General features: G+C 44.5%; 1 protein-coding gene and 1 pseudogene across 1 annotated transcript; both read left to right on the plus strand.

Annotated features, from left to right (window-relative positions):
- Positions 1–12,771: 12,771 nt before the first annotated feature.
- Positions 12,772–26,072, plus strand: LOC125367035 (annotated as a pseudogene).
- Positions 26,073–33,861: 7,789 nt separating this feature from the next.
- On the plus strand, positions 33,862–39,678 carry LOC125367036 (germinal-center associated nuclear protein-like). Its single transcript, XM_048367674.1, is given in 2 exon segments — positions 33,862–35,086; positions 35,089–39,678. Coding segments are annotated over 2 exon segments (5,715 nt in total). The 3' UTR covers positions 39,579–39,678.
- Positions 39,679–51,313: the final 11,635 nt, after the last annotated feature.

A 51,313-nucleotide genomic window follows, 5' to 3' on the forward strand; every position in this document is an offset into this window, starting at 1 on the left:
TTAGCTTCTCTATCTTCTTTGCTTAAGGCATATGTTGTAGTGAGCACCTAATTTGAGAACATTAGGCCTCAGTTTTCTAAGTAAAATCAACATTTGGGGCCACTGTTTTTTTCTGTGATTGAATGAGAAATGTAAATAAAATGAGGAATTTTTAATACAACAGGACTCAACCAGGACTCAACAGGAAAGAAAAATTGCTAAGTAATTCTCAGATTTACTAGGAAAAAAAAAACACTTAGAGTGTAGGACAAACAGCTGTCCCAAAGTCATGAATTCATGTGAAAAATTATAATAATGGAATCCTGCCTTTATTCACCCCAGAATTTGAAAGTTAGTGATTAGTGAAGAATTAAGGTAGATTTGGTTGGTTTTGGATACGGTGAAAACATAAGATGTGATTACTACCAAGAATATAGTTAAAGTAGATGTGCTTTGGGATGAAAATCTAGCCAGTGCTATTAGAAAAGGGTAGGAAGAATGTGAAAAGTGAGTTTAGAAAGTCCAAGACCCTTAAAAGGCTGATGAACAAACCAACTTATAAAGATCCATCACATTGTAAAGCTGGATGACATCATTAATGGAGGGATTATGTTGTGGCATTGAGAGGGGATAATGAATACACCTTTAAAGAGGTGGATGGGTAAACATGGGTCTGTTTCACGTTGATGTTCTGCAGAGAATTGTCTGTTAGTCTGGGCCTTGGGAAACCAGGCTGGAAAGCTGCAGCCTCTGGTCCACCTTTCTTCTGCATGGACGTCTTGCTTCCAGTGTTTCCCAGGTTCCGCCTCTGAGAAAGAACGGACCAACTATTTGATTCAGAGAGACCACAGTGAAAGAACACACATGCTCTGGCCCTCACTGGTTAGAAATGCATTTTAGGAGGAAAATGGCTATATTCAGTTCAGCAGTCTCTATAATATTGATATTTCTTTCTAAGTTCTTTTCTTATTAGTCTATTTCAAGATTATTTTTCTTGATTGCTTAAAAATTGATTATTGCAAAATTACCATGTATCTTGATATTTATAAGACAGTTTTGCTACTTTGGTTCTCAGAGTCCAGTATCACAAATAAACAGCAATTTATATAGTAAAATTACATACATTTGTATCTGCCATTTCTGTGGGTACTGAAACAAAGTGTCACAAGTTTTGTATTATTTCACATTCAGGTGATGTCTGAAATCACTTTCAATGAGCTAATAAATGATTGGCAAATCTCTATTGTAAAGAGAGGAGAATCCATTTCTTTTTTCTTTTAGATTCTTGTGGATAAGTCACTCCCACCTTCTGAGCATGTAAAATCTTTCTCAACCTCCATATGACAGAAACGTATGTTATTGCATTTAGTGCTTGCTTATATAATCTAGGACAATTTACCTTCCTCTAGATCTTTTCCTTAAACATATTTTAAACATTCCTCAAGGTAAAGCTGGCACGTTCCAGGGACTCTGGATTATTATATTTTAAATTGGAAGTTTTCAGTCTATCACGGTGTACACCAAGGCTATTTCTTTTAGGTCAAAGAGGTTATACTCTGTTCCATGAATCCAATGTTCTCTCATTTCTCCTTCCCCAAACTCCCCTTCTCCAGCTTTTGTAAATTGTTATTCTTAGGATTCAAGTCCAACTGGTTCACCATGTACGGTAGGTCTGTTAACCTCTGCTCAGCTTTCCTGCGATTTTCTCATCCATGGTATGAGGTGGTGCAAAGAATGACATTAAAGTTACTCTGGCTCCTAGAGCACTCTGAATAGGATGTTGGTGGAGATTTCTACCATGTCTCTTGACTGTCTCCCTTCACTGGACTTCTTGGGCTATAATAGAGGATCCTGGCTCCACCAAGTGTTCCCTAGCATTCTCCCTCTCTATGATACTTCATGTTAACATTGTATGTGCATCAACTTTGCTTTGAGCAGATTTGTCTCTATTTACTGATAAAATGCTGCACTTGGTTGGTTACAGAGTACCTTTTTCTCACCTCTTTTTCTTTGTGAATATAGAAATCGAGTTCTACAGCAACTGTTTCCCCTTCAAGCTCTTCACACATTATTTAAATTTATTTAGCATTTGTCTTGAACTTCCAGATCCACTGAGGTATATTTTTCCCATCAGCCTTTATTTTTCCATATCCAGCCTTTTGAATTCTTCCCCACATAAATAATGTAAGGGTTGTTGAAAGGAAACCTCTACCTAGTTCAGGCAGAAGAGAGTTTAGTACAAGCTCCAAACCTCCAGCCTGCACCACATGTAGATGTGCAGACAGAGAACTTATGGTGGAGAGAAATTGCATAGTGGAGGGCAAGGAGGAGTTGTGGCTGCAGTAAAGGTGGAAATGATCTCAGAGCCTGGGGGACCTCTCATTTCCTGCAAGAGGCATGATCTGGGTGGATGAGGAATTGGCCTCCGAGCATAAAGTGAACTCAGAGCCTGGGTCCTTTTTTTCACTCACAGTCAGGTGAGTGACAGTCAGGCGATTGACAGTTACAGTTGATTACTAGTTCCGGGCAAGTGATCTCCGGTAATGCTACAGGTGCTGTCCTTCATGAAGGGAGCTGTTCTCCCAGGCGGACCTAACAAGAAGTACTTGTTATTAATGAATGCATTGGGATCTACCAGCCAGACGGTTTAAGTTTCCTCCTTACAATGAGCAATTTCCTCAAATTTGGCCTTCATTGTATCCTGTGAATTAAGTTATATAAGCAATAACATAAAGATACAGAGTTGAGGGAAAATGGGTCTGGGTCTCATGAAAATGTAAAGCTATGATTTATCTGTAAGGTTTGGCTAAAAGAGAATGCCATGTGGTTCAGGCAGAAAAGAGTTTATGGGGGGAGAGGGGGCTGGAGAACAAACTGCCAACCTAAGATGGAGATATGGGGAGAGAGAAGGAAAGAAAAAGGGAGAGGGATTTGTGTTGAGTGGGATCATTTTGGAAATGTGGGGGGTGGGACCACAGCCAATGTGGAAGTGCTCTCAGAGGCATGACTGGGGCAGTTCAGAAAGTGACCTCAGCAGATAAGAAAGTGACCTCTGAGCCTGGGGTGGGGTCCTTGGCTGACTCACAGTCAGGTGATTGGCAGTCGTGATTACTGCTTTCAGGCAGGTGATCTCCAGTAAGGCTACTTGCTGTCCTTCATGAAGAGGAAAGGGGGAAAGGCTGTTCTCCTGGGCAGACCTAACAGTATTTTCTCACTTCTGCTATAGTGACCTAAGAAACTAGTCTCACAAACCTCATGTAATGGTATTATCCTAATAACATACTCTTATGCAAAAGGAGTCATTCTTAGATAGCAGTAGTTTTGAACACTTGTTTCAGAGTTTGCATGTTAGAAGCATCAAAACAAAATTGTTTGAGCTGAGTGAGTGGCTCATATGTCAGAGGACTTGTCTAGCAAGCCCCAGATCCACAGTTCAAGCCCTACTACCACATATAAACCAAAAGAATAACTTAGGTTTCTCTCAGCCTCAGAGAAACTATGAATGAATGAGTGAATCTGAGTTTCCTGGCTCTGAATACAGATTCAGAGTACATGTGTGAAGACTCCCTTTCCCCTTTCTGAGCTGAAATGCCAGGGCTCTGCCTGCCTGACTCATGCCTCCACCCTTTTTGCCTTGGCTATCTTCCTGGTTGCTCTGCCCTAATCTTTACCAGAAGTTACTCCCCAAGCTCCTTCGCTTCATGCTGTGTTCTCGCTTCTGGAGGGCAAGGAGCAGGTATCTGTGTTCACCCCTTTATCCTCGGACCTAGTTCAGTGTCTCACAGATTGTGAAAATGTGCAGTAAAATCTCTCAAGTTGATGAATTATTTAATTCTGCACTATGTACACAAATGGCACAGAGCTGACTAGCCAAGGCAAATTCTGTTGAAAGTGGCCCACTTGGTAATTGTTTCCTTATATAGGCGGTCTTGTGCATTTCCCAGGCTGTTCAGAGAAGAGGAAATAAATGAGCAACCATCATGATAAATTAAGAGTTGTGTTAGGTAGTTGTGGATGATATCTGTCCTGGCTCAAAAGGATATAACTTGCCTGGGGAACTCCATAACTAGATTTTCATTTTCAACAAGGACTTTGCTTTGCCTCTGCACATTTTTCTTTATATCGGATGGGTGGTTGAGATAAATAATTAAGGCCAAAGTCTGCATTGCATTATGGTTTGGAGGCAGCTATTGCCTTATAGTTGTTTAAAAGCCTTTCATTTACACTTCCCTGGCTTCTCCTTAAAATTTTGAGAGCCTTCTTTTCAAAATCAAGATAGCTTTGTTAAACTTCTCCTTTCCCTCCTTCCTTGTTTCAATGAATAGGAAGTCCCCTTGAAAACTCACTAGGCAAACCAGAAGAGAAAGAACTAATGAAACAAGAGTTAGTGTTATTCTCTCTGATGCTACAGGGAAAAAAAGACAGAAAATATTTCCTGCTTTGGTGGAGTTTACATTTTATTGTTTGCTCAACTCATAATAGATTTTTAAAGTTAGTTCCATTCCTCTTTCATTTATCTATTTTTTATTATCTATTGTAAGCTGATGAACAGGGAGGTTACAGTTACATAAGTAAGGTAATGAGTACATTTCTGTAATGGTTTGTGAAAAAAAATCTATGAATTACTACCTCAACAGATGTAGTATTCTTTGTAAATCATCATTCATAGTAGTTCATACCATTTTTGTTCTCATTTTGAAAAAGACTCTCCTGATTTGTATCTTCTAATGGTTATCTTCTGGCTCAGAGCAAAGATGGTCTACATTCAGCCTCTGGGAGTGAATCAGAATTCCACGATCCTAGTCCTGCTGATCTTATCATCGTGGTAAGTGATTGCTTTAAGAATGGATATGTTGCACAGTCTTGGCCAATGATATAACAAGAAATTAAAAATTGAGTTGGGGTCTGGGAAGGTTTGTCTTATTCATTTGATTTACAGAGTGGTTATACTTACCTTAGTCAGATAAAGAGTATGTTTCCTTTTGGACATACATTCTGCCATATTTGTTTAAGTATATGGATTTTAGGTTTTGTTGTTTAGGAAATCCACCTCTTCCTTTAGTATATGACAACAAAGAGGAAAGAGTCACGTTTCTCTTCTCTTACATACCACTATAATCAGCACAAGAAAATGTTGAATGACCTAATGTGTGTGTTTCTGGGATCCTTTATAATATATTTTTTATCTATTAAAGAATTAAAAGAAAGGAAATTGTATAAGGGAGACAGGACAAGTATACTTGAAAACTTAAGGAAGACTGTGCAATTGATTCTTTCTAGAGAGAAACTCCAGAAGTGGGAGGCCCAGTTAACATTATTTCTATAAGGGTAAAGCGACCCTTATCTCATATATATCACGGTAGATTCATTAATAGGAACTTCGCTTCCCAAAATATCCTTTGTTTAATTCACTGACAGCAGAAATAATGCAGTCTCTCTCCTACAGCCTGTGTTAGAGATTACTCAAAATCTCTACCATCTGCTACCCAGGCAAGTGCAACAATGGCATTATCTGTACCAGAGCCTCAGTGTGGTTACAGTATATATGGTTATTCACACATTATCAACTTATTGCCTGAATGTCATAAACTCTTGGGAGATAGGAATGCTTTACTAATTAACATACCACTCAGAGTATCTTGAAGCTACCAATCAGTAAGTACCTTCTGAAGTGGTTTCTTAACCCAATTGCCCATGGCTCAAATTATACTGAATTAATATAAACATAGACTTTGACTGAACACTAGGTTCAAACCAAACTTCTACTTCGGGACGTTGTTCATTTGTAGGCACCTCCTCCTGTCGCTTGCTTGTGGAAATTCACTCAGGGAGAGACAGGATCTCAGAAAGTCTAAATCCTATGGATTATGGAGATTGAGCTGTATCTACACATTAGTCTTCCCCTTCCCCAAAGCATTGTGTTTTTTCGAAAGAATATTCACATTCATTACCAAGTAAATTTCCCAACAACTGGATTTCAGGAAAGGGCAGACCTCAAAGCCTTTATCTCATGGCCTTCTCTTTATTGTTTTCTTTATACTGGGTTGTTCATACCTCACTAAGGCCAGCCATTTACCCTGGTCTCATTGGAGCTGTGGCTACAGTCTTCAAATAATGGCTGGCAAGAGTAAGCATCCATTTTTCCTTCAAAATAAAATCCTACAAATTATTGCTAAAATAAAAAGTGTACCTGCCAAAGAAAAGAACTCACGGAAAATTTCAGTATAGCAAAGGGTGGTCAATACCTTCTAAGAACTAATTCTTGGGTTGTACAAGTTTCTAATATTAGTTACTTATGAGTTCTGTGCACTGAGCTTGAGAACTTTGGGGTATCCTATTTACACTTAGATAATGAAAGCAAATTTTAAAAATACACAGATATGTATCCTCATCTATAAATGTGGTAATGTTTCAGCCTCTATGAAGTTGTCCATGAATTTCATATACATCTCATATCCAATACCTTCATCATGATCTGAGCTGTCCTTCATCTGGTCAGAAACGAATCCTTGTCCCTTAGCTTCCATTTGAATTCTTAGTTAAGGTTTGCTGTTTTCCTCTGAAGTTATCACTCCCTAGCTTCAATGTGATTAATTTGTAATTAATGTTATTAACACATTCTAGTATCTTTCACCTTCAAATGCAAAGTACTCCCTAAACTTTTTTTGTTTTGCCTTTTATAAATTTTTCCAATGCTGCCCCATTCCTCTGCTTTGTTTGCTAGCAAAGGTCTTCAACAAATTTATTTGCTTAATTCATTTTCTCATTTGCCAGCCTCTCTTTTTTCCCTCACTCCTACTGTTGTTGAAGCCGATCTTTAAAGGTCGCTAACAATCTCCATCATGCCAGTTTCAAAGGTCAAGTCACCAGCTCTCTTTGGAATTACAATGTCAGCAGCTTTTCAGTATTATACACTTGCAATGCTTTTTAAAAATTTTCCTCACTTGGCATCAAGGTCGCCTGCCATCTCCTTTCCTCCATCATCTCTGTCATCTCGGCAGGTTCCTTTTTCTTCTTTTCTTTCTTGTTTCTCCTTGAAAGATTTTGCAGAGTTGTGGCCATCCCCTCTTTCTATCTAGAGTTTGTTCTTGGAGTCTGTATCCAAGTCCAGAGCCTCGCAGACATAGTTTGTAAGTGACTTACAGCAACATGAATGCTGACATTTTCTGTTGATTTCTAAGTTAATATCTCCCATTGACATCTAATAATCATATCACACTTACCATGTCTAAAACGAAAATTCAAAACCATTGTGTTTCAAAATTCTTCTCCTCCTCCTCCTCATGTCAATAAATTGTGACACCAGGCACTCAACTATTCTTCTATTTTCCTTGTGTTGCACTGACAATCTATGAGTATGTTTTATCAATTAAACCTTCACAATTCAGGACCAATATGACCACTTTTAACCGCCTTTCTATTTGCTCCTACCTCATTCAAGATCTTAAGAACACTTACATTGTTAAAATAACCTTCTGACCAGTGCCTCTTACACATAAATATTCTCTCTACAGTAGCTCGTACAACTGTTGTAGGTTGAATTCTGTCCCTGCAACACATATTACAAGGATAACCTCCTACTATTTCTGAATGTAGCTGTATTCAGAGATAAAGTGATCATCGAAGTAATAAAATTGAGTTCTCCAGTGTGCTCCTTAAAAGAAATAGTGCCTGTACAGAAAGTATGTGTAGACTCAAAGGCGCACAAAAGGAAGGCCATGTAAAGACTTAGGGAGAAGAGAGCCACCTACTGCTGAGGCAGAAGTCCCTAGCAGCATAAAGTCAGATCTGCTTCCAGAACTGTGCAAACATTTCCATCCCTGAAGATCCTGGTTGGTGGCACTTCAACACTACTTCCTCACCCTACAAATGCAATAATCTGTCAGCAGCGTAAATCATACCATTTCACTCCATGGTACAAACTTCTAAAAGTTCTTAGTATTGTCACAAATTATACTAACTCTTTCATCCATTTCAACCATTCCTTAGCCTATCTTGTTTGATGGTATTATTTTTCTTCAAATAATTCCTCATTCATCTTCAGTTATATTGTCCCTTTATTACTTCTAGAACATTTCAGCCTCAAGAGCTTTGTTTTTATTTTTTCTCTCCTTCCTTCCTTCCTTCCTTCCTTCCTTCCTTCCTTCCTTCCTTCCTTCCTTCCTTCCTTCCTTCCTTCCTCTCTCTCTCTCTCTCTCTCTCTTTCTTTCTTTTTTTCTTGTTCTGTGAAACCTCAAGATACTGGCTTCTATGGAGCTCTCACTTTGCATAATTTTGGACTCTCATATCTTCAGAGACCTACTTTGTCAATCATTTCTAAAACAAATTTCCCCAACATGATCTCCTTATCATTTTATTCTGATGTTTTTGTCTTCATATATCTCATTTCTATCTGAAATACTCTGTTTCTTTTGTCTATCCATTTTAGTAGAAAGTATAATCTGTAATGTTGCTTTTCTTGACTTACTTATTCTTTCTAAAAATATATGACCTTACAAAACTGTGTGTGAAATTATTTTGCCATTATCTTGAACTGGGCACTTAATAAGAGGTAGTTGAACTAGTGAACTTCTTTGCATTTAGGTCTTGTTCTTGTGCATTGTTTCTGAGCTTTTTAAGCTGTCAAATGTCACATGACAGCAATAGTTCACCTTTGCTACATGCTGACCAATGCTGATCATTGAGCTAAGGACTTAAACAGGTGTTATTCAATAGGATAGTTAGATTGTGTTACTCCTTGAAGAGATTCTCACAGACCTGATTAAAAGAATGAGGTGACATCTTACTATCTCTACTTGTTATAGTTTCTGAGAATGGCCAGATTAAGAAAGGGTGACTGCCATTGGCCCCTTTGTGAACCTTGGGGCCAGCTTTGCATAAGAAACTCAGTGTAATGCAAGGATTGGATAACTGATACACTTGCTTTCTGACATTTGGCCATTGCTTCTCTGGCCTACTTTACCTGAGCCAGGTGCTCAGCTGAAAGTGACAGGAATGGTGGATAGATCGCTGACTGTTTTGATGAAGTTTCTCCTGTTTTCACTGAGAATTACTTGATGAGTCACAGTGAAATCATTTATGGAGACCAGATTCTGACTAAACCTACCTTCTGGTTCAACAAGACATTCAGATGGTCACTGAAAATTGTAGCTATCATCCACTTCACCCCAGTGTTTGAATTCTTATCTCTAGATGCAGGGACATAAGACAAGAAAAATAGGAATGAGATAATATGAAACAGTAAATAATGCAACAAATAAAAACCCTAGTATTCTATCTCCTTTACAAGACAGTTTGTAGAGCCAATCCCATTTAATATTAATAGATATTAAAAGATAGAATGTCTCAATCACATTATTATTCCAGAAAGAAGAAACCTGAGATTAGCCTATTTCATTACCAATATAGGTCATGCCCTGTCCAAGAATCCTATCTCTGTTCACAATCAGCCCATAAGATTTCTACAATAGAAAGGTTTGGAGAAAACCTTAATGAGTAATGAAAATATCACACACTTTATAGCAGCCATCTGGAGAGGTCGACATTACTTATTTGAGATCGTTAAAATGTGGAATTTAAGTAAATCCCCAACCCAAGGGATAAGCCACACTTCAATGTAGGCCCAGCTGCCTGTCCTCCTATTGTTCCCTGTCCCAAGATTCATCTCCTCCGGGGTCTGGATCAGTACCTCTCCTCTAAATACCCCCACCATCCCATTCACTGCAAAACTAACAATAGCCTTCATCACTCCTCCATAACTGTTGAGAACCATTCTCTTTGCAGGGCCCTGTTCTAGTGACAAGGAAGCCACCTCTCAGATTGCATGAATACTGGCCGACACATTTCCAGTTCTTGCAGAAATGACTAAACCAGAGGTTCATTGGAAGTGAGCCATAGTCGTTGGGTATGTTCTCAGAGCCTGTGCCAAAGACTCAGTTTCTCCAGTAAAAAGTTTTCCATTCCTATAGACATGTAGTGAGATGTGGGCCATACTGACAGAGTCTGGAGAACTATGGTGTTTCCTCACAATGAGCAATGGAAATGCACAACTCAGGATTGCACAGTTCTTGGTTACAAACCAAAGACACTGTGTCACACCCACTACAGTGCATCCTGATAATAGAACTCCAAGGTGGTTAATACACTACAGTCTCACACCTAACAAGCAACATTCTTGTTTTTGTAAATCCAAAGCCTCTGCCTTGTCCATGCTCAGAGTACATCCACCGGAGCTGATGGGGAAGTGGAAGCCACATATAAAAGAGTGCATGCTGTTCCACTTGTTACTTACTCCTTGCATCCACTGAAACACTTCAGTCTTCTTACACCATGGGAAGCCCTGTTTGGGGGGGGGAGGTGTAGAGGCTGGGGAGGTGGGTAATTTGTGCTGCTATTGTTTTTCCACGAAACATTAGGTTATTTGTGGATATTATTCCCCATAGTGTGAACAATATGAGCTATTTTTCCACAACTGGCCTGGTTGACCCTGCGGCCAGCAATTTTCTGACTCTCAAACCCAGTGGGCCCAGGCCATTCAGGCAAATTCCAGGTGGCCCTGGAATAGGAGGCCTGATGGCTTCTAACTAGGACTCATACCCTTCCAAGCAGGAATCGTGAAAGAGTGTGTGCCAAGAATCAAGGAAGAGGAGGACAAAGTCTTTCTTCCTGCTCAGTGTTTTCTACAAGGTGACAGTCATTCAGAGACTGCAAATTGGTCGTGATAGCACCTCCACAAAGAGCCTCCAGGGAGAGATAGCTTGTGGTGAGGTGGGGTGGGGGACACAAAGTTTTGGACAGAGGATCTGTACCTGCCTTGTCACAAGTAGTGATGGGCTGTGTTACACAAAGCACATTGGGCCAAGTCTCAAAGAAACACAAAGCTGAGTGTGTCTGCCTTGGTTATGAATATTTTCTGTGAAATTTCAGAGATCAAATGAGAAAAAGATACGGAGATATGATATTAAATTGGACAATGGAAACAAATATACCAAGCTTTCAGCTCATCAGAATAATTACACAGAAAAAAATTATCCTTATTTCCTTTTTTTTTTTTTTTTTTTTTGGCCAGTCCTGGGCCTTGGACTCAGGGCCTGAGCACTGTCTCTGGCTTCTTCCCGCTCAAGGCCACTCTGCCACTTGAGCCACAGCGCCGCTTCTGGCCGTTTTCTGTATATGTGGTGCTGGGGAATCGAACGTAGGGCCTCGTGTATCCGAGGCAGGCACTCTTGCCACTAGGCTATATCCCCAGCCCTATCCTTATTTCCTTTCGCCAGTGAGTAAACACAAAACTCAGAACACATCAAGAAGGCACGAAAAGAGAAGCAATTGAAAATGATGTTTCATTTGGCAGTGTACAGAAAGGTCCTTCTTCCTATGGGGAGACAGAGGTGAGAGTTGGGATGCACAACAACTAAAAATAAATTAAAGGAAACCTTCAGGGACATGATGGAGCTCGACGAAGAAGAGATAAACTCAGATGACTCTACTTTTGGAAATTATGTTAAGTGAACTTTTACAACAGGTGTGGCTAAGAAAGTATTGAGTTTTGTTCAGCACTGACACAGGTCCTAGAACTCTCACGTGCAGGAATCTAAAGGTGTGAGTCACAGATTCTTCATGCAAATCACTTAAAATGCTTATGACAAACATCCTTGAATCCTCTTCCTATGGTACTGACTCACAATCTCTTGGAATGAAACCAAGAGTCTGCATAATAACAAATTTCCTGGGTGGTACTAACTTAGAGTATAGTTAGAGAATTACTCTTTTGATCACTACTTTCACATGCGGTGTTACCTTAGATATCTGGAGCATACTCATTCGTCTGTCCTACTCTTGAAGAAAATGATTTATCATTAAATCACTGAGGTTGGGTGATGATATTTGCAAAGGCTTCACAGGACATTCCTAAACTCTAACAAGTTTAGACCCACTTATTTAGGTCTCCCTTTTATGTGTGACAGCTAGGACTCTATCCAGGTAGAATGGCCAGATAAAACACAAGTCAATCAATTAAATGTGAATTTCAGAAAAATAACGAATCTACCTTTATCGATGTGCACATTGCAATTATTACATGGAATAGCTGGTGGTAAAAAAACAAATCTAACTATTTTGTGCATCTAGCAAACTTAAGTGCAGATATCACAAACTCCAAAGCTCCTCCCCTTTTAATTAGTCCATAGTTGTCTTTGTGTCCCATTTAAAGGATAGTTGAAATTTGTATAGGATACACTTATTTCTAAAAAGATCACACAGACATCTCCTAATAAACATCAATTAATAGAACTGTACAAGCGCTGCTGAAAACATAATATGAGGTGAAAATATGTTGATATGAGGATCGTTGTGTTTTGTTTTGGATGGTACAAAAAATCACCACAAATGTGGTAGATTAAAGTAATACAATACTTAGTATGTTTGAATTATGTTTCAAACACTCTCCAGAGACTCAGTGAACTGAAACCATGGCATCTCTGCAGGCTCTGGAGAAATTATTGTTTCCTTGCCTCTTAGTCATCTAGAGACTAGCCACATCCCTGGTTTCAGGGTCACCTTTCTCCACCTTCAAAGCAAGTGGGGCTACAACTCTTTGACTATCCCAGTAGAGTCTCCTTCTGAAAACATCTGGGAAAATTGGTCCCCTTGGATATTTGGCCCACCTGCACAATTCAGGACTATCTCCTCACCTCAAGGTCTGACTTTCTTCACATGTTCAGAGTCAGCCACAGATTCATGTTGGAACTATACAGATTTCTGGAACTAGAGTGTCATTCTCTCTCTGCTTGCGGGATGGAGGACATTCTTCTAGTGATTGCATCCCTTAAGTTATTTGGAAGTAAGATGTAATGAAATTGTCTGAAAGTAAAGCAAGTTATGTAGCAGGATTTTAAGTATCATTATAAAAGTACTGCGCTTCTCTCAACATTGATTGCTAAATTTTAAAAATTTTAGCAGAATCAGTGGGAAACTGGAATGAGGAGAATGATAAGAGATCGAAAGAGTGAATGAATAACCATTTACTTATATGTAGCTTATTCCATTTCAGGCATTAGTCTACGCATTTCAGATCATCACCCCCGTCATTCACACGTGGCAGTGTAGTATACCCAGTGGTTATTATGCTCTTTTTAAAGATGGGAAATGAGGCCTGGACACACCTATAGCTTACTCATATCTCGCAGTTTATTCTCTTCCACACACGCATTCACAAGATTCCAAGTAATGAAGGAACAACACTTAAAATTCTGTGCAATACTTAGTGAGAGGAAAACATGAACATGCGGAAGCTGTTACCAATCACTCTATTTTTCACGTTACTGTGATTTTTATTTTTCAGTAAAGGTTCAGGGAAGAAAAAAAAGTTCCCAAGTGTTGATGACATGTATCCTTAGCTGTTGATTTCAAAAGATGTCCTTATAAATGACCACTTAAATCTTGATCTCTTTGTTTAAACGGTTATTGCCCCTGTGAAGTTTTTTAATTAGCATCTAATAATTGTAGGTCAATAGAAATTCTTCAAAGCCATTTAGTAAAGGAAATGTAATGTGGGGGAAAATATTGGTTTAGTATGTCCCTTTAAGTTGATGTAGGATGTAGTTTAAGGTATCATACTACTATCTCGTGGGATCAGAAACATCTATGTTAAAACTCAATTAGGGTTGTGTGAGGTGCAGTTACCACCCACAATCAAAGCCACAGACTGCCTGAGACCCGGGTTTCAGATGGCTGTGACTACACTGCAAACAGAGACTGGGACTTTCTGCCTTTTGGTGGCTGATACTGTCTGGAGAGATGGAAAAGCTAAGGCCCAATGTTAGCCCAGATTTTGACCTAGCGATGTTCAACCCAGGAGAACTCAGTGAAGACATGACCCTCTCCAGCCTTCTCTTCAAGAGCAGTACCCATCTCCAATGCCAATTCATGTCTTTAGCTGTTCCATGTCATGCACATAGATAAGCCACTGAGAATACCTTTCAGAACACATGTTGCTGATGAAAGACACACTCTGTACTGACACAGTCATTGGCTAGAAACTGATGAGAATAATTAAAGACAGAATACTCTATCCCACCTCAAGGTCTGTTCCCTCAGGTTCTCTTCATTATGAGAGAATTATTTACAATTCATTCAGATGAAGAAAATGCAAAGTTGCTTCCCATTCTGCTTTACTGATTACTTTGTGAGTATCCTGTGCATTCCGTATGCCTTCTGGATTTGTGGTCCATCATGTTTGCTCTAATAGCCGTCCTGCCAGATTGTTTCTTGTGAATCATGACCAATGGACACTCACTGGTTTTCAGCTGGGTTTGTCTAATGGAATGCACCAGCAGGAAAGCTGATATATGCACAATGTAATTCTATGACTCTATCAGAATGAATGGCATTGCTCCATTGGTAAGGAAATGGAAAGACTTGGAAAAATCCATACTAAGTGAAATCAGCCAAACTCAAGTGAGTGCTAAGGTATGGAATGCTGTACCTACTTTGCATTTGCATGTATTTGTGACATTTGAGGAAAGATGGTGTACTGGTGGAAAGCAGCCATAAAAACAGGGGAATGACAACCATCCTGGAAGAGGGAGCAGAATAAGTAAAATGCCCCCCAAACAGCATTACCCCTGTGTCCACAGAACCGTAAACAGCCAGGAAAGGAAGGGAAAGGATGGTGGAGGTCCGAGAAGTTAGGAGGCCAGTTCCATTCGTGGAAGTAGATACAGGACAGTCTAGGGGGCTTGATTGTTATCTTGCATAAACTATGAATTTGTCATGCTATAGAATAAATTGACCTGATTTATCTGTTTTGGGAATCACTCTTCTTCCCAAAAGATATTCCCGGTTCTTCTGTGAAATCAAGTGATTCCCCTTTATTGAGTCATCCAATTATTTGACTAGAGAACACACAGTATCTTGAGTCACAGAGTGGAACTGGTGAGGAATGGTCTGATTCTGGACACATGAAGAAAGGAACCAACAAGATTTTTTAGTAGATTGCATGGTTTGAGTTGGCAGAAATGGGGTGTGTGTGGGGAGCCAGTTTTCGAAGTGTCTCTTCAGCCTCCAAGTGGAGATGTCAAATAGCAGTTGGACCTTCAAGTCAGCGTCCAAGGGAGAGTCTGGGTAGAGATGAGCAACTGAGACTTGTGAGCAGAAGGACTGTACATGACACCATGTATTTGGGATATTATGCCTGGAAAACAAGTCTATGTGAAGGAAATTCAAGACATTTTAGTGGTCTTAAGGATGAGGAAGAATAAAGAAACAATTGCACAAATCTTACTGGGAAAGAAACCAGGAGGGATGCATGGTCCAGGAAGCCAAATAAGGAAGCGATTTCCAGAAAGAGGGAGAGATTTGGTGTCAAGATCAGGTGGATAAAGCACAGATAGATGGAAGAATTATGTTATACGTGAAGTAGAACACGGAAGTCTTGAGTGACTGAATCAAGGAGAAAATTGAGAAGGGGTTTTGGGAGAATGAATGGAGTTCATTCTTTGAAGAATGTAACTGCAATCGAGGACAAAAATTGCAGGGGGGCTGGGAATATGACCTAGTGGCAAGAGTGCTTGCCTCATATACATGAGGCCCTGGGTTCGATTTCCAAGCACAACATATATAGAAAATGGCCAGAAGTGGTGCTGTGGCTCAAGTGGCTGAGTGCTAGCCTTGAGCGGGAAGAAGCCAGGGATGGTGCTCAGGCCCTGAGTCCAAGGCCCAGGACTGGCAAAAAAAAAAAAATTCCAGTGATCACTGGAGGTTAAGATGAAGAATCAAGAAAGGTTTTTTTTTCCAATGGAAAAATACTTCATGTGCAATTTCAATCTGATCCATAATGGAAGGGGAAATTAATGGTGGAGGAAAGAAATGGTCAAATGCTGGTTGTGTTCTTGAATAGACAAGATGAGACATTAAGATGGGAGGACAGAGCACTTGGCTCATTGAACTTGATCCCAGGAAAATTACAGTTGAATTATTTAGAGCCTTCTCAGCAGATTAATGTCGGTCAATGATAGAAGATGATTCATATCCATTATTTTGATGTATGATCGGCTATTCATGAAATTTTTTGCTGAGCCAGGTTTCCGTTTGCCTAAAAGGATACAAGTGAAATATGCAGATACATGATTAAACACTGCAAGGGAAACTTGAAAGTAGGAAAGCTGTGCTTGGGTTTGAAGAGTGACATCAAATTAGGAAGCTCCTTTAAAATCTTGGGCAACAACTTGTGTTTTTCCCCATTTCTTTATTGTTAAAGTGATGTATTGAGGGGTTAAAGTTTCATATGTAAGGCAGTGAGTACATTTCTTATCCACCCTGTTACCTCCTCCCTCATTTACCCCCTCCCAGTCTCCCCCTCTCCCCATGCATTATACAATTGGTTTACGCCATATAGTTTTGTAAGTATTGCTGTTGCATTGCATTGTCTTTTTATCTTTTGTCCCTCAATTTTGGTATTCCCTTTCCCTTCCCTATTCCAATACACATATGGACAGTATCAAGGGTACTAAAATCAGTTACAGTGATATCAAGGATAAAACCATGGGAAAGAAAGACAAAAGAAAAAGGGCATAATTTCACATGGTATGTTGAAAATAACAACAACGATATACCACTTCTTTTCATAACTTGGAGTTTATTTCGCTTAGCATTGGCTTATGTGTTCATTTAAGGTTAATAGGTGTTGAATAGAACCTAGAAAAGGAAGTTAATGAAATAGGCAATTTCTGTAACAGAATACTGGCAGAGAACTTCCCAAATATCCAGAAGGATAGGCCATCCAGATACAAGAACCCCAATCAGACAAGACCAGAGTTTGCACCCAGTGATCAACCCCACCAGGACGGTGCTCATGTTAAAGTCTAAGAAGAACTACTGTAGAATGCAGTATATTCTTTATAAAATACTCTTGCCATATAAAGACACACAACAATGAGTAAATGTTCTTCACAACCAATAGCATGCACTATGAAAGACTCTTAGGAAACTGGAGAACAGGAAAGCAATAGACCAGACTCCATCATCAATAGGCTAAATTGTTTATTGCCAGTGAGGGACATAGACCCTTCCCTGGGTTTGGAGGTTGTGCAAGGGACTGGATTGGGGGTGCCTTATATAGGTCTTAAACAGGAAGCAGAAAAAATAGGCCATGGTCTCTTGCGGGCTCAGGGTGCTGTTCTTAGCCAGGCCCAGGTGGAAGGCTAAGCCTGGAGTGATGAAGAATTTTGGCTGAATCCCAGGTGGGAATGGCCTACGTGCAGGCAAGCAGGTGAGGGCCTACCTGGTCCAGGAAGACGGTGCAAGTCATTACTTGAAGGACAGCCCACGTTTTATATTTTGACAAAAAAAAAAATTTAATCCTGTGCCCACCATGCAAACACTTACCATGGCAAAACCCAAAGCATTATGACTTGCCTTTTTAAGCCACGGTCATCTCACCTGTAGGGGGGGGGGGGCTACAAAAGTTCCATTTGCAAAGTCCTAGAAGACCATAAATGATAACAAATATGAGCAAACAGGCTTCTTTCTTGTCAGGAGTCAAACTTGCAGCTAAATTCTTCCTGACCTCTGGCTGTGTTTTCAAGGACATGCAAGGACATGGCTTAATGGAAAATTGGAAATGCTTTCCTATGTCTGCCATGAGTCCATTCTTATGTTAACCAAACTCATCCTGTCTTAGCTACCATCAGGTATTGCTAACTCCAAGCCTTTTTGTGTTCTGGAATTTTAAGCCTATGCTGTTTCCTGGTTTTCAAACTGCATATGTCCTGGAAGTTAAGAATAAACCTGGCTGCAGTCTCGAGTTACAATCTCCCGTACCCCATCTCCGCCTCTTGTCTTTTTTCTCTTGTCTTATATTTTTCCTTTCCTTTAATCCTCGCCCCCCTCATTCAGGATTCCCTTTTCACTGCCGGCCGGCTCGGCAGAAGTGGCGCCTGAACAGGCACCTGTACACCTGGGACGATGGCATAGGACCCCGCTCAGGTAAGGACGTCTGATCACTTGGAAAGGAGAGCGGGAAAGAGATATTCAGGAGTAAGAAATTATGGGACTAAGTATAGGCTGCATGTTTTACGTTCAGGCCCCCAAAGGCATGCTTCATGCCCGGGCAGTGAAAGTTGGCCAAAGTCACTTAGAACGTTTCTTTCACTTTATTGAGGAAGCATGCCCCCAGTTCCCTGAGGAAGGAACCAATAACTTAGAAACTTGGCAGAAAATTGGAAAAAAGATTCAGGAACATTATGATGCAAATGGCCCTGAGATAACTCCAGTGGATGCTATTATTCTTTGGTATCTGGTCTGAGATTGCTTAGATCCTAGACATGAATAGATTAAACTCAATCAGTCAATTGGAGAAACTGAACAGGGACCTGATGAGTGTTGCCCAGCCCCGGGAGCATATGCTGCTGCCCGGGAAGAGCTGAGAAAATTAATAATATCTGAACCCAACGGGGCAGATATTAAGGAAGACTCGGATGGCTCAGACACTGAGAAGAAATTATGCAATGAGCCTACTGAAAATAGATTGACCCATGTTGAGAATATGTTTAAATCAGTCATAGCCCTATTGTAACAGCTTCACCCAGAACAACAAACTCCTTTAAAGGTAGGTACTGGTGAGCCCCCTACCGACAGTCCTGGAAGACTTACAGCTCTCCTAGGTGCAGGCTGCTTGCAGAGTGGAGGGACCTGAGGCTAGGGAAATGCTAACTCCACCGAGGTAACTTCTCCTGACCGAGCGCTCTACTTCCATCCACCACGACATATTTGAAGCCCCAACCAGGGTGAGTGACCATTAGTCTGGAGCTTGGATTTTCCATAAAGCCACTGGGCTAGGTCAATGGGATCAGCAATTGTTGGTGTTTGGAGTCAACTGATCTCTAGTTCAGCTCTGCTGGTCGCTCATCACGTGGGGGACAGTCTAAAATGCTTCAGGAAAGCTGCTCAAGTTTGAGCCCAATCCTACATATTTGGAATATTTTTGCAGGACTTACCTAACTTCTATGAGTGCTCAGGCAGATGAAGTTTTCTCTGTCTCTTTTTCTGCCTCTCTCTAAACTCTGCCTGCCTGCCTGTGTCATAGGATGGGCTGATGCTAACTTCCAAAGATACCAATATTTGTTTAACATCTGCTTTGAAAGACTCAAAAAAAATGTTTTCTATTCTTGTTATTGATGAGTTTGGGGACTCAGTTAAATCCTGCTTGTTTGGCTAAATCGTTAGCTTTCTCTAGCATTGAGCATGTGGTTGACAATAGGATTGGTTGGAGTGAAAGCCTGCCGGTCCCCCAGGTGACAGGCATGCCAAAGTCCTGGAGGCTGGACAGAAACTTGGGTTCTCCAGTTCCCGGTAACCCTGCACCCACTCTGAACTCTGTAACTATGGCCTTGCATTTCAAAGGTGACTTGCAACTCAAATGCTGGAAGATGAAAGTGTCTTTTCATGAGCTTGCTGTCTGTGTTCATGTCCTGTCTCCCATAAGCTCCCCATGGGAGCTAAACTGTTTTCTCAAAAAGTGGCTTTTCGGATAATCTGATCATTTTGGTTTGCTGAAAATGTTTTTTGTTTCTGTTCTTTTTTGTTTGTTTGTTTACTAACTCACCCCATGGTTCTAGAATATAGGCAAAATAATGTCATATGCCACTGGAATTCCAGAAAACTTACATGGCCAATTAAAGAACAATTCTAAGCGCACCCCAAAGCTTGTGCACACTGTTTGTATGTGTATGTATGTATGTATGTACGTATGTCTATGTCTATCCGTTGGTAAAACTTAAAAACAAAACAACAAACAGGTTTTAAACCCAAACTGATCATGTTTGGGTGCAAGCAAATGTGTCTAAAAAACACTCCAAAAGGTTCTATTCAAGAGTACACCTAATCCTGACAATTCTTTGATATAGACTAAGATTTTGCTTCTCCATTTTTTTTTCTTTTTTTTCCCCCATGCTCTCATAAACTCTTTAAGATCAAGGGACCAGAGTCATTTTGGAACAACTGTACAAATGTGACTATTAACCTAAATTTTCCTGACCCAAAATTAACATTTTGCTTTATAGGATGCAGGTTGACATGTGTGCTAGCTGAGTAGACCGTGGCAGTCTGTGGCCACAGGAAGCTGCCTCCACATTTGGCTCCTAAACTGCCTGGTTTGCTCAGGAAATCTAGGAGTCCTGTGCAGATTTTGACAGGCCCAGGCTGTCAAAGGGTACTACCCTGTCTCTGCCTGTCCCCAAGATTAGAGTTGGGTTTAGAGCAGGCCTATCATGACAGAGTTGCAACCGAGACTTATTCCAAGGTTAAAAGCATCAAAGTTGTGTTTGGTGACCACAGAGTTGCATTGGGGTAGCATTGGTGTCTTCTCCCTCCATGACTCAGAAACTGTCCTGGCTGCTACAGAGAGCAGACTTGGTTGGCCTTCAATCTGTGTGGATTTTGTGACTAGGAAGATGGTTAAAGGCCCAAGCTTCTAAAATCTGTTTGAAAATGCCTTTAACCAGTCTGTGTAGAAATTTACAGGCAACAATCAGGAGGTATGACAGCCTATCCAGGGAACTCTGAGATGCTACTACAGCCTGATCCAGATGCAAGCCATCTCTCCTGCTGGCCTGATAATTTGGGGTGGAAGACACAGCCACTTCAGATCCACTGAAGCTGAGACTTTTAATGTTATTCATTTGTTTTCTCTTTCACGTGCCAGTAAGGTAAGGATAAATAATATGATTTGATTTAATGGCACATGGATCGCATTCAGTCTGCTGTTCTCTAAGTGTTACAGCAGAACTCTGGAAAGTATTTGTTGGTCATATTTGAGGTCCTTACTGTTTTACTAGTCAAAAATTACAGATTAAAACTTCTCATTTGCGTAAGTTGCATGATTTTCAAAAATTTCTGGGAGATATTAATTGGCTTCGCCCTTATCTTAAATTATTCACAGCTAAATTAAAACCTTTATTTTATCTATTAAAGGGGGACCCCAACCCTACATCTCCCAGACAAATGACAACGTAAGCAGCTAAAGCCTTAAGCATAGTAAATCCTGCCATTTCTTCCCAACATGTAAATTATATTCATTACTCAACCCCTTGGGAAGCATATATTTTAACTACGCCTCATTCTCCAACAGCGGTCCTCTGGAAGAAGGGACCCCTTTTATGGCTTTCCTTGCCTGCTACTCCTTCAAAAGTGTTAACTCCCTATTATAAATTGGTGGCCACCTTAGTTCCATATGTTCCATGTGGATTCTTGTAAGTATCTTGGATGAGATCCACAGGCTATTTACATCCCCTATACTTTACAACAGCAAGAATGGCTTTATATACATTGTGATTCCTGGGCCATTGCTTGGGCCAATTTTATGGGCACAACTTCACATCATTGCCCCTCCAACAAATTACTTCACTTTGCCTCTTGTTTCCATTAAGTGAGGGTAGTGCTATTATGAACGAGGCTACTCAAATTTTTCTCACTCAAATTGACTTAGCAAAGCAATCACATGCTGCCCACCATCAAAACAGTCGTGCATTACATTAGCATTTTCATATCTCACGTGAGGCGGCTCGTCAAATTGTGAAAACTTGTCCCAACTGTACTACCTTCCTACCTGTGCCCTCCAATGGCATTAACCCTCAAGTTTTAGTGGCCAACCATGTTTGGCAAATGGATGTTACCCACATTCTCTCTTTTGGACGGCTCCGCTTTGTCCTTGTTACCATAGACACTTACTCTAATTTTATTATGGCTACTCCTCTTATCGGGGAAGCTATCAAACATTGTATCTCCCATGCCTTACACTGCTTTGCTACTATGGGACTTCCTAAACATATTAAAACTGATAATGGTCCAGGATATGTTGAACAAGCTTTTCAAAATTTTTGCAAATTTTACCAAATTGTTCACTCTGCAGGAATTCTCTATAATCCTCAAGTTCAAGGAATTGTTGAATGGGCCAACGGTTTGTCAAAACACCAAATTTCTAAATTAAAGGGGGGAATTATACCCCCTCTCTCGTGTTAATATTCTTTCTCTTGCTTTATTTGTACTACATTTTTTTAAATTTGGACTTTAATGGCCTTTCCAAAGCACAACGGTTCTGGGAAAAGAGAGAGCAAAGAGCTTTTGCCCAAGTTAAGTGGAAAGATCCTTTAACAGGTGATTGGCACGGGCCCGATCCAATATTGACATGGGTCGAGGACATGTCTGTGTTTTTTCACAGGATGAAAATGATACCCGCTGGCTACCTGAGCATTGCATTAGGATTGTGGAAGCTCATCAGAATGATACAAGCGCTGACCCACTGGGCTTACGTGCCAGATCCACCAATTGTATACCCTGTGACTTGGGAAGGAGCTGAGGTGTTCATCCATGTCAACAGATCGGCATATGGTACAACTCCAGATCCTTTTGTCCAACACGTTAAAATGGGAGACTTTAGAGCTTCTGGCATTGGAACCCCGGTATGTTTTACAATTGACTGCAACAGTTAAATTCCAGGCTGTACTGTAATCCAATCCATAAATCATAGAATTTGGATTCCTGATAATAATCAAGTATATAATATACGAATTACTTCATTGCCTACTGGGTTTCCTGTACATGCTAATTCTACATCATCCTTCATGATACCTCGCTGCACCAACTCTTCTCAAATTGTAGAATCCACAGGAGAACTGCACCCCATAAATTGTAGACATGAACATCCTTTTATAACCAATATCTCAGGAACTAATTCTCAATTGATGGACTGGTCAGGAGCCAATCTCACCAACAAGTACAACCCAGGTCTGTGGTGGATGAATGGACACCCTCAACATCATGTCTGGATGTTAGTGGCTGCACTAAATAATATCTCCTGGCCCACTTCTTCTTCTTTAAAAAATATTATGAGTTGTGTAACACCTCCTTATGCCATTATGTATGGACCTTTTAATATTTCTACAGGAGCCATGTATTTCAATGTTACTTGTACCAACTGTTCTTTTACAAATTGCTTGTATAGTGTTCTTCCTGATTCTGTAACTGTTATTAAGCAGCCTCCATTTGTCATGCTTCCTGTGAACATATCTGAAGCTTGGTATGAAGAAACAGGTATTCAAGTTTGAAAACATTTAAAAGAGCTCATGCGCCCTAGATGATTTGTAGTGCTATTAATAGCAGGCATTGTAGCCTTTATTTCCTTAGTTGCCTCTGCTGCTGCAGCTACTGTGGCTTTAACACAAAGTGTGCAAACAGCTCACTATGTTAATCAGCATGCTCATAATACTACGCAAGCCCTGCACTTTCAAGGCAGGATTGATGATAAGGTAGAACAAAAATTAGAAGCATTGTATGAATCTGTGTTGTCTCTGGGAGAACAAATCCATGCTTTACAAACTTTGTAACGGGTGTGCTGTCATGCTGGGTTTGACCTTATTTGTGTGACCCTCCATAAATATCAAGCTATCCTTGGGAACAGGGTGTAGCACATCTAAATGGCATTTGGCACCATAATAATTTGTCCTTATATCTCTTTCAACTCCATAGGCAAATAGCTGGACTATAGCAAGCTCCGCCTCTGGACTCTAAAGTGGCAGAAACAGCAAAAGAACTGTTTGAACAACTTCAACGGTATATCCCTTCCTTGACTAACATTAAGGGGCTGCTAATGACATTGCTCGGCCCAGGGATACTTTTGCTGATGGTTTTCCTATGCCTTCCTTGCATTGTATGCATATTGCAAAACTCTTTCATGAGTTTAGCCAGTCAGCCTCATAAGGTCAAGCTCCAAGTGAATGAATTTGTCCCCCATGAGGAACTGCAGCCAGAGACGGGTTAGAGGGCGGGGCCAGTTTGGCCGACCTAAGACAGAGCCTACAGCTTTGCTCTGAAGAAAATCCCGAGGACGAGTAAGGCAGGCTAGGTGACCCACCCCACCTAAGACAGGCAGGTTCGCTTCTGTAAACAAAGAAGGGGGAGATGTCAGGAGCCAAACTTGCAGCTAAATTCTTCCTGACCTCTGGCTGTGTTTTCAAGGACATGCAAGGACATGGCTTAATGGAAAATTGGAAATGCTTTACTGTGTCTGCCATGAGTCCATTCTTATGTTAACCAAACTCATCCTGTCTTAGCTACCATCAGGTATTGCTCGGGGGTCCATTCTTATGTTAACCAACCTCACCCTGTCTTAGCTATGTCGGTTATTGCTAACTGCAAGCCTTTTTGTGTTCTGGAATTTTAAGACTATTTCAAACTGCATATGTCCTGGAAGTTAAGAATAAACCTGGCTGCAGTCTCGAGTTACATTCTGAGGCTGCAGACCTCCCGTACCTCATCTCTGCCTCTTGTCTTTTTTCTCTTGTCTTGTATTTTTTCCTTTTCTTTAATCATCTCGCCCCCCCCCATTCAGGATTCCCTTTTCACTGCTGGCTGGCTCAGCAGACTTTCTTATACCTCCAAAGTGTCAAGAAGTGTGTTTGTGTGTGTGTGTGTGTGTGTGTGTGTGTGTGTGTGTGTGACTAATTCTTACTGTGTTATGTCATTTCTTATGAATTACCTTAGAGATAGGAATCATGCTTTTCCATGAGGTCAGAGTTCTCAAGCATCAAAATATCTTTGATTCTTGTGCATGTAAACCAATTATTTTGTATAATTGTTTTTGTATCTATCTATCTATCTATCTATCTATCTATCTATCTATCTATCTATCTATCTATCTGTCTAAAAGGAGAGTCGAAGAATTGAATATTATTTGAAAATTTCCTCCTTTGAGCTGGCACTTTAAAGCATGAAAGAGCTACATATGTGTGTTAAGCAGTGTGGCTGTCAATATTGATGAGAAGAAGTTTCTGAGATTTCTGCAGAGCCAGCCTTGTTTAGGTGAGTTGACACAGTTGCCCTAACATGCTTTTGGTCTCTGCAGTCTGCTCACACAGGGAAAGGAAAGAAATCAACCCCCATCCTCCTCCTCCTGCTTACCCAATCCCTGATGGAGGAGCTGTCTATGGATTAGGGGAATGAGCTCATTCTCCAAAACACCAGTGGGGAGAAAAGGAAGCAACCTGTCACGTGGCTGAAGAGCACAGCGGTGAAGATGAGGATGAAGATGAACACGCAGGTGATATCGACATGGCAGAACTCTGACCCTAAGAGACAAATTGCAGTCCGGAATCTGAGGATTCGTAGAGGACACGGCAGAATATTTGAGAAACTTAGGTCCACATTTGGCCTACTATGACCCCAAACCCCATGCCATGAGGGGAAATCCTTAGGCCCATGCAGAAAAGCATCTACACAAAGTGAGGGGCACGAAGGATTACTTCATCCCATACAGAGCAAAGGCCATGGCCATGGCCCAGACACAGGTGTTTGCTTGGGAGGCCGGTGGCCAGGGCTCAGAGGTGCATCTGCAAGGCAGATCCGATGAAACTAGAGCTGTTGTTTAAGTCTTTCCAAGTCAAAAAAAGAAGGCTTCAAAGGACAGCAGAAAGAAAGCCTCTTGAGAAATTCTGGTGGCCAGGAGCACCTAGAAGCTCCTCCAGCTGAGCTGCCCTTAGCCCAGACAGCAAGCTACATGGAGTACTCAAGGAACAGGTGGCCATCGAGGGGCAGGAGTGGTCGTTGGCCTGTGCTACGTATGAGGAGGACGGGAAGATGCACATCCACATTCACATCTGGGGATCCTCCTGGAAAGGAGGCCGCCGGGGACACAAATGCTGCCACGCTTTGATCAAGTATTCCCATTGCACTGGAGATGGAAAACTCTGAGCAGCGTGGAATAAGTGAGGAGAGTGGAGGAGAGTGGGAGAAGAAGCCACAGACGCACACAGAGATACACCAAGAAAAACTGAAGGCAGATAAGAACAGGAAGAAAAAGAAAAAGCACCATAAGAGCAATTCCAACAGAGAGCACGGAGAGACAACACAGGAGACATTGACAAATACCCCGAATGCCTAGGAGGCCCGCCTGCTCCATCTAAGGAAATCATGAGCACTGACCAGAGAAAGCGGCCCTAAAGCAGCATAGATGAAACTCCGCAGCCCACGAGGAGGAAATGGAGGCCGGCAGAAGGAAGCGCCAGAGGCCAGAGGACCCAACAGCCTCTCTCCTTGGACAGTAGGGGTCATAGAAGGCTGTCCAGGACACAGTCCAGCATGTTCCGGCGGCTTCCCACCCACCATCCTAGATAATAAATAAAAATAATTAAAAACAGCAACTGCGTCTCTTCTTGTTGTCGGACTATAATAAACCTCTCAGAAGTCTCAAAGTAATTTCATTCCTTTCCACAGTAAGAAACAAAAGGGATTGGAAGTAGTGATGTAGAAGGCAGGCTTGGCACCCTGTTGAGTATCTTCTAAGAGCAGACTATGTTGATCCATGCTTGTAATCCCAGCACTACAGTCCTTGAGTATGGAGGATTCAAAGTGCAAAGCCAGCCTGGGACACATAGGGAGACCCCCATCTCCAAAATACGCAGAAGCAGAAAGGGTTCTACTTAACAGCTATATCTCATATCCTATTTCTGGCTTTTTATCTGTTACTAACATTTTGAAGGTAGATCACCCTTTCCTAAAGCCAGAGATAAATGGAGTTTTTATTTTTTAGTAACAATTTGACTAGAGTTGCAGTTATTTCATATTGTTTGGTTTTTGTCTTCTGAGATTTTCCTGTTCTGCAACTAAGAACACAATTAAACTTTGGTTCACCAAAGACTGAAATTAATAGAAGATATAAATTATATCAATGCCCCAAATCTTAAGTCATAAGCCTGGTTTTCATCTGATTGGCAAGTTTGGTCTTAGTGCATTTTCTTTATCTTAACTCTGGAACTAAATTATGCTTAAGATATCACAAGAAACGTACTCACTGTCCTATTATGTAACTGTACTCCTCTTGCACAATACCTTGTCAACAAAATTTAATTAATAACAAAAAGAAATGTAGTCATTACCTGACTTATGAAATGGTAAACCCTCTGCGCAACACCTCAGTAGTAACAAAAAACTTCTATTTAAAGAATAATTTTTTTTAAAAAAGGCTTGGATTGATAATTAGCTGTCTTCTCAGTCACCACTGCCTGAAGGATTATCCCCTACCCAATATCCCAGGTGCATACAGACATCAGGAAAACACCAGGTGTGCAGGGATGTGCTTGAAACAAGCAGGACAATCTGACTTAAGACTAGCTATAAACTTCTGGAAAGCCCTCACCTACACAGACCCAATAGCTTTTCCCATAACTTCTGTCTTCTTATTCAGACTCCACAAAAGTCTAACTCCAATCCCACATGCTTGCACAACTTTCGATTCCAACGGAAGGTTGATAAAGAGTCCTTGCCTATTGAGATGAGTCCTGCCTGTTTGTTCTCCTCCACTTTCTTAATACTCACTTTGCAGCACTAGGTCTTTATCTAAGCTTGTTGACAGAAATCAAAAGATCTCTACAATATCACAGAGAATTTGCTTTTTGTTGGAGATATTTGGGGAGACATTAGGGCTTGAACTCGGCCCCATGCTTATTTGTCTTTTAAGCCTTGTCTCTTGCTAAGCCTTGTCTCCCACACATCAGGAGGTGTTTCCCCCTCCCCACTCATTTTGAACTGGCCCTGTATGCATACATCTCCTATGGGGACCAAACTTTGGCTCCCGTTTACTGTACCTCCTCTTGTAGGTATCCTATTGGGATAATGTTTCCAATACTATTGCTTGAATTGTGGTTGCCTTCCTGTACCTCTCATGCTATGAAACTAGTTTACAAGATTATGGATTATCCAGTGCACCTCATCTTCATAGCCAGTAGGTGTCACTTTGTTAAATTTACAGAGAGCAAAACCTAGAGGTTCCATGAACAAATTACCAAGGTAGCTTCTTGGGGCCTTAGGCGATGACTCTGCCATGATCCTCAAGCCTCCTCTGAGAACGTTGCAGGTACCATTTTGATAGAGTAGGATGTGGGATGGGAGAAAGTCACTAACCCCAGTGGGCAATGACTTCCCAGGTCCCAAACTACCAAACCCACTTAAGGGATACCCTTTTAACTCAGTACTTCAGGAGCAGGTAGAAGAGCAGCTGGGCCAATGCACGAACATACTCTACATACATGCACCTGGTGTCCAGATTCCAACTTAAAGAACATTGAAATTGCAGTGCAGTTATAATTCTTCTAGGGAGTCAAATTGATGGATGCTCGACTAAAATTGATGGCTCAAGAGTAAGTTTGACACGTGACTATTTTGTATTTTATCTTTTGCTAATATGTGGCACCAAAAAGGAAACTGCAGAGAAATTTCAGCTTATTCTCCCTGAATTGAGATATACAGAGAGAGAAACTAGAATACACATGTTGTAGGGAGCAGAACTGACTCCTTATTGACTAGGGAAACATGGTAGGAAATGTTGGGTGGGTAGATTATGTCAACCTGACCCCAAAATTCTGCTCATGTAAATGGCTTGCTTAACTTGTTTGTTGCTTGCTCTACCCCCTGCGTCAACCACCTACATCTGTGCCACGCTTTTACCTTTACAAACCCTAATTTGAGGACTGCTCAGGGTCACAGTGTTAGCTCCCTGGTCTGCACTGTGTCCCTGGCCGGTTAGCCAGCTTTTTGCTCTTGCGGTTTCAGATCCCGAGTTTGTGCTGTGTCCCTTGCCAGTCAGTTTGCATTATGCTTCCCCAGTAAATCCATCTTTTTGCTTGAGACTCTCTCTGAGTAGTGGACTCTTGGAGGGATAGAGAATCCCCTCCCTTGAACCCCATAACACACATAGGAGGCCCAGTGGTATCTCAGTTCTGACCAAAGTCAGGAGAGCACTCCCACTATAAATTCTACAAACACTGAAAATGCTGTGGAAGGCCTTCCAGGAGATGTGGCCACAATCCATGTACATGGTCAGAAAACCAGCTGTTCCTTATTGTGTACTGGGTAGGCATAACACAGAACACAAAACACTAGACGAGGCTCCTAAGAGCAATGTCAGGGCCCACTGAAAAATAGCCCAAGTAGGGAAGGTTCATTTACTTGCTGGGACAGATGCCTGCCCAGGGTAGAGTCTGATGGAGCCGTCACTTTAGGACCCGTGATTTTATGCCGTGAGTCTACCATATGCCAGTACTGATGACTCCTCGATATAAGAGAAATCCAACAGTTAGCAGTCATGGAACAGTCCTGATGAGTCTTCCATGAAAGTTAGTGCCAGATATTCCTTCTAAGTGAACAACGTTTTCATATGCAACATGTTACTAAAAGTCTGTATACCTGTAAGCATACACACACACACACACACACACACACACACACACACTATCTCCTGATTGTAGCTACATGTGTGGAGTTCCACAAGGGAAAAGGAGGTTGCTATTTCAAACACAGAATAGTCGACTCAGGGCCTACAGAGGTAGCAGTCAGCATCCGTGTAGCGATGGCATTCACTAATTGGGCTCATCCATCCTACAGACTTAAAACCATCAACTTTGGGCTCCTTTCCATTCCTCAGCTAAGGCCTACCAGATTGTACCCTGGCTGGCATATCCCAGTCCTGTTCTCTATCCCAGGTGAGCCACCAGCCACTCACAGCAGAGCATTCCCTCATCCCAGAGTTCCTCCTGTTTCCAGTCATATTCCATCCATCCATCCATCCATCCCACAATCATTTCCACTAGCAACTCTGACCATCTAAATCTACCTAGAGCATGTCTGAAGTCCCAAGATGCTTTCTCAGTGCCTTGAGTGGCCCCCTTCAGCTCTATGCCAGCCATGCACAGCCCCAAACCCCTTTCTACATGAGCAGGGAAACCTCATTATCCTGCTGAGCTCAGTACTTCCATCCTTCACTACAGAGTTCCCGCACCATTCAAATCTCACGTTTTGAGTCCTTTCTCCCAGATAACCAAGGGACATTCCCCATGGTTCCACAGCAGCTCCAGCTACCACACACCACAACCCCCCCCACACACACCCACACACCCACACACCCACACCCACACCTGAAACATGCTTCCGTGACAGCTGAGTCTTATCAAGACCTTGCACTAATGTGCTCGTCTTTTAATTTGCACAATATGACAAATGAGTTTTACGAGGGGAATAAACAACTAGCAACAATCTTCACAATCTTTCACATTTGCAATATTATATCCCACGTTCAAATGAGACTCCAAGACCATCAGTTGATAGGCGTTAAGCGGCCAGTCCACTTCCCACAATCGAGGGTGGGGTAGGTTTTTATGAGAAGGGGTTACATAGGCAGGCCATGCAAGATTGGTGTATTACAATTTCATTGGTGCTGACTCAGTGACCTTTGAATTCACTTGTTTTACATAAACATCAGGTGCTAGAGCTCACAATAGGATACCCCCCGTTGCACCATGCTCTGTGGTAGGCGGTGCCATCATGGTGCATATTGTTGGGGAAAGCACGTGGATTTACAGAAGCAAAAGACCCTTGAGTTACAGACACAAAGCATAGGCCAGGTCAGCATGAACATGACCCATTTTATAAAAACCAAATCATACCCTAAAAACAAAATAGGAGCAGTTTTTCTTTAGAGATGAACCTCATTAGGCTCCTCTTAAAACATAACAACGTTGCTAGCAGGGCTTTCTGGCTAATACAGCAAGAAGTCAGTACAGCTGCTGATAAACTTCAAGGTTGTCAAGGACCCTCTGTGAAGCGGTCAGCTCTGCGAACTAGAGGGAGAGACGCTGCTTTGCTTCTAGCAAGGATGGCAAATCTTTACTTTCATAGTCAGCCCTGTTTCTGATGTCCTATTTATGATTTTTCATTAGTGAATTATACAATAAAGTAAAACAAGCCAGATGGATACTGAAGCTAAAATGGCAGTTAGCACTTCCTTTTGGATGGAGTGTTCTACTTACGACTGGGTTCCACATGCACCTGACCATTCAGCTGATGACAGACACACCCACATGTTCTTGGCCAACAGTGTCAGCTCTGCTTGACATTTCAGCATTCCTGCTATCCAAGGTTAGCATGCTCTAAGAAGACGGCTGTAAGGGACATGTGGATTCCACCAAACAACCATTAAGAATCCTCTTCCTGCCACACTCAATGCTAGTGAAAATCAACATGTGCAAGTCAGCTGGATGCTAGGACTCAGACTGATGTACAAACTCCATGTTGCCTTGACCTAGGCAGTCTCCAATCATTTTGCAGCAAGTGGGAGATTTTCCCCATACCATCCCACCAGTGTTTAAAACTACAACAATCTCCTATTCTCTACTGCCCCAGTAGGCCATTCAAGAGGAAATTCTTAATAAACGCTCTTTAGAAGCTACTAAGGAGGATTTCAAGATGTGCCTACAAAGATGAAGCCCTGATGTTTGCTTCAAACAAACACACATATTCCTGAAGGTTTGGGTGCCAGTGCTGGGGCTTCAGCTCAGGTCCTGGGCCCTAAACTTTTGTGCTCTACCACTTGAGCCTCAGTTCCACTTCTGGAATTTTCTTGGTAGTCAATTGGAGGTAAGAGTCTGTCAGATTTTCCTGCTCCAGCTGTCTGTGAAACTCCCTCCTCAGGTCTCAGCTTCTTGAGTAGAAAGGATTAAAGGCATAGTCAGTCACCCCCTGGGCCTGAGGGCTTCTGCAAGAGCACACCCTACAGGAAGGGGAAGCAGGAGGCCAAGGGTGGGTTCATCACCTGGTATATCATTGTGGTTGTTATTTTCAACCTGCCCTGTGAAATTATGCCCTTTGTCTTTTGGATTTCCTTTCTGTGTTTTTACCCCTAATATCACTGTAACTGATTTTAGTGCACTGGATATTGTATATATGCATGTATTGGAACGAGGGAAGGGAAAGGAAATACCAAAATGGACAAAGGATACAAGGATAAACCAATGCCATAGCAATACTTACAAAACGATATGGTGTCAACCAACTGTACAACTCATGAAGGGGAAGAGGAAAATAGGGAGCCAGGGGAACCATGAGGAGGTAACAAGTTGGATAAGAAATGTACTCAGTGCCTTACATACGAAACTAAGCCCTCTGTACATATCTTTGACCATAGAGAAATGAAAAGAGAAAGAGTCTGTCAGTGTTTCCTGCCTCAGCTGTCTTTGAACCGCCATCCTAAGATCTCAACTTCTTGAGTAGAAAGGATTAAAGGCATGTCTCAGTCATCCCTGGGCCTGAGGGCTTCTGAAAGTGCACACCCTACAGGAAGGGGAAGCAGGAGGTCAAGGGTGGGTTCATCAATTAGCATATCATTGTTGTTACTTACAACCTGCCATGTGAAATCATGCTCTTTTTCTTTTGGATTTCTTTCCCGTGTTTTTACCCCTGAGATCAGTGTAACTGATTTTCGTGCCCTGGATATTGTGTAGACACATGTATGGGAACTAGGGAAAGGAAAGGAAATACCAAAATGGAAAAGGATACAAATACAAACCAATGCCAAAGCAATACATACAAAAGTGTATGGTGTCAACTCATGAGGGGAAAAGGAAAATGGGGAGGAAGGGGAACCATGAGGAGGTAACAAGTTGGATAAGAAACGTACTCAGTGCCTTACATACGAAACTGTAAGCCCTGTGTACATATCTTTGAGCATAGAGAAATGAAAAGATTAGTCTGTCAATGTTTCTGGCTCCAGCTACCTTTGAACCTCCATCCTCAGATCACAGCTTCTTGAGTAGAAAGGATTAAAGGCGTGGCTATTCCCCCCCCCCCCCAGGGAACTGAGGGCTTCTGAAACTGCACACACTACAGGAAGGGGAAGCAGGAGGTCAAGGGTGGGTTCCTCAATTAGCATAGCATTGATGTTGTTATTTTCAACCCTGCCATGTGAAATTTTGCCCTTTTTCTTTTAGATTTCTCTCCGGTATTTTTACCCCTAAGATCACTGTAACTGATTTTCATGCCCTGGATATTGTATAGACACATGTATTGGAACTAGGGAAGGGAAAGGAAATACCAAAATGGACAAAGGATACAAAGACAAACCAATGCCACAGCAATACTTACAAAACTATATGGTGTCAACTAAATGTACAATTTATGAGGGGGAAGAGAAAAATGTGGAGGCAGGGGAAACATGAGGAGGTAACAAGTTGGACAAGAAACGTATTTAGTGCCTTACATATGAAACTGTAAGCCCTTCGTACATCACTTTGACCATAGAGAAATGAAAAGAAAAGGAGTCTGTCAGTGTTTCCTGCTCCAGCTGTCTTTGAACCTCCATGCTCAGATCTCAGCTTCTTGAGTAGAAAGGATTAAAGGCATGGCTCAGTCACCTGCTGGGCCTGAGGGCTCTTGGAAGTGCACATCCCACAGGAAGGGGAAGGGCTAGCTCAAGGGCGGGTCCCTCAAGACTGGTATATAAAGGAGAGCAGCACCGCGGGAGCTTCATTCGCTGGTCCCAGCTGCTGGAGGAAGGAGCTGAAGACTGATCCCGGGCAGGTAGGAAGACAGAGGCCCCGGAAACTCTCGTGGCGACCACCAGTCCTCGGCAGACCTCACAGCCAGAAATACAGTTGAATCCTGCCGGTAAGAGGGAGGGGTGTTGAGGGCTGAGGCTTTGGGGTTCAGCGCCTTCACAAGGGGGTGGATCCCAGGGCGGGAGCTGCTCTGCTAGCGTCGAAGCTCTGACCCAGAAGCAGGTTGTCTACGGATTTGTGTGTTGTGTGACTGGGAGCCCCCTAGTGTAGTAGACTCATTCAGGAAGAGGACTTTCTGTTGAGGGCTGTGGATTGGGGGTTCAGCGCCTTCCCAAGGGGTGAATTGCATCGGGGAGGGAGCTGCTCTGTTAGGGTCTAAACTCTGACTCAAGAGCAGGTCTTCTAGGAATTTGTGTGTTGTGTGAAGGGGAGCCCTTGGAACAACAGACTATTTCAGGAAGAGGCTTTTCGTAAGTGTGGTGTTTATTGGCTTTTAATAACTGAGTCAAAGATGAATCCAGGGAACCCTTCTGGTGGGCAGCAGCCTGGTGCTTTTGCAGCATCTCCTCGTAGTACCGGAGGTACACTTCAGGCTAAGCTACCATTTGGATTTCGTCAGCCCTTGAGTTTGGGGCAAAGTAGTACATTATCTGGGAAGAACCCGGTCTTGTCACAGGTCCCCAGCTTTGGAGCACCTTCTGGAATAAGTTGTGCCTCTAAAGAACCAGCATTTGGCCCCACCCAAACCTCAAGTGCTGGACTGTTTTCTGGAGTTGAACACACTGCTTTTGGAGCTACATCCGGGCCTTCAAGTTCACCTGTGTCTGGAAACCCAGGATTTAAACTCCCATCATCCACCAGCAGTGGGGTTTTCCCAAGCACTTCTACTTTGGGACCAGAAGCTGGAGAAACAGTGAGCTCTGGCTCCAGGAAGACCAAATTCAGCTTTAAAATTCCAGAGGACTCAGTGTTCAGACCTGTCCTGGGGGCAGAGTCTGAGCCAGAAGATACACAGAGCCAGGTTCCTTCTGGATTTTTCTCTCTTCCCCGTCTACTGGGTAGTGGACCTGGCAGCCCGATGCCCCCTTTGTCTTCTCCTCAGGTGACAAGTAATTCAGCTACGGATTCAAATTTTATCTTTTCAAACCCAGCTAATACAAATAGCTCATCTGCTTTTGCTCCTGCTTTGTTAAACCAAACTGTAGAGGAGAAGAAGAGAGGTCCTGGGCCAGTGTTTGGAGGTGCCAGTAGTAGCTTCAGCTTCGTCATATCTTCCGGGTCTTTAGGAGAACCCTTCCCTGCTAGCAAAACAAGTGCCAAGCAAGGGTGTGAGGAAGCAGTTTCCCCAGTGGAGCCCCTTCCCAACCTCGTGAAGGGACTGAAAAGGAAAAAGAGCCAGGACCGCCGCTCACCAGGGCGGCATGGCCAGGAGGTGGTGGGAGACTCTGACCCTCTGTCCAGGGGTGACCATCCTCCAGGTAAACGCCCTGCCCGCTTGAATCGGCCCCCGGGAGGCGCTTTGTTCGGCCGGAAGACAAAGGAGGTCTTTGAAAGCAATAAAGCAGCAGGCCATCTGCTCCACAAGGAGTCTAAAGGGCAAAGTTCATTTCTGCCATCTGGGGAAAGTGAAGCATCTCCAGGGAGTCAGTCTGTCCTGAACCCTTCGGGGCTTCCAGGTGTGAATAGAGAGCAAGAAACTGAAAGGAGAGAGAGAAAAGCTTCTGTGAGGGGAACTCCGTACGCCAGAATAAAAGACGCCAGAGCACAGACAGTCTTGGAGGTTTTTCTCCCTTAGAGACCAAGGCCATTGAGTGCAAGAACATCCCCGATCATCTCAACGACAGGGCCTTTCTGGATAACTACTTCAGGAAAGTGGCTAAAGTGCAGCGCATTGACACCTGGCCCAGCAGGAAGCTTGCAGTGGTGCACTTTTTTGATCACCCATCTGCAGCTCTGGCTCGAAAGAAAGGGAAACGTTTGCACAAGGAGGTATCTATTTTTTGGCACAAGAAGATAATGAGTCCCAACAAGAAACGCATTTCCCCGAAGGAGAAGAAACCTGGTGATGGGGCAGCTGGCCAGGGCCTGAGGGACGCATCCTTCCCGCAGTCTCCACTGGACAAGCGCCTGGGGAGGGTCGCCCCCGGCAGCCCCCTGAAGGCGAGCTCCCCCGTGAAGAAGCCACGGCTCCTGGAGGCCCATGGAGGTGAGGGGCACCCCTTCGACGCTGGGTCTGAGGGCTCTGGGGGCCTGGGGCTGTGTATGTCCCCTCTCAGTGGGCTGATAGGCACCATGGCCGAGACCTCGGAGGCCAAGTACCGCGTGCTCGCCGAGAGAGACAGAATCCTGCGGCGAGCTGGGGAGGAGAGGAAGGATCTGGGCCCTGCAGGGACGGTGGTGGGGACCTGCCCGGACATGTGTCCCGAGAAGGAGCGGTACCAGAGGGAGGCCCGGGGGCAGCTGAGTGTGTTCGAGGTGATCCCAGGGACACGGCGGGTGGACCACGCGGCGGCGGTGAAGGAGTACAGCCGCTCCTCCGCCGGCCAGGAGGAGCCCCTGGCGCACGAGCTCCGTCCCCCGGCCGTGCTCAGCCACACCATGGACTACCTGGTGACCCAGATCCTGGACCGGAAGGACAGCAGCCTGCGGGACTGGTACGACTTCGTGTGGAACCGCACGCGAGGCCTGCGGAAGGACATTATGCAGCAGCAGCTGTGTGACCCCGCAGCGCTGTCCGTGCTGGAGCGCTGCGCCCGATTCCACATCCACTGCGCGCACTTCCTGTGCGAGGAGCCCCCGTCCACCTTCGACGCCGCCCTCAATGCGGAGAACCTGAGCCAGTGCCTGCGGAGCCTGCGGGAGATGTACGGGGAGCTGGGGCGCCGAGGGGTGCCCTGCCCCGGCGAGGCCGAGTTCCAGGCCTACCACGTGTTGCTGCACCTGGACCGCGGTGACGTCCTCGGTGAGGTGCAGCGGCTTCGCCCCGAGCTCCGCGAGTCCCCCGAGGTGAACCTGGCCATGCAGGCTGCAATGGCGCTGAGCAGCCACAACTTCGTGCGGTTCTTCAAGCTGGCACGGGCAGCTCCGTACCTGAGCGCCTGCCTGCTGCACCGCCACTTTGACCTGGTGCGCAGGCGCGCGCTTGCGGCTCTCAACGTGGCCTACACGGCTAGCGTCCGGCGGCCCGCGCGCTTCCCCCTGGACGATGTGGCACGCATGCTGCTCTTCGCAGACACCCGGGAGGCCGCCGATTTCCTCTGCACCCACGGGCTCACGGTGTCCGAGGGCCACGTGGAGCTGACTCGAGCCCGATCCCAGGTCCCGGAGCCTGAGGGGCGGCTCCAGGCCCAGAAGTCGGTCTTCGTCACGCGGAAGCTGACAGTGTCAGTGGGGGAGGTCGTGAATGGGGCGCCGCTGTCCCCCGCCCCATGCCTCACCCCCGCGAACAGCTTTGGCTCCCACCATGAGTACCTCGGGGCGAGTCTGGCAGAGGAGCTGCCCAGCGGTGCTCAGAGGCCCCGCACCGAGGGCGCGGGGGGTGCAGGAGACGCCGCCAGGGCAGCTGGGCCGAGGGCGGCCCTTCCTGGGCTCTCCCCGCCACCTCCCGCGGGCCCCGTCCTCTCCCTTGCCCCTTTTCCCCGCGCCCCAATCCCGGCTGCGGCCCCCAGCTTCCCGCAGCAGTCCATCCAGCTGCAGCCCCGGTTGCCCCGGGCTGTACCCGCCAACTCAGAGGAGGCTCAGCCCGGGCTCCCCCCGCCGCCTCCCGCGCGCCCCGTCCTCTCCCTCGCCCCTCTTCCCCGCGCCCCCATCCCGGCCGCGGCCCCCAACCTCCCGCAGCCATCCATCCAGCTGCAGCCCCGGCCGCCCCGGGCTGCGTCCGCCGACTCAGAGGCGGCCCTGGCGGCCGTGGCAGAGGAGCTCCTCAGCGAGGCGGTGCGGGGCGGCTGCGAGGCCGTGGGCACCGCAGGGGCGGCCTTCGCGGCCGCGGCGCTGGCCGTGTCCGACGCCGCCCTGGATGATCTGCTCGCAGAGCTGACGGGGCTCGAGGTGGCCGAGTGCGCGAGGGAAGCCTGCGCCGAGGAGGCCGCGCGGTCCCAGGAGGCGGAGAGTGAAGGACGCATGGCGCGCTGCACGGAAGACATCTGTGGCTGCCTTCTTGGCACTGTCCTGGCTGAGGAGATCGCGCAGACGGCGGGGGAGGCGCTGCGGGAAGGCCGCCGCTCCCGCAGGTTCCTGCAGCGGTGGAGGGCGGCCACCGTGGCCGCGCAGAGGTCACGCAGGGGCCCCACAGCGCCCTCGCCCCCGCAGCTGCTCGGCAGGGCGGCCTGGGCGCCTCTGGACCTGCCGCGGCTCCTGGCCCAGCATGTCCCTGGGGCCCACGCGCGAGTGTTCTGGAAGCTGGTGCTGGTTCTGCCTCGTGGAGAAGAGCACACTCCGGGAAGCCCCAGCGGAATCCTCGCCGAGTGGCTGAAGGTCAAGTTCCTGGGTGAGGGCGGTGGGGCTGGCGAGACGCAGACCCGGGCCATCGTCCTGCGGTCTGGCCGCACAGCGGGGCGGGCGGTGTCTGTGCACGTGTGTGTCCAGGTGGACCCGGACGCCCCAAGGGTCGGCACCCTGCATGCCCTGGAGGCCCCAAATGCCCTCCTGGGCACCAGCGGGCTAGTGCTGCTGCTGCCCCCCAACGTGAAGAGTGAAGATGGCCAGGGAGAAGACGGGCTCGGGCTGCCGGCCCGGCTGCAACAGCTCCTGCGGGCGAAGCCCTGCCACCCCGCACTCCCACTGGTGGTTCTGGTTCCCAGTTCCAGACGACATGGACCGGGGAAGGAGGTGGAAGATGGCTTGATGCTGCAGGATCTGGTGTCAGCTAAGCTGGTGTCCGAGTATATGGTGGTTGAGATCCCCGATTCCATCCATGATGCACGTGCCACGGAGCAGGTGACCCATGTGGCCCAGTGGCTGGTCTCACGCTGCCCTCACGCCCCGGACCTTTGCTGCCAGACTCTCACTCAGTATGTTGAGGATGGCGTCAGCCTGGCATTCAGTGGCCGATTTTTCCAGGATCGAAAGGAGCGGCGCCTGGCTGGCCTGGCGTCCCAGGAGCCGGGAGCCATCGTGGAGCTCTTCAACAGCGTTCTGCAATTCCTGGCCTCTGTGGCATCCTCAGAGAAGCTTGGTCAGCTCTCCTGGCCTGTCCCTGAGTTCGCCGAGGCGGGAGGCCGGCCGTGGCTTCCTCACCTGCACTGGAACGCCCCGGAGCACCTGGCCTGGCTAAAGCAGGCTGTCCTTGGGTTCCAGCTGCCTCAGTTGGCCCTTCCACCCCCAGGAGCTCCCTGGCTCCCCATGTGCTCCATGGTGCTCCAGTACGCCTCCCAGATCCCCAGCTCCCGGCAGACGTGGCCAGTGCTCCATTCCCAGGTGGAAAGCCTGCTCCGCCAGACCTACCTCCGCTGGAAGAGCAAGAGCTTCTCCCGGAGCCGGCAGGCAGGGCCCTCGGTGGCCGAGGTTCCCTGGGACGACGTCCTCGCCCTGTGCATCGACCACAAGCTGAGGGACTGGACACCCCCTCTGCTCCCTCTCACGTCACAGGCGCTCAGCCAAGATGGGCAGGTCTGTGTCTATTTCTTTAAAAATGAGTTGAAAAAATTTGATGTTCCTTTGTCATGGAAACAAGCCAGAGCACAGACATGGAAGGAGCTACAGCTGACTCGGCCACGTGTTGGGATAAAGTCCTTCTGTCCTTCGGCAACCCATGTTCCTACTCCATTGCTTCAACTGCACCAACAAGGGAAGAGGAGGACAGAGTGTGGCCCGAAGGGGAGGCCCGGTGCAGAGGACCTGATGCTCGGAGCCCCTGCTGAGGAGCTCCTCATCCAGCGTCTGTCCGGGAGCCTGCTGCTGGAGAAGGAGGAGAACAAGAGGTTTGAAGAACAACTTCAGCAGTGGTTGTCTCAAGACTTGGGTTCATGGACCGATTCCACTTCCCTTCCCCTCTACCTTCCCCAGACACTAGTATCTCTTCCTGGTACTATTGAGTCCATGGCGCAAGCATCTACCGTAACTCGTCCACGGACTGCAAGGACCAGGGAGCAGCTGCGGCCTCCAGAGCCACTGGGCACCTCTCTGACTGAACGGCTGAAGCACCTGGAAAAGCTGATCCAGAGCTCACGCAAAGAGGAAGTCGCCTCTGAGCTCCATCTTTCTGCACTGCTGGACATGGTAGACATCTGAGCAGCCTGACCAAAGACCTGGTCTTCTTGCCAAATAGTGTCTTTTTACAATTATGTTATTCCCAGATGCTTCATGCACTTTTGCAAATGTGATTATAATTCATGCAAACAAACCATTTGAATCTGTAAAAAAAGACAGACAGACCTGATTAAAAGGGACATTCCTTTAGGAGGGAAGAAAGATCCAGGACGAGTTCCCTTTTCTTCGACATTTCTTTTCTTTTGCTTCATGTAATGTGTTCCTTCATTTTCTCATTTCTTCCCTCCTCTCTGCTGTCCTTGAGTTGCTGAGTTTGTTCTGTGTCAATTGCAGCGGTTGGGCCCTTTCTACTGTACTTTCCTCCCCATTTCCCATGCGTTCTGTGCCATGCTCCCAGGACTTCTCTCTTCTTATTTCTGCATTCATGATAACCCTGATGTGATGGATCTCATCATCCCATCACAGCCCAGGCTGACCTGATTCTCTCGCTCCACACTCCAGCCACTCAAGTGCTGGACTCAGGTCCCCATTTGTAATAGCACCTACTTCCCAGGGGGTGACACAGTGCCGGCTCACGGTCAGTGCTCTGTCAACGTAAGCTGCTTCATCACCCCCACGGGCACCAGCATCGCCATCATCTTTACAAAATAACAAGGCCTCAGCAGAAGAAATTAAATGTCTTACTTCAAAATAAAGGATGTACCTTTCCAGAGGGAAGGCTGAGATGCAGGGAGAGGCCTTTGGGGCTTGCAGAGTCCAGTGTCTCCTTCCCAGAGGTCAGTGGAGAGGCCTCCGGGCTTGAAGGGTCCAGTGTCTCCTTCTGAGAGTAGAGGGCGCAGGCACATCTGGGAGTCAAGGTCCAGCTTGGAAGTGAGTCAGAACAGGAGTGGCCTAGTGGGAGAGCTCAGTGTCCAGACACCATGCCCCTGTTCCGTGGGAGCTGGGATGTGGGGTGGACATCTAGAGCTCTGCCATGAGATCTACATGGGGCCTGCTCCAGTCCTCCTGGCATCCTCCTCTCCCGCCTCCACATCCCATCCATGTTCCAGGCACAAAGGGCAGAACAGTACACAGCTGTGTAAGAGAGGGTGAGTGTGTGTGTATGAGTGTGTGTGAGAGCGCGTGTGGACATGAGGAGACAGCAGCCTGCCCCATCATCTATCCCAGTTGCAAAAACTTTGGAGAGGGCTGGGGATATAGCCTAGTGGCAAGAGTGCCTGCCTCGGATACACGAGGCCCTAGGTTCGATTCCCCAGCACCACATATACAGAAAACGGCCAGAAGCGGCGCTGTGGCTCAAGTGGCGGAGTGCTAGCCTTGAGCGGGAAGAAGCCAGGGACAGTGCTCAGGCCCGGAGTCCAAGGCCCAGGACTGGCAAAAAAAAAAAAAAAAAAAAAACTTTGGAGAAGCTCTGACCCCCAAAGAAACACACTAAATTAGGCTCAGCTCAGCAGTTCCCAGGCTATGCCAACTCAGTTATCTTCTCCTTTTCTTTTCTTATCTCTTAAATATAACATACATTCTTCCTGAACATCCTAGGGGAAATATTGACTTGGACCTAGAGAATTTGGAAGAACTGTCACTGCCAAGGTAATAAAAATATATAGATTAAAAATATTCATCATAAAACATAATTTGTTGAATGCCTTTCTTTACATAATATACAAGTGACCCAAGTGAATGAATGTTATGATGAAAACGAAACTACTGCACTGTGTGAGATAGTTCAGGAGCTTGAACTCTAGGCCTGGGTACTGTCCCTGTGGTCTACCACTTGAGCCACAGTACCACCCCCCCGGCTTCTTGGTAATTAGTTGGTAGTGTTTGATCAACACACACACGCACACACACACACACACACACACACACACACACATGGAGAGTTATGAAACAGAAGGCTTAAGGAATCATTGTCGGGAGCCGTCGGGAAATCATAATTTATAATTTTCACCAATTGTCAAGTTGATTTTTTTACCTCCACTTTTTAAGTTAGAACTAGATTTATATTGCTTTCAAGTACAAGTATTTGTATTTGTAGAATTCTGTATTTCTTCCTCAAGGGTATTATAATATTCACTTTATGTAGAAGGCTTGCAGAATGCTCATTTGGGCTCACATTCATGAGAGCCCCAAAGATGCTCTTACATTAATGATTTATTCAAGCAATGTGTCAGCTGGAGAAAGCAACCAATCCGTGGTTTAAGCTTTAAATGAAAGCTCCAAAATTGTCAGTGCAAATCACTTCACTTCTATTGATTAAAAAAGAAACCATGGGGCTGGGGATATAGCCTAGTGGCAAGAATGCCTGCCTCGGATACACGAGGCCCTAGGTTCGATTCCCCAGCACCACATATACAGAAAACGGCCAGAAGCGGCGCTGTGGCTCAAGTGGCAGAGTGCTAGCCTTGAGCGGGAAGAAGCCAGGGACAGTGCTCGGGCCCTGAGCCCAAGGCCCAGGACTGGCCAAAAAAAAAAAAAAAAGAAAAAAAAAAGAAACCTACTATGATTCTATAATCAAACATTCCAAAATACTGAAACCTATTTATTGATCAAACTTATATTCATTCAACTGTCTGACATTTTCATGTCACCTTTTTTTTTTTTTTTTTTTTTGCCGGTCCTGGGGCTTGAACTCAGGGCCTGAGGACTTTCCCTGGCTTCGTTTTGCTCAAGGCTAGCACTCCATCACTTGAGCCACAGCACCACTTTTGGCTTTTTCTGTATATATGGTGCTGAAGAGTTGAACCCACGGCTTCATGTATATGAAGCAAGCACTCTACCACTAGGCCATATTCTCAACCCATGCATGTAACTTTTATATGCAAATGTATAATTTTCATAGGTGGTTAAGTTATTTTTAGATACCTAAGAATATGTTGAATATTAAGTTATACCTTGTGATCATGATATTTTAGTTCACCCTTTATTACTGGAATATAGCACAATCATTTCAATGAGAACTATTTCTTGGATTGAATGTCGATATTAATTAATTGACTTGCATATGTTTCTATTTTCTTTTTTCTTTTAGGCTGTACTTTGGAGATATAAATTTTCTCAGTTTAAAGGCTCTTTGGATGATAGCAAGAGCAAAATCAAATTTTTGTTTCAGAATGCAGATACTAAACAGATTGAAGCTAAGGTAAACACAAGCAATCTATCATCTAATTTACCCCGTAATTACATTGATACTATTAAGAAACAGAGGAAGAAATTCTGGGAAGCCAAAAAGTGCATTCACATTCTCCATTTACATGAAATACCCTGGAGACCAGCGCAATAAATTCACTTTACAACCTTAATGATGAGGTTTTATGGAAAGGAATCAGTTTAAATGAACTACAGACAAGTAATTGCATTTCTTAATTTAATTCCTTATGGACTAAATTTGTACCACACTAGAATAACATCTTGAAAAATAGATGGATCATTTGGGCTCTTAAATTTGCATTGCAAATAATAACTTAAAATATTTTAAAAACTGACCCTATTTTATTATTTATTCCTTTTAAATATAGGTACAAACTCAAATTATTTTAAATCATGTTTAATAATCATATTATTTCATAGAATATCATAGTATATTGTAAAAAATGAATTAAGTCAATTATTTTTACTTTATCTTATGCAATTTTTAAGTATGCTGGAATATTGTAACTATGCTGTCTTTATCTTATCAGAATGACCACTTGTGTTTTATGAGTATGCATATGCATGTAAATTTATATTTGTTAATATTTAAAATATAAATGATTCCTAGTATTCATTAAATATATAGTAATATAACAAGACTAAATCATAAAATGTCCCAGTGTGGAGAAAATAATAAATATCCACAGGAGGCTCAATACAATGCTTCATGCCTATAATCACAGCTATTTTGAGAGTTTGAGGCTAGCACAGTCAAAAATTTATGAGCACATAAGGTGATCCTAAGCGAAATGAACTTCAGGTTATGAAAACAAGTAGTATACCACTCTTGTAGTTATTTTCAACATGCCATGTGAAACGTGCCCTTCTTTTTTCTCTCTCTATCTCTCCCTCTGTTTATTTTTCTGTGTTCCCTTACCATGATTTTACCCTGATAGCACAGTAACTGATTTTAATACCCTGGATATTGCATATATGTGTATTGGAATTAGGAAAGGGAAAGGGAATACCAAAATCTAGACAAAGGATAAAAAGACAAACCAATGCAACAACAATACTTACAAAACTTTATGGTGGAAACCAACTATACAACTCATGGGGGGGGGGGGAGAAGAAAATGTGGAGGTGGAAGTGAGGGGAAAATGAGGGAGGAGGTAACAATTTGGATAAGAAATGTACTCACTGTCTTACTTATGAAACTGTAACTCCTCTGGAAAATAAAATATTTGGAAAATAAAGTATTCTTTTTGAGCAGAAAATTTCTTTTTGAGCAGAATATTTACCACTTTGTCTTTATGTGTACTTATTCCAGTTGTGAGAACATAGACATGTAACAATTACAGTAAATATGTTTAAATTGGCAGTGGAAGCTCCTTGAGAGTTTTTCATCCGTGACAAGTATCTTATTAACTGTTTGCGTTGCTATGCCAGAGATGTGGCAGTTTCCAGCAAGCAAACACATATTTCCTCACTGTGCTGGAGGTCAGGAAGTCACCAGAACATGGACATCAGGTGACAACTTTTCTTTGTTGTTTAACAGTATCATATTATGGATGGTCATGATACCACACAGGAGACAGAAGGCCAAGAAAATGAAGAGAAAGGGATGAGGGACAGAGACAGAGACAGAGACAGAGAGAGAGATGTTTTATGTGGGTGGGAAGCTTGCTCTAAGATCAAAGCCACTTCAGAGATCAAGCTGATCTCATTCTTGAGGGCAGCACCTTAATGATCTCAACACTTCTTAAGTCTGTGCATCAAACAGATTTCCATATTACAGTGGAAATTAGCTTCCAACAGAAGGACATTGACATAATAAAAGTATGTTGTATTTTTGAAATTATGATTGTTTATAATAAAGCCCTAAAGAAGTAAATTAATAATAAATGAAGAAATACTTTCTGTTTAATTTTTTAGTTTTTTTACTTTGTTTTTTGTTGTAAAGGTGATATACCGAGGGGATACAGTTACATAAGTAAGGTACACTTCTTTTTGAACAGTGTTACCCCTTCTTCATTTTCTCCTGCTTTCCCCCTACACCCCTCCCCTCCAACATATTGTGTAGTGAGTATCACTGTTGCATTGGTTCACCTGTTGTTCTGCTGTTGCTGTGATTCCCCTGCCCTTCCCCAAATCAGATAAATGTAAACACATATACAAGACAAAGGATACAGAAATAAAAAGATAGTGAGAAACGGCATAATCCAAAGTGAAAAAGAATTCCAAAAAAATAGCTTCGTGGCTGGGGATATGGCCTAGTGGCAAGAGTACTTGCCTCTTATACATGAAGCCCTGGGTTCAATTCCCCAGCACCACATATACAGAAAATGTCCAGAAGTGGCGCTGTGACTCAAGTGGCAGAGTGCTAGCCTTGAGCAAAAAGAAGCCAGGGGCAGTGCTCAGGCCCTGAGTCCAAGCCCCAGGACTGGCAAAAAAAAAAAAAAAAAAAAAAGCTCCAAACAGTACATTATTGAAAATTATTGTTTCCTTTTCTTGAAGTTCATTTTGATAAGCTCTATTTGATATGGTCATATGAACCTAAGAGTAATGCTTTTCTCATCAAAATTAATTAAAGAGGTAAGATAATCTGAAACATAGATCATAAAATGTGATTAAATTTGGCGACCAGTTTCTTTTGGCGACCTTTTCTTTTGAAAATGAGCAAATTCAGTTCTTATATTATAGAATAAAAAGGATAGAACTTTCAACAGAGTACAAGTAGGTATGTAGGAAGAGAGAGACAGCATATATATAATAGATTGGTGGTAGAAAGACATTCTCAAGACAAATATTTTATAATCAGAGTATATGTAACAAAAATATGCTTTCTTTGGAGTATATAATTATGTGTATTGCTGTATTACTTGCATTACAGATTTAGAAGTGTGGCAGAGTGTTTCACTCCTTGATTGTGAGAAAATCTCAAAACTGTATTAAAACCTTATATGTTGGGGTTTTTTTGCCCCTCCCGGCTCGGACTCTCCCTTCTTTCTTTCCACCCTCCTTTCTCACCCTCTCCCCTAATCACCTGACCTGCAGGTAAGTTAGAGTGGAACGGGGGGGTCAGCTCCAACCTGACGCGCACGGGATCAGCCGCAGATGTGTGCCCGCCTCCAACGTACACATGCAAACGGGGTCAGCTTCTTAGAGCGAACTGACTTTATTAAGAGAAGGACAAGGGGAGATGATTCCGAGGGAGGGGCTTGGCCAGGATGTCGATAGGCTGAAAGATATCACCTGATCCCCAAGGGCTAACGTCACTCGAGCGCGCCGAACCAGGGTGGGGTTGGTAGGCGCCAGGCGGGCTAGCGTGGGTTGGGTTGGGGGCGGTTTGCCCAACCGGTTCCTCTGGATTCCGATCCAGAGGGGGTAGCAGGGCCGCATTCCCCAGGGCTGGGGGAGGTGCATCAAGCCCCTTCCATCAAGGGGAAAGATGGATCCCAACATCTGCCTCTTTTATATTTATTTATTTATTTTTCAAACAGCAGCAGGCGCCCTACTTGAGAGCGTGCCGTGTCTTAGGTTGCCCCCCCCCCCAAGGGGAGTCTTACCAGTCTTGGGCTAATGCCCTAGCTCTTCAGGCTGACCTTCCTGCCGAGCTGGCGGGCCCGATGAGAGGCCTTGGAGAGAGTGGGATTGGCACTCGAAAGAAAGCCCTTATAATTTTCTCCCATGCCAGCGGACCTCAGTAAGCAGCAGGTCCTAGGGGCCGAGTGACGAGCCTCATGGGGTTCTTATATGGCTAGAAGGCCAAAGGCCGCTTGGTACCTAGACATCTCTGGCCCATCGCTTACAATAAGAGACCCAATGTAAACATAATGTAAATGGGAGCATAAAGCAGACATGAGCATAAGCAATCGTAATACAAGGCAAATGCAAACATGAGCAACTGTAACACATGAGCAATTACAACATAGGCACAAGGCAATGGAGGGTCTCTTATCTGGGTCAGTCCATGGAAAACAGAGGAATTCTGGTCCAGTCTGGTGTCGCTTAAGGTAGCGCAGATGGCTCTTCCTTCCCTCGGTGGTGAGGTAGAGGGGCAGGTTCAGGTCCTGGCGATGTGGCAGCCAGGATGCTGGTAACTTAACAACTGAGGTTAGTAAACACTTCATAGTAAACAATGCAGCAAGGTGCCAATCCCTTGCTTATTGAAAACATTTATCATAAAAACGTTAAAGTGTCCAAGTCCTTTAGCTCCTATTTCCCTCCAATGGGGACCCCCGAGATAAGCAGCAAAGGGGGGAGCGAAGGGAGGAACAACCGTGCAACATTTCCCTTTGGTCCTTGTGCAAGGCTGTGGGCCACGCTGCCACAGCAAATGTTACTCCAAAGGGCGTCAGGCAGGGTCCAGGGAAGAAACAGGGCCGACACTGGGTCCATCGCTGGTGCAGGCAGGCTTTCCCGTTTCTTCTTAGAAAATTCCACCTCGGTCTTTGTTTTCCTGAGAGGAAACAAGGGGAGACATCCCTCAAGGGCAGGTGCCCTTGGGTGGTCATTCTGATGGACAATATTTTACATCTCTAGCCGGTATCCAGATTGGATTCAGTTCCCCAGTGGGGAAAACACAGGCGAAACCCCTTCCGGCACTGATAAGTGGATCTGGGCCACGCCATGCCTCTGTCAGAGGATCCTTCCACTGGACCTCCACTTTTAAGTAGGGTGTTTGGCTTGACCAGTGTCTCTGGAAAGCCGACAGAGGTTGGTCCTTAGAGAAATTTAAAATATTCAATGTAAACATCGCTGTCCTCAGCTGGTCATGGGGGCTTCCCCCCCTTTTTGTTTTAATAATTGATCCTTCAGGGTCTTATTATGCCTCTCAATTATGGCTTGACCCTTTGGGTTATAGGGTATTCCAGTGATATGTTTAATATTCCACATTTGGAAAAATGCCTATAAAGGCTTACTGGTGAAACAAGTTCCATTATCTGTTTTAACCTGTAAAGGCAGCCCTAGGATAGCAAAGCATTGTAAGAAGTGGCTTTCAGCATTCCGTGCTCTTTCTCCAGTATGCAGAGAGGCCCAACACGTGCCAGAGCGATTACCTTGTGCCAGTTCCCCAGGCAGTCCTTGGTGTCCACGAAGGTGCTATAACAATATAGGCTCACTCCACTCTTTTAACAGAGACCTGACTTGGATCATCAGAGGAGTGATTGGGTTTTCATCCAATTTGATATATGAACATACCAGGTTGGGTAGCAAATTAACCACATACAGACTATCAGAGAACAAGTTCATTGGCTGTTTATCATGGGTCAGAGCCAAGGCAACTGCGTACAACTCTTTAAATTGTGTAGAGCCAGTGACGGCTTCAAAGTAATGGGTGTTCTCTTCCCCACCGGCAGGGGGCGAGGCGGAGCGCACCACTACGGCAGAGCCGGCTCATCCCCCATCTGTAAACACATTGGCAGCCTTGACAAGAGGCTTGGTAGAGAAAAGCACAGGGGGTGTCCATTGTAGCCTGGAAAATGAGGTCACCCATCTTGAAGTGCCATAGTGGCAATCTATCTTTCCCTTAAAGCCCTCCAGGGCACTAGAGACACGTGCATTATTTCTTCTGACCCATTCAAAATCTGACAACCGGTAGGAAATAGTTAGCACGTCAGGATCTCTCCCATAATGTCTCAGGGAAGTATCCCTGCCCTTAATTACCAAGTCAGCTAGCTGGTCTAGCTGGGAATAAACCCTGGGATCTCCTCCCACTGATGCGTGCACCCATTGAAGGGGCTCGCCTGATTGCGTAATTACAGCTGAGGAAAGTTCAGACCCGGGGAGGATCCAAAGGCAAAGTGGGCACTCAGGCTTGTAGCGTGCCAGCTGTGCCTTATTTAAGGCCAATTGTATTTTCTGGAAGGCTGTTTGAAGTGATGGAGTTATTTTAATAACATCAGTGGGTGCTTTGCCCTTCAAAGAGTCATGGAGCGGAATCAGCTCTTCTGTAGGCAGTTGAAGCCAAGGTGTTAGCCAATTAATTTCACCTAACAGTCTTTGCATCTCCACCAGAGTATAAGTTGCCTGGAAGGATAGCTGGGGCTTGAGTGGGCATACAGAGTCTAGTTTAAGCTCTGCCCCCAAGATCTTAAAGGGGTATACTTTCTGAACCTTGTCACTGGCTATACGTAGCCCTCCTCTTTGAAGGAGTGTTTGGGCCTTGCTATAGGCCAAGTCTAGCACTTGAACATCTGCTGATCCAATAATAATGTTGTCCATTTAAATGCATATGGTCCGATCTGCTCCTGTATCAATTAAGAATCGGAATTTCTTTCCAAATATCATGATTACTGTCTCTGGCCTTATCTCAGGGGCAATGGGGACTGCCCAGCAAGGGGCTTCAGGCTGTTTATTGCCTTGGTTGGTGGGGAATCTGAAAGTCAGGCCGTAAAGCAGATGTTTTGCCCAGGGCGCGTTCAGCCCGCCTCTCTGAAGAACCTTCCTCCAGAACTCATGGAAATCTGTAGTTTCCTGCAACTCCCATGAAGGCCTCTGAATTTAAAAGTGGCCAGGCCGTTTCTTTTTTTGTTTTTTTTTTTTTTTGCTCCAGGGCGCTGCCGCCGCCACAGCTCGGGCTGCCAAAATCTGCATATATAAAGAGCCAAACTGAGCCTCCCATGGGGGAGGGCTAGCAAGCCTGCGGCTGCGCTGCTCATCTCCCGGCTGCCGCGGTTGGGGGGGGGGGTCACAGGGACCAAACGTGCTTTTGTCCCTGGGCTTCTCGGAGTGGGGCGTCGGGGCTCCCTCCAAATCAAAATTCCCTCCGGCTGGTCTCTCCTGAATCCAGGGATTCCCCGCCGGGGTCCCAAGAGAGGCACGCCTTGCGGGTCTTAATGGCTCGCAGTGGGAGTTTTCCCCATTTTGTCGTTTCTACCTCCGTGTTGGATCCAGTTAGCCACGGTACCCTGTGGGTCAATTCCTCCCAAATTCGTATGGCGCAGGGCTCTGAGATATTAATCCCCGCGTTTTGGAGGGTGAACTTTAGGATTTTAAGGGGCGAACTGTTTTGCTGACTCTGGACTTGTCCCATCCTCTTACCTGGGGTGGGAGGATCACGTGTCTCAGCATTTCCAACCTGTTTTCGTCAGGGTCGGACGGGAGCCGGGCTTCCTCGCGTGGATTCGTGCAACCCACGTGGGCGCCACAATGTTGGGGTTTTTTGCCCCTCCCGGCTCGGACTCTTCCTTCTTTCTTTCCACCCTCCTTTCTTGCCCTCTCCCCTAATCACCCGACCTGCAGGTAAGTTGGAGTGGAACGGGGGGTCAGCTCCGACCTGACACGCACGGGATCAGCTGCAGATGTGTGCCCGCCTCCAACGTACACATGCAACAGGGTCAGCTTCTTAGAGCGAACTGACTTTATTAAGAGGACAAGGGGAGATGATTCCAAGGGAGGGGTTTGGCCAGGATGTCGATAGGCTGAAAGATATCACCTGACCCCCAAGGGCTAACATCACTCGAGCGTGCCGAACCAGGGTGCCGAACCAGGGTGGGGTTGGTAGGCGCCAGGCGGGCTAGCGTGGGTTGGGTTGGGGGCGGTTTGCCCAACCGGTTCCTCTGGATTCCGATCCAGAGGGGGTAGCAGGGCCGCATTCCCCAGGGCTGGGGGAGGTGCATCAAGCCCCTTCCATCAAGGGGAAAGATGGATCCCAACACTTACATAGATTTACATAGGAGTCAAAACTTTGTTTTGATGTTTGCTGTTGTTTTGAGCCCTATAAGATTAAAGTCATACCACAGACACAGGTTATACATATTTTCCCTGAAAGTAGGAACTCATAAATTCTCACTTCATTACACAGAAACTTAACGCACTTCCCATCTGTTTTCCAAGCCTCGTTGAAATTCTCATAACTTTTCTGGTAGAACAGAGAAATGGTTCCCAATAGAAGCCATGGGCAATATTGTAGGATTTTGTTTGTTTGTTTTGACAACCTACAAAAAGCTCAATTTATTGACATCAGGAACTGAAGGAGTGTTCCAAATATATAATGATTATATATGATGTTAATATACACATAAAATATCTAGGATACCTAGTATTTTTTAGTGATGAAAAATTAAATTTTTCAGGTAAGCACAATTTTTCTTTGCTAGTTCCAATAGTATATATTTATCTAAACATATATGCATCTCTTCATAATTAATAGTCTAAAAGTCTGGGAAATTCTTTTAATTGAATTCATAATTCACCCTGTAAGAATTTTCTATGGTAGTATATAAAGTATATTCATCCCAATTTATTATATTTGATCTCTGGGAGACAGAATGGAACAAGTCCTGAAAAAGAGAAAAGGAAATTTCTATTTAGTAGAATAATGGAGTCAAACTTTTGAAAATAAATCTGGATTTGGGAGCTTTCTTCCAAATTTCTCCCTGCCCATAGCCACTATCTCTGAGATTCTGTGCTGCTTATAAGAGGCTTTGTCAAGTACATTTAACATTAGTAAGACTCAAGTCAGGAATTGAAAATAGACTTCCCAAAATGTCACTTCTAGCTAATCTCTATAAGTCTTCATTTTTCTCATTGTAAATTGTGGATAAAAGTGCCTACCTTAAAGAGCTTATCTAGAAAACAAATGTTCTGTGGCTGGGCCATAGAAATGAATACTGAAT

This window comes from Perognathus longimembris, chromosome 18 (assembly GCF_023159225.1).
Source record: "Perognathus longimembris pacificus isolate PPM17 chromosome 18, ASM2315922v1, whole genome shotgun sequence".
Taxonomy (NCBI): Eukaryota; Metazoa; Chordata; class Mammalia; order Rodentia; family Heteromyidae; genus Perognathus; species Perognathus longimembris.